The sequence below is a fragment of the Dendrobates tinctorius genome, unplaced genomic scaffold, assembly GCF_039654945.1.
Source record: "Dendrobates tinctorius isolate UK_male_01 unplaced genomic scaffold, ASM3965494v1 ptg000120l, whole genome shotgun sequence".
Taxonomy (NCBI): Eukaryota; Metazoa; Chordata; class Amphibia; order Anura; family Dendrobatidae; genus Dendrobates; species Dendrobates tinctorius.
The window spans coordinates 26019669-26091757 of NW_027361788.1; the positions used below are offsets into that span (position 1 = coordinate 26019669).

General features: G+C 43.8%; 2 protein-coding genes across 6 annotated transcripts; one reads left to right on the plus strand and one right to left on the minus strand.

Moving 5' to 3' along the window:
• Positions 1-18548: 18548 nt before the first annotated feature.
• Positions 18549-22399, minus strand: NAIF1 (nuclear apoptosis inducing factor 1). Its single transcript, XM_073590986.1, has 2 exons — positions 21866-22399; positions 18549-19295 (listed from the first exon to the last, which is right to left on the minus strand). The coding sequence occupies exons 1-2, from the start codon at positions 22305-22307 to the stop codon at positions 18829-18831; spliced, it is 909 nt and encodes a 302-aa protein (XP_073447087.1). The 5' UTR covers positions 22308-22399; the 3' UTR covers positions 18549-18828.
• Positions 22400-22835: 436 nt separating this feature from the next.
• SLC25A25 (solute carrier family 25 member 25) lies at positions 22836-45355 on the plus strand. Of its 5 annotated transcripts, none has more exons than XM_073590980.1 (11): positions 22836-23299; positions 38878-39004; positions 39851-39938; positions 40233-40268; positions 40386-40497; positions 40813-40971; positions 41811-41963; positions 42064-42171; positions 42252-42419; positions 42524-42674; positions 43063-45355. In XM_073590980.1, the coding sequence occupies exons 1-11, from the start codon at positions 22952-22954 to the stop codon at positions 43245-43247; spliced, it is 1635 nt and encodes a 544-aa protein (XP_073447081.1). In that variant the 5' UTR covers positions 22836-22951; the 3' UTR covers positions 43248-45355. The 5 variants fall into 5 exon arrangements, with proteins under 5 accessions (XP_073447081.1, XP_073447083.1, XP_073447084.1 ...); XM_073590983.1 differs by lacking the exon at positions 22836-23299 and adding an exon at positions 35596-35842; XM_073590984.1 differs by lacking the exon at positions 22836-23299 and adding an exon at positions 37881-38073.
• Positions 45356-72089: the final 26734 nt, after the last annotated feature.

The window sequence follows — 72089 nt, forward strand, 5'->3', positions numbered from 1 at the left end:
AAGGTCGGCTTTTCAACTTATCAGTACCCGAACATGATGCTATGCGATCCTATATTAAGGAGTCGTTGGAGAAGGGTCATATTAGACCATCCTCATCACCTTTAGGTGCTGGGTTTTTTTTGTGGCCAAGAAAGATGGTTCATTAAGACCGTGTATTGATTATCGTTCCCTTAACAAGATGACGGTTAAATATCAGTACCCGATACCTCTGATGTCTGATTTATTCTCCAGAGTTAAGAGTGCCTGCTGGTTTACTAAGCTTGACCTCAGGGGGGCGTATCTTATTCGCATCAAGCACGGGGATGAATGGAAGACGGCGTTTAATACTCTGGAGGGACATTTTGAGTACCTGGTGATGCCTTTTGTGCTCACTAATGCCCCTTCTGTCTTCCAGTCCTTTATGAATGATATTTTCCGAGACTTTGTGGATAAGTTTTTGATCATCTATCTGGATATTTTGATCTTTTCTAGTGATTGGGATTCTCATGTGGAACATGTCCGGACTGTGTTCCAGATTTTGAGGGAGAATTCCTTGTTTGTTAAGGGATCGAAATGCCTCTTTGGTGTGCAGAGGATTTCATTTTTGGGATTTATCTTGTCTCTGTCGACTATTGAAATGGACCCGGCCAAGGTACAGGCCATTTATGATTGGGTTCAGCCTACTTCTTTGAAGGCTCTCCAGAAGTTTTTGGGTTTTGCTAATTTCTATTGTAAATTTATAGGTAATTTTTCTGGTATTGTCAAACCACTGACTGATCTGACCAAGAAGGGCGCTGATGTGCTGAATTGGTCTCCTGAGGCTGTCTCAGCATTTCAGGAGCTTAAACGGAGATTTACTTCAGCTCCAGTTTTACGGCAACCTGATGTCTCACTTCCATTTCAGGTGGAGGTAGTTGCTTCTGAGATTGGTGCAGGAGCTGTTTTGTCCCAAAAAGACCCTGTGACTTCTAAGATGAATCCCTGTGCCTTCTTTTCTCGAAAGTTCTCCCTATCTGAACGCAACTATGATGTGGGGAATCGGGAATTGTTGGCCATGAAATGGGCATTTGAGGAGTGGAGACATTGGTTGGAGGGAGCTAGACATCAAGTTGTGGTCCTCACCGAGCATAAGAATTTGATTTATCTGGAGTCGGCCAAATGCTTGAATCCTAGACAGGCTAGATGGGCCTTGTTTTTCACGCGTTTTAATTTTGTGGTCTCTTTTCTTCCGGGCACTAAGAATGTTAAGGCAGACGCCCTTTCTAGGAGTTTCTTTGCTGATTCTCTTAATGTGACCGAGCCTACTACCATCCTAGGTGAGGGGGTAGTTTTTTCTGCCATTTTGCCCGATTTGAGATGCGCCCTGGAGGAATTTCAGGAGGATAAACCTGAGCGTTGCCCTATGGGAAAATTGTATGTTCCTGACCAGTGGAGAAAGAGAGTGATATCTGAAGTTCATTGCTCCGCATTGGCTGGTCATCCAGGTATTTTTGGTACCAGAGATTTGGTGAGTCCGTCTTTTTGGTGGCCTGCCTTATCTCGTGTTGTCAGGAATTTTGTACAGTCCCGTGGGAATTGTTCTCGGTCTAAACCCTGTTCTCGTTCTAGTGGGTTGCTGATACCCCTGCCGATGCTCAAGAGGCCATGGACCCATATCTCAATGGATTTTATTTCTGATCTTCCTGTCTCTCAGAGAATGACTGTTTTCTGGGTGATTTGTGATAGATTTTCGAAGATGGTCCATCTTGTACCACTCCCAAAGTTGCCATCTTCCGCTGAGTTGGTGCCCTTGTTTTTACAACAGGTGGTTCGGTTACATGGGATTCCTGAGAACATTGTGTCGGACAGAGGAGTCCAGTTTGTTTCCAGATTCTGGAAAGCCTTTTGGTCCAATCTGGGAATTCAGTTATCCTTCTCTTCCGCGTTTCATCCCCAGACCAATGGGCAGACTGAGAGAACAAACCAGACCTTGGAGTCTTATTTAAGATGTTTTATATCTGCTGATCAGGATGATTGGGTCTCATTTTTGCCTTTGGCCGAATTCACGCTGAACAATAGAGCTAGTTCTGCCACTTTGATGTCACCCTTTATCTGTAATTTTGGGTTTCACCCTCGATTCTCTTCAGGGCAAGGGGAATCTTCGTCCTGCCCAGGTGTGGACACTGTGGTTGAGAGAATGCAGCAGATATGGGACCAATTGGTGGATAAGTTGTCACTCTCTCAGAAAAAGGCCCAGCGATTTTCCAACTGGCATAGGACCATTGGTCCCCGGTTTAAAGTGGGTGATATTGTTTGGTTGTCGTCTAAGAATATTCCTATGAAGGTTGCATCTCCAAAATTTAAGCCAAGATTTATTGGACCTTATAAGATTTTGGAGATTCTGTTTCTTTTCGATTGGCTCTTCCAGTTACGTTCAAGATCCATAACGTATTTCACAAATCACTGTTGAAGAGGTTTGTGGAGCCAGTAGTTCCTATGGCAGCACCCCCTGACCCTGTATTGGTTAAAGGCAATGCGGAATATGAGGTAGAGAAAATATTGGATTCTCGTTTGGTTAGACGGAGACTCCAGTATTTGGTCAAATGGAAGGGTTATGGCCAGGAGGATAATTCTTGGGTCTCTGCCTCTGATATTCATGCCAATAGATTGGTTCATGCTTTTCACCAGGCCCATCCTGATAGGACTGGTGGCGTGGATGAGGGTTTGGTGACCCCTCCTCAAGGGGGGGTACTGTTGTGAACTCATTTTCTGGTCTACCAGTTGTGAGTTCTCCTTCCGGGCTCCCTCTGGTGGTAACAGGAGGTAGTGAGGTTGATTTAATTAGTAGAGATCTGCCACCTGATGATGAGGATAACGATTGGATATCTGGAATCTCAGACTGGATTTAAGACAGCCGACGCCCTATTCTGGTGCTGGTGATTCCTTCTGGCTTTTCAGGTCTTGGTTTTCAGCTCTGCTCCAGTCATCTCAAGCTAAGTGTTTCTGCTAATGTTCACACTTGATTTTGTTGGTCTATTCTGTTTTTTGTGTGGTCAGCCACTGTGCTGAATTTCCACTCTTATTTATCTGTATTTGCCAATTTGCTTTTTGCCCCTTATTAGATTGGCCCCTTTTTTGCTCTGTCTCAGAATATTTCAGAGTGCTGATATAGTGGCAGAAGTCAAGTGACTTCAGGGTTAATTTTGTTATCAGAAGTGTTGGACATTATTTTTGTAGGGTTTTTGGGGCAGATTGCAGACAGTGTCTTTCCTTTCCTGTCCTTTCTAGTTAGTTTGGGCCCCATCATTTGCTCAGCCTATTTTCCTGCCTGTGTTTGTGTTTTCATCTTGTTTCACCGTCAATACATGTGTGGGGACTGTCTATTCCTTTGGGGTCTGCTCTGGGGCAGTTAGTTTTCCCTTTTTCTTGCTTTAGGCTTATTTAGTCCTCCGGCTGTGAAGAGGCGTCTAGATTCATCGTAGGAACGCTCCACAGCTGCTGCTAGTTGTGTGGTTAGGATCAGGGGTCTGCAATCTGCATAGCTACCAACCTCTCTGGTTTTCTGTGACTTAGCTTGTTCAGTTTTCCTCCTCGGTGGCCCATTCATAACAGAGCACATTTGGTCTGTTGGCACTACTACAATCTATGGCCCTGTCAGTGCATACACTAGAATCCCATTTTGTCGGGAGGAATTTTCAGGCCAAAAGAGGGATTGAGGAAGATGTTGTATCAGTGGAGGAGAAACAAAAGGTACTTTAGGCAATGCTTCTATACAGGCTGAGAGGTCACACACTGCCTTGATGACCTACAGTTGACTCACAGCAAGTTGCACAACCAGTTCAGATAATTAATCCTCAGTATCCAACAGCACTGGTGCTGCTGCAAATACAACTTTGGAATCGATGGCTTGAGTATTCTGATATGGCTCACCCAGGAAGATGGATTCACTAACCCATAGGTCAGGATGAGCTGCACTGATCAGAAGTATTGATGCAGCGGAGTTGGCTAGGCCAAATGGGATGTGGAGCATCATAGCTGTATATGCTGGATGGCAGGTGGACAAGCACTTTGATGTAGCAGAATCATATGTGCAGACACCACCTTGAAAATAGAATTAGTCTTACCGGTAATTCGGTACCTTCCACGACAGCAACATCAGAGGATGTCTACCCACCCTAATGGGGGACAGGAACACAAAGAGGTTAAATACCCCTCCCCTTCCTATAACCACCAGTGTTTTTTCAGGACACACTAGCATGTATCGTTACCAAGAAAGAGTAGGAATCATCCATAAAATATCAGGTAGGGAGGGAAATTAGTGCTGTCGTGGAAAGTTCCTAGAAACCAAATTACGGTTAAGACTAATTCTATTTTCTCCAGTCACCTTCCACGACAGCAACATCGGAGTAATACCAACAACTAATTTCTTTAGGGAGGGACCACAGCCTGCTGAACTCGTCTGCCAAATGTTAAATTCCTATTGAAATTTAGTCTGAAGTATCTGGTGGACGTGTGGACAGACGACCAGGTGACGACTCTGCATATCTGCTCAGAAGATGTGTTCCCTCTCTCTGCCCATGATGTAGAAACTGCATGATTAGAATGAGCCTTCAATGAAGCAGGAGGAGAAAGATTCTGCGATGAATATGCTAGACAGATAGCTTGCTTGATCCAGTTAGTAATCATATTGTTGCCACCTTCTTGCCTTTATTCCGTCCCGCGAACTGAATGAATAGATTTTGGTCAATCCGCCAATCTTCAGTCTGTTGGAGGTAAAAGAGGACCACCCTGCGGACGTCAAGGGTGTGAAAGACTTCTTCCTTCGTGTTGGAAGGATTTGGGCAGAATGAAGGCAGCACAATATCCTGACATCTGTGAAAGTCTGAGACTACCTTAGGCATAAAGGAGGGATCTAACCTAAGGATAATACTGTCTGAAGTGATAATTAGATAAGGTTCCTGTACTGGCAGGGCCTGCAACTCTCCTATATGCCTGGCTGTAGTAATTGCAACTAAAAAGATTGTTTTGAGGGTCAGATTCTTTAGGCACATGGATGTTAGAGGTTCAAATGGATCTCGGGTTAGACTGCTAAGGACTATATTCAATTCCCAAGGGGCGACCTGACTACGAAACCTAGGACGAATTCTAGCTGCAGAGATTATAAATCGTTTAATGCAACTGTGACCAGCTAAGTCTTCTATTTCTCTGCTGTAATATATCCAAATGGTAATCAACTGAGCCACCCTGCATGTATTTACTCCATTCACTGCCAGCAAGCAGCCTGAATGATACAACTTCCCACCTCTGCTGCCTCTATTTCTCTGCTGTAATATATCCAAATGGTAATCAACTGAGCCACCCTGCATGTATTTACTCCATTCACTGCCAGCAAGCAGCCTGAATGATACAACTTCCCACCTCTGCTGCCTCTATTTCTCTGCTGTAATATATCCAAATGGTACAACTCCATACTTCTGCTGCTTGACCATTTTGCTGCATATTTAAATGTGCTTGCTAAAGCTTTGGTATAATTCATTTGTTGCACTGTATGTAATACTTACTGCTTTAGATCTGTGACTGGGGCCTTTCTAGATCTTATCAGGTGGAAGGTGCTATAGCATTTTGCCACATCTTGGTCTAGTGCCTTTGATCATCTAACCATCCCCTGGTGTGCTGGCCCCAGCTGCCAAATTATACCCAACCATCTCCCACAATCCCTCTCTCCTGACCCTGTAGTGTGGCCTATATATGTAGTAGTTGCTAAGGGGAAGCACGCAGTGTGGGGTACAGCACGCAAGCATCCCATAAGCAAAGCATCACAGAAGATAAGCATCCAGCAAAACGGCAGTTATACATGGCAGTTAGTCAGGGCAGGAGTCAGGTAACCCACACCTTGCCTTCCCCTTTAACCATGTGCTTTATTTTTATCCTCCTGTGTTCCCTTGCCATCCACATTCATCACCCTATCCCCCCTCCATCACGACTCATACACATCAGCCCCTCTATACTTTCCTCTCCCATGTACAGCTCCCACACACTCACCACCTTCCTGAGAAACCTCAGCCCATCTTGCCCAAACACATCGCAGAAAAAAACTACTTACAATTCCAACAACTATTGGCTCTTTATCTTCCTTCTCCTACTGATTTCAGGGGACATCTCCCCCAACCCTGGTCCACCATCCCCCAACCTCGACCCCTACCCTACCTCATATCGAAACCACAATAATCTGATTAACATTACTTGCACTCCCTCATCTCAATCTTTTAATTGTGCCCTCTGGAATCCACGGTCTGCTTGTAACAAGCTTCCTTTCCTACACAACTACTTTCTGAACAACTCTCTTAATCTGTTGGCCCTCACTGAAACCTGGATTCAGGATTCTGACACTGTCTCTCCTGCTGCCATTTCCTACGGTGGCTTACACTTCTCTCACTCCCCGAGACCCACAAACTGTCATGGAATGCCTAGGTTACTTTAGGCAAAAATCCCGGGACCCCTGTGATGTCCCTCAGACTAGGGGAACCCTGTCTGTCCCTCTACCCAGGGTTTACACTGAAGGTGTGCCTGCCTGAGCCTCCACCCTGTCCCTGTCTCCTGTCCAGCCCTAAGCTGAACCCACCTCCCTCCACCCAGTGAGGGGACCAGACACCAGACCCCACAAATACGTATGGACAGGGGTAAAAGAAAACACCACACAGTAAATACACAAGGGAATACAATAATGTGCAAGGGCAACCAAATATATATATAACAGATTGGAAAAAGAACCACTGAGGGATATACTGCACCAGATATCAGACGCTCCAACACCACCACTGCTGACCGGTATTGCTAGCACTAGGCTAAAGCTATAATCGGCGACGCCCATAGTCAGGACGAACTATTTAAAGACCTAGGGCGTGGCCCAGCCCTCAGCCAGCATGACAACCTGATTAACCCTATCCCGACTGGAACAGAATACCCAACAGGGTATTACCGCTGTCTGCCGGACACCCTGGTGTGAACAGTGTCCAACATGACACAAACAGACCTGGTGGTGGAGTTGGCATACTCCTGTCCCCACAATGCACTTTCCAGGTCATCCCCCCAGTCCCATCACTCTTATTCCCTTCTTTTGAGGTCCACACCATCAGGCTCTTCCATCCCCTCTCCCACAGGGTAGCGGTCATATACCGGCCCCCAGGCTCACCCACCCTCTTCCTTGACCACTTTTCAGCCTGGCTGCCACACTTCATGTCCTCAGAACTACCAACCCTCATCCTGGGAGACTTCAACATCCCCATTAACAGCCCTAATTCCACATCTGCATCCCAGCTTCTATCACTAACCACCTCTCTAGGCCTCTCACAGCTTTCAACCTCTGAGACACATAAGGACGGTAACACCCTTGATCTGGTCTTCTGCCGGCTCTGTTCAATCTCCCACCTAAACAACTCACCGCTTCCACTCTCTGACCACAACATTCTCTCCTTCACGCTCACAAATCCTCGCCCACCCAGCTCATTCCTACCTACCACACAGTCAGAAATCTACAAGCTATTAACCCTCAGACACTTTCAGATTCCCTACACTCATCTCTGTCCCCAATCTCCTCTCTTTCTTGTCCTAATCTGGCTGTTCATCACTACAATGACACTCTTAGAAGCACCCTTGACCAAGTAGCTCCCCTCACCCTCAGAACCTCCAAACACAGAGTAAAAGAGCCCTGGCTCACATCGCAAACTCAACTTCTCCAGCGATGCTCCAGGAGTGCTGAACGCCTATGGAGAAAAACCCGCACACCAGAAGACTTCATCCACTTCAAATTTATGTTAAGAACCTATAACGCTGCCCTTCACCTTGCCAAACAAACCTACTTCACCACCCTGATCTCCTCATTAGTCAACAACCCCAAGAAACTTTTTGACACTTTTCACTCCCTCCTCAGGCCAAAAGCACAAGCCCCTATCACAGACATTTGTGCTGATGACCTGGCCTCCCACTTTACAGAAAAAATAGATAATATCCGTCAAGAAATCTGCTCCCAACCACCAAGTGCTGTGACTCCCATCCCTTCCTACATCTCCCCTGGCTCACTCTCCACATTTGATCCCATAACAGAAGAAGAAGTCTCCAGACTCCTCTCTTCTTCTCGTCCGACTACATGCACTACCGACCCCATTCCCTCACATCTCCTCCAGTCTCTCTCTCCAGTCGTCACAACCCACCTAACTACAATCTTTAATCTCTCCCTCTCCTCGGGCATTTTCCCATCCTCCTTCAAACACGCCATCGTTACTCCACTACTAAAGAAACCTGCTCTCGACCCATCCTGCACAAACAACTACAGATCAGTCTCCAATCTCCCCTTCATCTCTAAACTTTTGGAACGCCTAGTTTACTCCCGCCTTACCCGTTACCTCTCCATTCACTCCCTTCTAGACCCTTCACAGTCCGGCTTCCGCCCCCTACATTCGACTGAAACTGCACTCATCAAAGTGACCAATGACCTTCTGACAGCAAAACGTAACGGTGACCACTCTCTGCTCATTCTTCTTGACCTATCTGCAGCTTTCGATACTGTTGACCACCATCTCCTACTCTCTAGGCTCCAGTCACTAGGCATTAAGGACACTGCACTCTCCTGGTTCTCTTCCTATCTCTCTGACCGCTCCTTCAGTGTTTTGTTCTCTGGCTCCACGTCATCTCCTCTTCCTCTTGCTGTCGGGGTACCTCAGGGCTCAGTCCTTGGCCCCCTTCTTTTCTCTCTCTACACGGCCCCAATTGGACAGACCATCAGCAGATTTGGCTTTCAGTACCATCTTTATGCTGATGACACACAACTATACACGTCTTCCCCCGACCTTACCCCCGCTGTACTACAGAACGCCAGTGACTGTCTGTCCGCAGTCTCCAATATCATGTCCGCTCTCTATCTGAAACTCAACCTCTCCAAAACTGAACTTCTTCTGCTCCCGCCGTCTACTAACCTCCCTAAATCTGACATTTCCTTCTCCGTGGGTGGTACCACAATAACACCCCGGCAGCAGGTGCGCTGTCTGGGTGTTATGTTTGACACCAATCTCTCCTTTACATCCCATATACAATCCCTTGCCCGCTCTTGCCGCTTACACCTAAAGAACATCTCTAGAATCCGCCCTTTTCTCACTATGGAAACAACAAAAACCCTCACTGTTGCATTGATCCACTCTCGCCTGGATTACTGCAACGCTCTATTAATTGGCCTCCCCGTCACTCGACTATCCCCTCTCCAGTCCATACTCAATGCAGCAGCCAGGATCGTCCATCTGGGTAATCGGTACTCGGACGCGTCCGCTCTTCGCCAGTCCTTACATTGGCTACCCATTCATTATAGGATCCAATTCAAAGTACTTGTTCTCACCCACAAAGCTCTCCACAGTGCGGCACCCCCTTACATCTCTTCTCTCATTTCTGTCTATCGGCCTAGCCGATCGCTGCGCTCTGCAAACGACTTTCGACTAACCTCTGCACTAATCCGTACCTCCCACTCCCGACTCCAAGACTTCTCCCGTGCTGCTCCTATCCTCTGGAATGCTCTACCCCAAGAAATCAGGACTATCCACAATTTGCATAGTTTTAGGCGCTCCCTCAAAACACACCTGTTCAGAGCGGCCTATGACATTCACTAATCAAAGTCATTCTCTGTGTAAGTGTGCGTGCGTAGCCCATTCACTATCTCCATCCATCCTTCACTCCTGCAAGATAGCTGGACCTTCATTGTAAATACACCATTGTAAATACACACCTGTACTCTGTATCTCCCTCACCTCATTGTAGATTGTACGCTCTCACGAGCAGGGTCGTCTTCTTTCGTCTTATTTTGCTTTAATTATTGTATTGTTAGCGTTGTTACTTATGACTTGTGTTTTGAAACTGTTAAACTGTAAAGCGCTGCGGAATATGTTGGCGCTATATAAATAAAGATTATTATTATTATTATTATTATTAAGTCTTGATCAAAGAAAGCACTAAGGGCTGATACCTGCACCTTCAGTGTACTGGGTGTAAGCCCTAGCTCCAACCCCATTTGCAGAAAGTCTAAAATTTGCGCTATATTGGGATTGAAAGGATCAGGAGTGTTTGGGGAACACCAAGATGAGAATTTCTTCCATACTTTGGCATAGATGGCATTAGTTACTGGCTTTCTACTTTTGGATTACTTTATCTGAGAGCCCTTTAGCTTTTAAGATTTTGGCTTCAGTAGCCAGGCAACAAGGCTCAATCTGCGTAGGTCTGGATATAGTAGGGGACCATGGTGAAGGAGGTCGATTTTCTGAGGTAGAAGCAAGGGACCTTCCTGAGCCATGTCCAGTAAGGCACTGTTCCAGCTTGTCCCTGGCCACATGGGAGCGATTAAAATCGTGGTGACTTGATCTGTTCAAATCCTCTGTAGTGTTCTCGCCAGCATTGATATAGGTGGGAATGCATATGGCAGGCTGATGTTCCAAGGATGGGAGAAGGCATATATTCCTCGCGTACCACTTGCCGGACATAGGGAAAAGAACGTCTTCACTTTTGCATTCTGGCCATTGGCATACAGGTCTACATCGGTACTCCCCCATCTCAAGTCAGAGACAAGAAGACTGCTTGGTCCAGGCACCACTCCCCTGGATGTCTTTCCTGCTAAGGAAGTCTGCCTGGATATTGTCTGATCCTTTTAGATGTACTGCCGAGATGGAAAATAGATGTTTTTCTGCCCAAGAAAAAATCCTTGCCGGGATCACTTTTAGACTGGAGTATTTTGTGCCCCCCTGGTGTCGGAGGTAGGCCACTGTGGTCATGTTGTCTGAATAGACACGCATGTGGTGATCTCGGATCAGGGCTGATGCGGCTTTTAATAATTCCTCCACTGCTTTCAGCTCTCTCAAATTTGAGGAGCTGGTGCTGATGTTTGGAGGCCACAACCCCTGGAAGTAAGATCCTTCTACTACTGCAACCCAGCCTCTCCAACTGGCATCTGAAAGGAGTATCTTCAGGGGAACCTGATCCCAGCTGATCCCCCGTTGAAGGTTTCGGTAGTCCAGCCACCACAACAGGGCCGATTTCACATGAGCGGGAGTGGAATTCTCTTGGTCAGTGGACTTTGATGTCTTCTTGAGTATAGAAGCACGAGATTGTAGGACTCGTGTATGGGCTTGAGCCCAGGAGACTGCCTGGATACACGCAGTCATGGATCCCAGGACAGACATTGACTCTCTTAACCCCTTTCCTACATTGGACGTACTATTCCGTCCATGTGACCTGGGACCTCCCCCCGTGAGCGCCGCTGATCACGGTCGGGTGTCAGCTGATTATCACAGCTGACACCTGGCACTATGTGTCAGGGGTGGTCACGGACCGCCCCGGCACATTAGCCCCTGGCACACTGCGATCAAACATGATCTCGGTGTATCGGGAGCATAGGAGAGAAGTGCGCAGGGAGGGGGCTCCCTCCGTGCTTCCCTGCGACCCCCGGAGCAGCACGATGTGCTGCGCCGCTCCGAGGGTTCTCCTCCCTGCAGGCCCCCGGATCAAATATGGCCATGGGGGCTTTCGGGGGCCTGCAGAGGCACGAGGAAGCCTGCAGCAGCGCCTGTCAGATCGCTAATCTGACACAGTGCTGTGGAAAGTGTCAGATCAGCGATCTGACACTAGATAGTGATGTCCCCCCCTGGGACAATGTAATAAAGTAAAAAAAAAAAACACTTGTAAAAAAAAATCCCCAAATAAATTAAAAAAAAAATTCCCCAATAAATTATTTTTTTGTAAATAAAAAAATAAAATAAAAATGCACATACTTAGTATCGCCGCGTCCGTAACGACCCGGCCTATAAAACTGTCCCACTAGTTAACCCCTTTAGTTAACCCCCTTCAAAAAAAAAAATGAAGCAAAAAACAATGCTTTATCATCATACCGCTGAAAAAAAAGTGCAATAATGCGCTATCAAAAAGACGAATATAAATAACCATGGTACCACTGAAAACGTCATGTTGTCCCGCAAAAAACGAGCCGCCATACAGCGTCATCACCAAAAAAATAAAAGTTATAGTTTGCAGAATAAAGCGATGCAAAAATAATTAATTTTTATATAAAATTGCTTTCAGTGCATAAAAGCGCCAAAACATAAAAAAAGTCATAAATGAGGTATCACTGTAATCGTACTGACCCGAAGAATAAAACCGCTTTATCAATTTTACCACACGCGTAATGGTGTAAACGCATCCCCCAAAATAAATTAATGAAATGCTGGTTTCTGCGCCCCAAAAATCGGAATAAAAAGTGATAAAAAAAGTCACGTGCCCAAAAATGGTACCAATAAAAACGTCAACTCGTCCCGCAAAAAATAAGACCTCACATGACTCTGTGGGTCAAAATATGGACAACAAATTTTGGGGTCCAATTTCTCCTGTTACCCTTGGGAAAATAAAAAATTGGGGGCAAAAATATCATTTTTTATTTTTATGACTCTACGTTATAAACTTCTGTGAAGCACTTGGGGGTTCAATGTGCTCACTACACATCTAGATAAGTTTCTTGGGTGGTCTAGTTTCCAAAATGGGGTCACTTGTGGGGGTTTCCACAGTTTAGGCACATCAGGGGCTCTCCAAAGGCAACATGACACCCGCTGACCATTCCATCAAAGTCTGCATTCCAAAACGTCACTACTTCCCTTCCGAGCCCCGACGTGTGCCCATACAGTAGTTTTCTCCCACATATGGCATATCAGTGTATTCAGGACAAATTGGACAACAACTTTCGATGTCCAATTTCTCCTGTTACCCTTGGTAAAATAAAAAAATTGGGGACTAAAAGTTCATGTTTGTGGAAAAAATATGATTTTTTTATTTTCACGCCAGGGCGTTATACTGTAAACGTCTGTGAAGCACTTTAGGATTCAAAGTGCTCACCACACATCTAGATAAGTTCCTTGGGGGGTCTAGTTTCCAAAATGGAGTCATTTGTGGGGGGTTTCCACTGTTTTGGCACATCAGGAGCTCTCCAAAGGCAACATGACACCCGCAGACCATTCCATCAAAGTCTGCATTCCAAAACGTCACTACTTCCCGTCCGAGCCCCGATGTGTGCCCATACAGTAGTTTTCTCCCACATATGGGGTATCAGCGTACTCAGGACAAATTGGACAACAACTTTTTGGGTCCAATTTCTCCTTTTACCATTGGTAAAAAAAAAAAATTGGGGACTAAAAGATCATGTTTGTGGAAAAAATATGATTTTTTTATTTTCATTCCCAGGCGTTATAAACTTCTGTGAAGCACTTGGGGTTCAAAGTGCTCACCACACATCTAGATAAGTTCCTTGGGGGGGTCTAGTTTCCAAAATGTGGTCATTTGTGGGGTGTTTCCACTGTTTTGGCACATCAGGGGCTTTCCAAACGCGACATGGCTTCCGATCTCAATTCCAGCCAAAAAAGTCAATTGGCGCTGCTTCCCATCTGAGCTTTACCATGTGCCCAAATAGTCGCTTACCCCCACATATGGGGTATCAGCGTATTCAGGACAAATTGCACAATAACTTTTAGGGTCCTGTTACCCTTGGAAAATAAAAATTGGGGGTGAAAAGATCATTTTTTGGAAAAAATATGATTTTTTTAATTGTACGACTGTACGTTATAAACTTCTGTGAAGCCCTTGGGGGTTCAAAGTTCTCACCACATATCTAGATAAGTTCCTTGGGGGGTCTAGTTTCCAAAATGGGGTAACTTGTGGGGAGATTCCACTGTGTAGGCACATCAGCGGCTCTCCAAACGTGACATGGTGCCCGATCTCAATTTCAGCCAATTTTGCATTGAAAAAGTCAAACGGCGCTTGTTCCATTCCGAGCTCTGCCATGTGCCGAAACAGTGGTTCCCCCCCCCCACATATCAGGTATCAGCGTACTCAGGACAAATTGCACAATAACTTTTGCAGTCCAATTTCTCCTGTTACCATTGGTAAAATAAAAAAATTGGACCTGAATTTATTTTTTTTGTGAAAAAAAGTTAAATGTTCATTTTTTTTAAACATTCAAAAAATTCCTGTGAAGCACCTGAAGGGTTAATAAACTTCTTAAATGTGGTTTTGAGCACCTTGAGCGGTGCAGTTTTTAGAATGGTGTCACTTTTGGGTATTTTCTATCATATAGACCCCTCAAAGTGACTTCAAATGTGATGTGGTCCCTAAAAATAAAATGGTGCGGTAAAAATGAGAAATCGGTGGTCAACTTTTAACCCTTATAACTTCCTAACAAAAAAAAATTTTGATTCCCAAATTGTGCTGATGTAAAGTAAACATGTGGGAAATGTTATTTATTAAGTTTTTTGTGTGCCATATCTCTGTGATTTAAGGGCATAAAAATTCAAATTTGGAATATTGAAAAATTTTCGCCAAATTTCCGTTTTTTTCACAAATAAACTCAAGATATATGATTGAAATTTTACCACTAACATGAAGTACAATATGTCACGAGAAACATTGTCAGAATCACCGGGATCCATGGAACCGTTCCAGAGTTATTACCTCATAAAGGGACAGTGGTCAGAATTGTAAAAATTGGCCCGGGCATTAACATGCAAACCTCCCTTGGGAGTAAAGGGGTTAAGGTTGGTGACCTCTGGCCCCTGAATCTGGAGATTCTCTGGACGAGGTCGAGTTGACAATCCCTGGGTAGGAAGGATGTCCTCTTTTCTGAATCCAAAAGAATTCCCAGAAACTTCTTCCTTGTGGAAGGATGAAGATCCGATTTTTCAAAATTCGGGATCCAGCCCAGGGATTTCAGCATTTCCAGAGTCTTTGCCACGTCTAGGCTCAGACAAGGGATAGACGGTGCGAAGATAAGAAAGTCGTCTAGATATGGGATAATGCACACTCCCTGGCATAGGATGATTACTGCCACAGCCATGATTTTGGTAAACACCAGCGGTGTTGATGAGATGCTGAAGGGTAGGACATTGAATTGAAAATGACTGACCCGATGACAGTCTGAAACTGCAAATCTGAGGAACCTTCTGTGGTCCGGATGAATTGGCACATGATAATATGTATCCTTCAGATCTACTGTAGCCATTACTTAATTCCGTCCGATGAGCGGGATTGCTGACTTGATTCCATATTGAATCATCTGTATCGGAACACCTGGTTCAGGGGTTTCAGATTTATGATGACCCTGTGCTTCCCCGAGTGCTTTATCAAAAACAGACGAGGATAATGGCCTCTCCCAATCTCCTGTTGTGGCACTTGAGAGATCACCTCTGTGTGAAATTGATCCTGCAGATCTTTTAGCAGGGATTTTTGGAGATGGGGAGACTGCAAGGAGGTGACTCTCAGGTACTGAGGAGGAGGACTCTCGAATCCTAACCTCAGTCCATCCTGTATGGCATGGAGAACCCACTGGTTTGTGGAGATGAATTGCCACTGGGTGAGGAAGCGCGAGAGTTGACCCCCGATCGGAGTGCAGTCACTGTTTGGGGTTTGTTGGTGGTGGGGGACAAGAATATTCTTGCCCCCGCCACCTTTGGGGTAACTCCATCGCCCAGTTTTTCCCTTTCCCCTGAACTCCCTCTAGGAGGGCTGGTCACGGGGGAGGAGGGCTGGTCACGGGGGAGGGGGGCGGGGGACGAAAAAAACGTTTCCTAGGATTCTTCTGATTGGGAAGAGATTTCTTTTTATCCATAGCCTTATCTAGGATATTGTCCAGGACTGGGCTGAACACATAGTGGCCCTGAAAGGGAATAGCGCATAGTTTGGATTTGGAAGTAAAGTCGCCCCCCCCCCATGATTTCAGCCATAGTGCTCTCCTAGATGAATTGGAGAGGACAGCAGATCTTGCCGCTACCCGGGCGGACTCAGCAGAAGCGTCGGCCAGGAACCCCGTTGCCTTCTGCAGGAGGGGAAGGCAATCAAGTATTTCCTTTCTGGAAGTACCTTGAGTAAGGTGATCTTCCAACGTGCACAGCCAGAGGAATAGAGATCTGGTGACGCACGTTGAGGCCACATTTGTTCTAAGCCGATTGGTGGAGGTGTCCCAGGATTTCCTTAGCAAGCTCTTGATTTTCTAATCCATAGGATCTTTGAGCTGGGATGAATCCTCAAAGAGAAGAGCTGTTTTTTTGGCTACCCTAGACACCTGTAAATCCACTTTAGGGATTTCCCATAAGGAACTATCACCGTCCAGGGGAAACCGATTTTTTAGCTCCAAAGGGACGCTAAGACCTTTTTCAGGGAGGTGTCACTCATAAAGGATAAGGTTCTGCACATTTTTCTGTTTGGGAAACCCTTTCTGATCTTTGGGTTTCAGCCCCCCAAACATTTTGTCCTGTACAGAGTATCTTACTTCCTCTTCCTCAACCCCCATGGTGCTTCTCACCATACTAATCAGTTGTTCTATGTCTTCGGAAGAAAACTAATATTTATTTTTCTCTGATTTGGGGGCGGAAGTGGAACCCTCATTCTCCCAAATGTCCTCCGAACCTGAGGTACGGATCTCGCCTGAGTCTGAGTCAGATTCCACAGGTGCCATCTTCCTTTTTCTAGGTGGAGAGGGTTGTGGCACTGGGGCCTGGGAAAAGGTAACCATAGAGGATCTCCTGTTTTACGAGGGTCTTGATGCTATTCAGGAGAGAGGGCTGTTCAGAACGTAACACCTCATCCGTGCAAGGCTGACAAAGCTTTTTCTTATATGCGGAGGAAAGCCTGGAAGCGCATATCCTACACTTGCGGCTGGGCGTCTTATCCTTCTTAAGGGCAGGGACCTTTACTCCCCAACAAGAGAAGGTATACTAAGTAACCTATAGGCTACAAGAACCTGGACAGCAAGGGACCATCACCTAATACTTACAGTAGGAGGGGTAACGCTGAGCTCTGCAGACGCAGAAAGGGAGGGTTTGTCACCGTCCATGTCATTGTGTCCACAGTCACAGGAGCATACAGACAATGTCTTACCTGGCGCGGCTCCCTCGACCAAGATTTGAAGAAAACCGAGGTCCCAGCGTTATTCTGTGCTCTTCCCCCCCCCCGGTGGAGTGAAACGTCAAAGGTATGACCTAAGAATGGTTTTCGATCCCAGGAATGCGGCATCTGCCGGAGCGCGCGTGTGTTCAACACACAGGAGGTGAACCGGAAGTTCGGCCTACGTCACTTTCGGTGCGCACGAACTCCTGGAATCAGCAGCACGGGGGAGGATGCCGGGGAGCTATAGAAGGACCCCGGCCGCACATCACCAACCCGCTTTAACCCCCGAGGGATCGCAGGAGGGGTGGAAAGGTCCCGAATCACATGGAGCATGTGGAGACGAGAGCAGCCACCAGAGGAGGAGAGCGGAGCCCCCAACCTCGGCTGCCCGTCATTGCAAAGGTAACGTGGGGTGCTCCAGATCGCCGGACACGGCAGCACCATCAATGACCTCTTCATGCCCCATAGGGGACAGGAAAAGCACTGGTGGTTATAGGAAGGGGAGGGGTATTTAACCTCTTTGTGTTCCTGTCCCTCATTAGGGTGGGGAGACATCCTCCAATGTTGCTATTGTGGAAGGTAACTGGAGAAACAGCAAATATTTCTCAGGAGGCAGAAAAGCTCAGCAGAGTTAGGTTAGTCAGCTGGCGCAGTTCAAGAATTGCATTTGCAACTAAAATACTCAGGTGGCGTGCAGAAGCCTGAATGGGCCTTAAAAGGCCTGGATAGATAATTTCAATAGTGCATGCTGAGCTAACCCAACACATTGGTGAGCAAAGAGGGCCAGCAGCAGAAGAGGGAAGATGGTCCGAACAGCGTGAAACCCAAGACAGGTAACAATTGGAGCGACTTTTCTTGTGTTTTTGGATCAGTAGAAGTGACGTTTTTTAGTTCGGGCATAGAGACTTTCAGCACTTAGTATGCACTTTACCGTGCAAACTGTGGCCTCAGCGCTCACTGCCAACAAATCTTGCTGCAGGTCTTTTATAAGCTCTTGAGGGCTTTTGACCACCTGCTTCCTGAGGAATCTGGTGGCAGCCAGTGAAAACTCTTTCTGCCACGTCCAAGTTGTGTAGCCAAGTGTTCCTATAACTTGTGATCTCTTCTTCCCGTTGTAGCTCTACGAACATTCAATGCCTCTGTATCTGTTTGTATCCTTTTCCTTGTATATGTAGAGCAATGATCCCTTGTCCTAATTTATTTGGACCTTCCTCCTGACAATTCAAAACTATTGGTGACCTGGAAGCCATTACCCATGAGGAATTGACTAAGATCCCTCAGGAAAGTACCATAACTTGATATCTGGCTATGAATCACGTTCACAGCAGGTAATAACAGCCGGAGGGGCCTAACTAAGCACTAAATAATTCTGAAAGTGCACAATTCCTAAAAAGTCATATTTTATGTTGAAGTTACATTACTTATGTTCAGCTATTTACATTGTTCTTCTTTCACTGGTTCATTGCAAACAGCAGAACATTTGTGAATTTTGCTAATAAACCAAGTTTATAATGGTAGCTGGAAAATTTGGATTGCAACTATTTACAAGCAATATAATGGTGTCCAAAACAGTCAGCGAGAGCGCCCCCTGTGCCGTGGTAAGGTATTTCTAAATAAATTAAGATACAAATGCTACAATAATAGATCAAAGATTTTACTATAAAAACTGCACAGTGATAAAACAGCAATAGTTGACCTGAAGTCTCAAAAAGTGACTTCTAATATACTCATTTCATGAAGGGCTTATGATCATAAAAGCAGAGTTCCTACAATTTTACTACTAATCAATTCTATTCTTAAAACACTAACATTTTGATAAAATGTCCTTTTTTTCCCAATCAAACATCCGAGTAGTCTATACCCGAGTTCCCATTTTTTTGCCACAAAGGTGCCATATTGGTGATCCACTGTCATTTCCAATCACTGGCTGATAGTGTTCGACTGTCCATTCGGAGTTCCTGACTCACCAGCTTCATTGGTGGCTGATGGGTCTATGATTCGGCTTTGTAGGAACTTCCGAACATCTTTGATCATCGGTCGTAGTACTTGAATGAGGGCACCCAGCGCTGCTTGAGTCCCTTCCATAGCCTGCGCTTGCCTTTCCTGGGCACTGGCCTGGACTTCCTGCGACCTGCGGATCATCTGCAGGATGTCGTTCTGCTGCTCCAGGTGTTGAGCGATCTCCTTCACGTGTAGGTTCGTCACTCTCTGTTCTTGCAAGAGCCGCGCGGAGTTTAGAGCAATTCGATTCTTCAGTTCTTGAGGTTTTCCCGTGACTTCTGCAGAAGGTGAGATTATTTCTACCGGGGTCTCACTACACGGGGCTTCAGTGGTGCAGTACTCCACAACATTTTCCTCTAAGGTGTGATAGGTGGTTTCTGTAGGAACTGAAAGCAAAGGGAAAAGATCATGTGAAGCACATAAAAGTGAGAACTATTGTACTTAAAAAGCTAGAAAAAGCAAACAGCCCCACTCTGGTCCATAGGCTGTGGCTGGTAATGCATCTTAACTTACTTGAGCTGAACTTCAATACCAGACAAAGCCCAGTGGCGCTGTTTCTAGACAATGAAAACGATTCTATCTAGTCTTAGATATTTGGCATGCATACGATTGGAAAACCGCTGGATTGCCAATTTTACAGCATCTTCATTGCCTTTACAATCATTTAGCCAAGATATGAATGGCGCAATATATTTGTCTTTTCACATCTGATTTGTTAGTGACAATGAGAACCTGTTTGCTCTCCTGACAGGTCTGTTGCACTACAGTAAATACTTGTATTTTTCATGAAAGAACAATTCTGGAGAACATTTTCTTACAGTTCTTATAATTTCTTATAATTCTGTGTTTCACCGTTCCTTGGTTATTTCTCCAAGAAAATGATTAGTTGCCAACTGGGTGTTACCATGTAATCCATGTCAGATAAGCATCTCCTTACACCGTGAGAACTGATTGGACATTGTCAGACTGTACTGGGACACACCTCCAAATAGTAACACCCGGTTGTTAGTTTCTTAAAAAAAATTATAGGAAGAACAACAGAGGAACGGCACAATGCATGAAGAATACCAGCATTTCTCAAGATCATTTTCTACTGTCAGAAAAAAGGACAGGTGCTTCTAGAATTAAACTACTACTCTCAGCATTCCCTGGCAAACGGCATTGGAAGAGGTCATCTTCAATAACATCTTCAATAACAGTGGTCTTCAACCTATGGCTTTCCAGCTGACTACAAGTCTCAACAGGTTGAGAGCCAATTTTGGAAATGTATCCAAGCCAATACACTATAAAACAGTCTTTTCCAATTTTACAAAACTCCAACTCTAAGGCCATGTTCACACAGAATTTTGTTTATATGAGGTGACAAATCTGATGAGTTTTTCAATGGGAAACCTCTTCAAGGTAAATCACCTCCTTTTTTAAGAATTTAACATTTTTTTTGGAGCGTTTTTTGCAGCCCTCTGTAAAGAACAACGATTGGAAGCGTCTACGAAAATTTCTACACTGCAGCTACCAATGCAGATGGTTGGGGCATGCTGAGAGTGTAGTTTTAGAGCAGAAGGAGACCTGCAGGTTAAAGTCTGCTATTCTATAAGATAATGAATATGGATTACATTTCCAAAAATTGGCAAAATTATTGAACAAAGGGTGCAGACGCAAAGCTCCTAGACAGACAGTATTTAGGCCCCCACCTACCATTTATCATACTGGCAGATGAGCCCCTCAGGACCCAAATGCCACTGCTACCTGTGCATCCACTAAACTACGCCCCTGAGTGGTAAAATCACCAATGGAAAGATGGGTAAGCACAAAAGGTTAAAACAAGTGGATCCCGGCCACTCCTTGATGACCTGTGATGTGACAGGTCGGATCAAGGTATATAAAGCAAGATCAGATGCTGAGAATGCATGGTAAACGGTGGGGTGGGTGCCAGCTCTGTTATACTGCCAGCATCTGCTTCTATATGGTCCACTGAAGCTAATAGCACCAATCTCAGACATCGCAATTTAAATGGTTGCCACCGAGTGCCATTGTGTGAAGTATGGCAGCTGGGAAAGTCTTGAAGACCCCTGTTGTACCCATCTTGGTACACCTATGAAGCTCAGCCACAGGAGAGATCCTTATTTTGACTATATACCTCTATAATCAAGTATTGCAGTATATAACACAAGCAATCAGACAGGTTCAAGACCCTCCAAGGGAGGCTAACAAATATAAGCAAATTGCAACAAAAATATTTTTTCTCAATATTAATAAAAAAACAGGAAAATAAAAAAAAGATAAACATATTCACCATCACCATGTATATAAAATTCTGAACTATGAAAGTATAAAATTAATTAACCTATAAGATGGACAGTGTAACGAAAAAGGGGTTCAAAACACCAAAATTGAGGTTTTTCACTTACCGCACGTCCCAAAAATGGAGTAAAAAGTGATGAAAACATATCACAAAAAATACATTTCACCTCACAGAAAACAAGTCGTTAAAAAGTGGGGACAAAAGCCAATTTTCTTTTACAAAGTTCTGATTTTTTTAACCACTAGTAAATAAATAAAAGTAAAAGTTTGGTATCGCTGTAATAGGGCTAACCAGAAAAACCAGGTTACTAAGCAATTTTCTCAATGCGGAATTGCATTTTGTTTTGTTTTTTTCAACCCAGTTGGAATTATTTTGTAGTATATTAAGCGGTATCCTATGAGATCCTATGAGATGCAGTATTTGTCTCTGCCTCCTGCTTGTAACAGCTGACAAGGAAAAACCTATCACAAGCAGGAGGCAGGGGATACTGCCTGAAGCCACATATGAATGGCGTCATTCAAAGCTACACAAAAACAAGCCCTTGAAAATGTAAAAAGAAAAAAGTTACGCCTCTTTGAAAATGAGAGAAAAAAACAAGAACGGAAAAAAAATACAGAACTTGGCGGCATCCTAAAAGGAAGATGGCACACTCACTTTGTGAAAGTGTTACGGTGCCCGGGGAACTGGTGGACACTTGGGTGGGTATTTCAGCTGGGCATTCTGGGGCAGGTAAGCTGAGGATGGCGCTTTCGCCTAATAAGTTGCATATCCTCTGTTGTAGAGGGGTGAGCATCACTGGCGGGGTGCCCACATCACCTTCGCCTTCCACCGTGGCACGTGCCTGTGACATTTTTCTTCGAACCTCAGTCTTGAGGTCCGACCACTTCTTCTTCACCTCCGCCAGCTCGCGGTGGCATGTGCTGATGGCGTTCACCCGCTTCAAGATGTCATACCAGGCGTTGGTTTTGGTGAGCAGTGGCACTCCAGCATTGTAATGGTTAATCAAGATGTGTTTCTGCTTCTCCATTTCTTCCAGGATGATTTCCACCTCCTGCTCTGAGAAATTCGTCTTCCTTTTCTTGGCTGGCGTAGCCATTACCTCCCCTTACTAACGATGTGGAATAGGCCGCAATACGTAAATTGCGTAAGTGGGGGCGGCAAGAAACCTACGCAGCGTAACGGCTTCGAGAATCTGCCTCTTTATCGCGTCAATTGCGGAGACAAATTGACGCCTACTTTAGCGTTCTGTGCAATCATTGGTGAAGAATGCTGTCAATCTAAACAGCGGGCCAATAGCAAAGAGATAACTCATTCTCGATCATGATTGGTTTATATTTGTGTCAATCACGATATCTACTTACCCATTGGTACAGGCGTTTATGAAAAAAATGAACGAACTGATTGATTTATGGGAAGCGGAAAAACGTCATTTACGTAAAAAAACAATGAATGTATAAAAGTACACGAGAAATAGAAGTTATTGACTAGCGGACGTTTAAAATGCGCCGTCTACTATTTCCCTCCTAATCTGCGAACTCCGATTGGCTGAATGGCCTGTCAAACACTTAATAACATCCAATAGCAGCATAGTCTTGCGCTTACATTAGAATGAGGATTCTTATTGGTGGTGAGAGTGGGAGGCGGTTTCTGATTGGTTGTGGGCGGGAAAAATGTGTGTAGACTACGTCAGGGAGGTGTGAGGTGATGCGCTTCCTGCCTGCCGCCATATACCGGCACTGAATGAGTGGTTCGAGCTTCGTCGCTGACGCCTCCCGCACCGGCAGCGGTTCCGTCTCTCCGTCTATGGCCCGTCCTCGCTCGCTGGTGTCGCCGCTGCTGAGCGGAGTGTTCTGTCAGTGCGATACGTTGGGAGGGGCCCCGCACACACACGAGGTCCCGGCTTCTCTGGCGGCGGCTCTGTCCGCGGACCCGTGCGGTGGAGCCTTGTGCGGAGGGCCCGAGCATGAGCGGCGCCTGCAGATCCTCTTCCAGGAGCTGGACGTCAATAAGGACGGCGCCATCTGCATCAATGACCTGGCTGTGGGGCTGCGGCGGCTCGGGGTGCACCGGACCGAGATGGAGCTGCGGGTGAGTGAGCGGCCGGGCTGGGGCTTGTAGTTCGGCCTCCGCCATTACTGCGCCTAGGCCACTGCTTGCTGTCGGTGAATGGTGACGTGGATCTCTCGGTTGTCTTTATTCTAAGTAGACGGACACGTTATAACTCCTGCCGTTGTACCGGACCCTCTGCTGTGACACATAAGGGGGCCATTCTCCATTCACAGGACAGATTTGTGTTATCATTGGGACCCCCAACCATCGTATGATTGGTGCCCAGAGATGTTGCTGTGATCGGTGAGACCCCCACAAGCTGTAAGAATATACATATGTATCCAGGGACACCCAATGCAACCAGATGCTCGTCTACCCTCCCAATTATCAGGGACATCCCCTGCATCCAGATGTTTATCTACCTCCTCCCCCCCCCATTATCAGGGACAACCCCCTGCAACCAGGTGTTTATCTACCCTCACACATTATCAGGGACATTCCCTTACAACCAGATGTCCCCCCCCATTATCAGGGACATTCCCTTACAACCAGATGTTTGTTCCCCCCCCAAATTAGGGACACCCCTTCCTTCAATCAGATATCTACCCCCCCTATAATCATGGACATCCCCTGCAATCAGATATCTGCCCTATCATGGGCATCCCTTTAATCTGAAATACCCCCTCCCTATTTATTAGGGACACCTCCTACAATCAGATGCTTATCTTCCCCCTATTACCAGTTACACCCCCTGGTTATCTACCCATTATCAGGGGCACCCACTGAAATAATATGCTTATGCCTCTTTCACACTTCAGTTTTTTACAATCAGTCACAATCCGCCAGGATTTGAAAAAAACTGATCCTCAATTTTCTTTTGAGGATCCGTTTTTTTCCCTATTGACTTTCATTAATGGCGGATTGTGACGGATTGCTGTCCGTTGCATCCGTTTTTTTTGAGGATCCGCCAAAAGTTGCTGTCCGTCACCATCCTCAAAGATTTCAAAACGGAGCTTGCAACGTTTTTTTCTATGGCGAATCCTCCAGACACTAATTTAACCCGAAATTCTTTCTGGGTGCCGGACAAAAAAAAAAAATTCTCCCTCTCCTTCCCGGCCAGCGATTCCTTTAAATTTCCTCATTTTCAGGATCCGTTGACTTTTTGGCGGATTTGAACTGATGCAAAAAAAACTGAAGTGTGAAAGAGGCCTTATCTAAACCCCCACATCCCCTATTACTGTATTTTGGTGAGCCCACCACAATCAGACACTTATCTACTCCCAGTTTCCTACTCCACACTGATGAGGGGCAATACCACGAAACAGCTGTCTGTGGATGGATACCATGTTTTGGCATAGGTGGTTTCCTTGATTGGAGACTGCCCTTCCCGTGGTTGTTCCTTCCCGGGGAAAGACCTGGCTAGTCATTGCTTGTGTTGAGAAACATGTGATGGTGTTTTGCATAAATCTCCCTGACTGTCACAAAGCTATTATTATATATCACCATTAATTCCATGGTGCTGTACATGAGAAGGGAGGTTACATACGAAGTTATAAATATCGTTAACAGTAAACAAATTTACAATGACAGACTGGTACAGAGGGGAGAAGACCCTGTCCTTGCGGACTTACATTCTATGGGATAGCGGGGAAGAGACAGAAGGTCGGGGGTGCAGCAGCTCTGGTGGTGATGAGGAGGCAGAATGGTTATTGCAGGCTGTAAGCTTTCCTGAAGAGATGGGTTTTCAGGTTCCCTCTGAAGCTACAACTCCCTTTGTCAGCCAGGGGGCTGTAATTTTGCAACATGTTGAGATCTGGTCCCTATCTTCATCAATTGGTTACTTAGGTTGGTTCCTCGTACAGTTTCTGATCTTGTAGGATAATGTGGAGATGATTGAGCTATCTCTCTTTAGGTCACGGCTATAGGATGTGACTCCAGTGATTGCATTGACTGGGGTAGTGTATAGCTCATCAGCACTGGCATGTCACATTCTCATTACAGTTCATAAACTGGCCCAGTTTGGGGAAAATTTGTATCTAGAAAAAAAAGAATTTGGTTAATAAGGAAAATAAGTATGGCTATTGTAACCTCTAATTTGCCAATATGTTACTTGTTATATGCCGGCTGTTTAAAATCATGTTTTGTTAACTTCATTCAGAGACCAGTTAGTCCGCAGACATCCTTGGAATGTGATGTACATAAGATGTACTTGCAGAAGCCGATGTCTTTTGAGGCCAACTGTCCTTGAAAATTAATGGTTTATATTTTGCTTATACTTTGTTTAATTACTGACATGCAACATTCTTTGGTGTGTTCATAAGCTCCATTGCTGTAAGCCAGAATATCAACTTAATATTGCATCCTTTTGCAGCAGGTCAGATCCCCCTCATATTTCTTAACATTTTTTATGCCTTTTAACCAGGGCTGTGGAGTCGGAGTTGTGGAGTCGGAGTCGGTGCTCATTTTGGTGGAGTTGGAGTCGGTATAAAATGGACCGACTCCGACTCCTAAAATATATAATAAATTGGGTACAGTAATTCAATGCAGGATGTGCTGAATATTTTTTTATAGGAGTTTGGGAAAGTTATGAAATGTCCTATAAATGACTGTTCTATTCCTGATCTAAGGCTACATTCACGCACAGCGTTTTTCCTGTGTTTTTTGAGGATACGTTTTTCAGCTGCAAAAGCTGATCATCTTTTTAAAAAACTGCATCACCTGAAAGGTTTTTGAGCTCATAGATAATGTTTTCAATAGCAAAAGCAGATTAGAAATCTGCTCTATCTATATATCCATTTATCCATATCTGTCTATCCATATCGTATCTGTACCAAAAAGAATGAAAACCGGGTAGTACACCAATATATATTCTGTTTTATCTAAATATCTTGATTATTGGATCATAAAAATGATTAAATGTCTGAGGTTCACATTGTACTACAATAAATTTTTCACTTAAATATAAGCAATATGTGTCGGAGTCGGTGTAAGGGAAATTGAGGAGTCGGAGTCGCAGGTTTGGCTTACCGACTCCACAGCCCTGCTTTTAACTGCAACTTTTAGTTTTCGCCTGTTAACACCGTTTGTTTTGTTTTTTTTTTATCATGACAAATTACTAGGTCATAATGAACAAACAAAAATCAGATTCCGCATAAATCAACTTTTTTGGGGTACATCAGTTTGTCACAAATTCGGCAAAATGGTGACTAGCCATGCTGCCATTTTTCAGGATTTTTATTTTTTATAGCTCTAGGAAGGGGATGAGAAATGTTTTTTGCTCCATCTTCTGACTATGGCAGTGATCTGTGAAGGCAGAACAGGTGAGGGTCAGGATTATGCAGAGCTGTAGTCGATAATCCAAGTCTCTTGACTACCGTACTTAATTTTCCTGACTCCACCACTCTGACCCCACAGCACTGGTCACTACTCAGCATGTACATAAAGTGCAGAACAGCTCAGCTAAAAGCTGAGATCCTTATATCGGGAACAGACCTTTAAAGGATATTTCATAACTTTCCCAAATACCTATGAAAACATTTACAGCACATCCTGCTTTGTACTACTGTAACCAATTATGTATTTTAGGAGACAGTCTGTTCATTTCATACCAATTCCACCAAAATGGACATAGGCTCTGACTCCACCGCCCTGGGTTTATGACAGTATACTTTATACACACCCACCACACTTTCCCATTTGTTATGCTTCAGGTTTTGGAGCAGATTCAATTTAAACTGAATTTTTTTTTTTTCTTTAATGCATTAGAGATTTTCGTCTGTAATCGTATCCAGTCTCTTGCATGATAACCACTTCCAAATGTATGTCATCAAGGTACAACTGATGGGTTGTACTTTCTGTTCCTATTTTCTCGCATGTTAAAAATTCACAAATGACCCACCATGCCCTCACACATAAAATGAACGGCAAAGGAGTGTATATTTCAACAATAATTTTATTCATGTATTTATATAACAAAAAATATGCCTCAGGTCTAAAGACTTTAAAACACACCACTGCTCAATTATAATATACAGGGAATATACATCACAAATGCACAATGTAATACCTTAAATGAACCCGTTCTTATATGGACCACATAAAATATGTGAAAAAGTCTCTATAAGTATTCCAGATAAAATCCTCAAACTATGGTTCATTGATACATTACGTTGCTTATCAGTTAGCAAAAGAAACAACTTAACTCTGAAATCAATAAGGTGCCACTGTGCATGTAAATGATTAATAAGTAACCAATAATACCCATTTATACTATGTCATGCTCCCTGTAAGAATCACTAAGACCAATCCTCAAGATTCCAATGAAAAAAGTTTTGCACGGTATATATATTTTTGCATAAGTGCTTCAGTGCATCACTAACAATCAAATGATTATGGCTAGCGGTAAAGGTTATAAGGAGCGCATGAAGACAATCTTTACCTTAATGGTGAGTATGGGAATGCCGCATCTTTCATCCCAACGCGCGTTTCGCAATCTCTTCTTCCGGGGGCGTACGCCCCCGGAAGAAGAGATTGCGAAACGCACATTGGGGTGATAGACTCGGCATTCCCCTACTCACCATTAAGGTAAAGATTGTCTTCAAAACTTTTTTCATTGATATCTTGTGGCTTTGTTTCTTAGTGATTCTCATAGGGAGCATGACATAGTATAAATGGGGACGCGCGCCCTTAGTTACCCGCAGTTTACATTGGAAACCAGTGTGCTGATCGCTGGTCTCCCGCCTGCCACACGCAGCGATGCGTGCTGGCCAGCGGGAGACCAACAATCAAAAAAAAAAAAAAGTCCAGGGCTTTTGAGTACGATCAGCGATACCCGGCAGGGGGGGCAGTTGCTGATACCTGTCACACACTTGTGTCAAAACTTGTGACTCAGCAGTGATCTCGATCGCTGTGTGTGACAGGGGGGCTTAGCACATTCAGCAATCAGTTGTTCTTTATATAGAGATAACAGGGCATTTGAGCAAGCACACATTTGAGGACAGTGAGTGCTGGTGCCAGTAATGTGATTCTACAGCTAACTACTGTTTAGAAATCAATGGGCTGGAGAGAGCTGACTACTGGTATGTTAGGAGTTAACATCTTTCCTGCAATGTAACTACTATTCTGGTGTCAGAGCTTGGAAACCAGCAGTACACTGTGCAAGATAAAAGCGATCATTGCAGGAGGCTGATGGCAGATAGGAAAATAATACGTTTTATTTCTATAGCGCCAATATATTCCGCAGCACTTTACTTTTCAGAGGGGGCTTGTACAGACGATAGACATTACAGCATAACAATAATCACATAGATCATAAGATACCAAGAGGAATGAGGGCCCTGCTCGCAAGCTTACAATTTATGAGAAAAAAAGCAAGTCCATTGCAAACTTGCTTATTTTCATACTGTCTAATATAAGTAATTTTAATAACTTGAGAATAGTCCTTTGTTTTATGATTGTCCTGTTAGTCTTGCAACCAATACTTCTCATCACATCCATCCAGTCTGTTGATTGGTGTCTGCAGGTAGGTTTCCAAGGCTTTCAATGTGACTGAACAATATTACCTAATGTCTCAAGGAAACTAGCATAAGTGTTTGCTAAGCAAACCTTACATTGTCAATCTACATATAGATACATGTGATCAGTCCTGTGTTTGCACATCACCTCCTGGGCTCTTACGCAGGCACTGACTTGAGTCTCCTACATAGATTGAGCTATCTAGCAAAAGGCTGAGACCAGCTGAGAGGAGGAAGCTCCTTTTCCACAGATGCCTGAAATAACTTGGGGATGACTCTTCATTAACATGGAGAAGATTCCCATCCCCCAATGTAACACAGCAGTGTGCAGGAACAGATCCTCATTCAGGCTTTCTAAGAACACTGCCCAGATGTCTAGAATAATGTTTGTATGGTGCCAGCTCAAAGGAAGCACTCATGCTGCCATGTTTCTGGTCTATATAGTACATGCAAGTGATAGGAAATTGTCACGACAGCGAAGTTAGAACAGCTTTCCGTCATCCTACTGACTAGTCAAGCAACTATTCCACTTAACGCCCCCCCCCCCCCCTTTGTCTTGTCGGTGATGCCTGTAATGCTTATAGAGCAGGTTCTTTTTATTTATCTTTTTGTATATACAAAGGGTGCCGATGCACTTTTCACCTCCCCTCTGAGATGACGAAGACAGACTCAATTCTATAGGCAAGCCATTCAAATGAGAATGAAATGAAGTGTGCACCCTTCCTGTTACAGCTCTAAAGTCTGATGATCTGCCCCCTTCTCATCTTTCAGAATAATTCTGCCTGCATTGCACTTCGGTAATGAGTCTATGGTTGCAGATGTTGGGGACTTGAAGCCTTTGTAGATTTACTGCTGACCTCTGCTCTTCTGTCAGGTCTTTCTGTACTGATGTGCGGTGACTGTTCTCTGGTATGGATTAGTAATTTATTACTTAGTCCAACCGTGGTGCTTATTGTGACACATGTGCATTTATGTATGATGTAATGTCCATTCTGTTACAACAGAGCCACCAGGTGGCCTATCACTCACCGGCCTTTTCCTAGTCTAAAGGGCCTGTCACACTTAGCAATATCGCTGTAACGTCACTGGTTTTTGTGTCACGTAGCAGCGATATTGCTAGCGATATCGCTATGTCTGATACTTTCCTCCGACCGGCTCCCCGCTGGTTATTACTGATCGCGCGAGAACGCCTTGGACCGTTTCTTGTCGTCAGCTTCCTGCTGGGCTTCCTGTGGCGCCGACGAGCGACACGTGGACGCGGGCGGGAAGACGGCAGGATCGCCTCGTCTGACAGGTAAGTAGCGACCCCCGACCCCTGCTATGTCGCTGGTGAGGTCTGCCTGTGTGGCAGCTCACTAGCGACCACTTAGCGATGCACCAGCGATCCTGACCACGTCATATCGCTGGTCGGGATCGCTGGTGCATCGCTAAGTGTGACAGCACCTTAATACACTGGAAGCTACAGGAAAAATCTAGTTTGGCATAGCATTACCTATACCGACAATGCTACAATCTGTAGCTGTGTTGTAGTCCTGTCTGTTTTGGGTTTCTTGTATAAGGACTACAGAAAGCTGGTGCTTTGTTCTTGGTGTAGGAAGGAGATGCCATTCATGTAACGGACTGTGACATGTCCCATGCAGATGTCAACTCTCCGGAAAACTACATCTTAAGTTTCTTTTTATGCTGGCCTTACACAGCGAAACCTTCACCTTCTGGGAGCGTTGAATCAGTAATATGTATAGACCACTATTGTGCTCTGAAAATTGCACTGGTATTCTACCTGATGCTAAGATTTGCATCACTCTCATTGAATGGGAAATTGAAGGATTGGTGCAACCTCTAATCTAGCCGGTTTTGGTAGGACTGGCTGACCAGTGACCTCTACTTTCTCCTCTGACAGAGGACTATGGGAAAGAGAAGAATTAAGTAGTTTTGAATGGAGGCCTCCGGACTCTCTTCCCATAGGTGGTGATGGGAGTGAAGAATTAGGCATCTTTAATGATATTATCCTTCTTTCTCCAATGCTCAAACTAATTGGGTGAGATCTGTTTATGAATCTGTTGTATAACCTCTTCACGCCTGTCTACCAGAGTCATTCTTCACCTCCGTTTTATCTCTTTATGTAGCTCTGCTTTATTTAAGCAGAAGATCACTGTGTCTTGTTGACTGAAGATAAGCCCTGCTTAATGTGCTTTGTATGTCCATCACAAATTTTAATCCATTTAAGATATTAACACACAATGATCTATTTCCTGACCAAGTAAAAGCCCTTGTCTCCTTGCACAACTTTCCATTGACTGACTATCCATTGAGCAATCTCCTTGTTTAGGATGCTCTTATGGTGGCCTAAACTGATGGCAAAGTGCAGATAGAAATCTCAGAAGAGGAAGTCAGGGAGAGGTAGATGTTGTCCAACTGCAATTGAAAGGCTCTTGTGCTCATTAGTTAAAAGCAGGCCAATCTTGCCTTTTCAATGGGATTGGCCAACCATCGTGTGAGTTCAGTCGCTCAACCTTTTTGTCCTGTAGTTGGTGGCATCTGGCATCAGTTTACTCCTCTCCTCAGAGAACACATGAGCACTCAGCTGAGCAGAGCGTTCATGTGTATAGAGGAGGCATATCTGTCTACCATCCATTATCTAAGGTGTAGTAACGGGAATCTGGCCAGAAATATATTTACATAGCCAGTCCTTTACAGGAAAATTAGTTTGAGTTGTTATAAAATGAGACTGAAGTGCTACAGTAGATCTGAATTCTCATATTCCAACTCTGTTCTCAGTGCTACCTCCACCTGCTTGACTGGAAGCTCTTTGCCTGAAGTCACACAGGAGGTGGGTGTGATGGTTTCAGATCTACCATAGCTCTTCAGCCTCTTCAGCCTCATTTGCATGTCAAGTAAAACACTAATTTCGTCCCAGAGAAAATGGTGCTCTAAGAAGGCCCTGTCTATTCTAGATTAGGTGTCAGAATTGGTTTCTAGCCAGAATGTAGAGCCTCTCAACACATAATAAATATAATATCGGCAGTTTCTTTAGAATCTGGCAGAGTTGGAATATGTTTAGAGAATCTGACAATTTCTCAATGATCCTATTGAACTGAAACATTTAGTGAGTGATTTTTGAGATTTTCTGTCCTGCATTCATACCTCTGGCTTCACCTCTCCTTTCTCTTTTTCTATACTTTCCTCTCATTGAAATTTTATAAACATTAGTTTGTATTTGTCTGCTTCTGTACAATATTATGTTAATCTAAGATCTAAGCTCATCAAGAGAATGCCAAGAATGTGCAAAGCAGAAATCAAAGCAAAAGGTGGCTACTTTGAAGAACCTCGAATATACAGTAAGACATACAGTATTTTCAGTTATTTCACACTTTTTTGTTAATTACCGTATATAATTCCACATGTGTTAATTCATAGTTTTGATGCCTTCAGAGTGAATCTACAATTTTCATAGTCATGAAAATAAGGAAAACGCTTTGAGGTGTGTCCAAATTTTTGGTCTGTACTGTGTGTATGTATGTGTGTGTGTGTGTGTATATATATATATATATATATATATATATATATATATATATATATAATTTTTTTTTTTTTTTTTTTTTTACTATACGTACACACACACTATGACTTATCTCGGCTAAGTTAAAGCCTAGATCCTCAGGCTATATTCACACTATGGGGGGGGGGCAGAACCTCATACTGTTCTGCAGAATCTCATACTGTACACCTCAGCTGCTGCAGAACCTCCTGGTGCACACCCCTACACTTGAAAATAAAGCCTGCACCTTAAGGCTGTGTGCCCACGTAGCGATTTTTAAGCGTTTTTGCCACGACTTTCGGCGCAAAAACGTTTAAAAATCGTGTACAGAACGCCCCCCATGCATTCCTATGGCATTCCGCACATGCTGTGCTAATGCTGCGCTTTTTTCCGCGGCGGAATCGCATTGCGGAAAAAATCGCAGCATGCTCATTCTTTTGTGCGGAATCGCAAAGAATTGCCGCGATTCTGCACCCATAGGAATGCATGAGAATCGCTGACTTCCCGCATGTGGCTATGCCCACCATGCGGGAAGTTAAGCGTCTCATGTGCGGTTGGTACCCACAGTGTGGAGGAGAGGAGACTATCCTCCAGGCCCTGGGCACCATACCCCTGTAAAAAAAAAGAATAAAAAAATAAAAAATCGGGGTATATTTACCTTCCGGTGTCCCGCGCTGCATTCCCGGCCTAAGCTTTCCCAGTAATGCCTTGCGGCAAGGCCCTGTAATGACGTAGTCTCGTGTGACTCTCGCTATAGCAACGCGAGACTACGTCATCACAGGTCTCGCAAGGCATTACTGGGAACGCTGAGGCCCGGGATGGCAGCGCGGGACGCCGGAAGGTAAATATACCCCGATTTTTTTTTTTATTATTTTTTTTGCATTTTAACATCCTATCTTTTACTATTGATGCCGCATAGGCGGCGTCAATAGTAAAAACCTGGTCACACTTGTCAAACACTATGTTTGACGAGTGTGACCAACCTGTCAATCACTTTCCAAGCGATGCTTGGAAAGTGCTTGAATATCGCACGCGAAAATCGCGATCATAATCGCGCGGAAAAAAACGCGCGATTTCTGGGAAGGAGTCCAGTTTTTAGTGCGCGTTTTAAAACGCTACGTGGGCACATAGCCTAAGAAGATGTGGCGGTGAATGCAGTCTATTTATTCCAACTATCAATTGATGTTGATGTGTTACTGAAGACGAGCAATGCCTTTCCTGGGCGTCCTTTTGGGCAGCTATGAGGTGTACCTGACTGATGCTAAAAAAAAAGTGTTAGTCTGTGTGCTATCCGGCTTTCATTCTTTTTGGTACAGATATGATATGGATAGACAGGTATGGATAAATGGATATCTATAGATAGAGCAGATTTCTAATCTGCTTTTGCTATTGAAAACTTTAGCTATGAGCTCAAAAACCTTTCAGGTGATGCAGTTTTTGAAAAAGCTCATCTGCTTTTGCAATTGAAAAACGTATACTCAAAAAAACGCAGGAAACGCTGTGTGTGAATGTAGCCTTACATCAGGAATAGAACAGTCATTTATAGGACATTTCATAACTTTCCCAAATTCCTATGAAAAAATATTCAGCACATTTTGCATTGAACTACTGTACCCAATTTATTATATATTTTAGGAGTCGGTCCATTTTATTCCGACTCCACCAAAATGAGCACCGACTCTGACTCCACAGCCCTGCTGTCACCAACAAAAAAAAGCTATTAATCTGCAGGCTAATAGCCTTACTAACTTGCCTCCCACCTGCACTTACCCAAACAATGCAGGGAGAAGTTTAACTTTTAATCTCCTCTGCAGCGTCCTGTCTCTGCATTAGGGCTGGTTGTCACTAAATCCCCCGTCACACATAACGATGTCCTAGCGATCCCACCAACGATCCGACATGGATGGGATCGCTGGGACATCGTTAGGCTGATCGCTGGTGAGCTGTCACATAGCCCCAGTGATCAGGACCAGCGACGCAGGTTTCTAATGTAAATGTCGGGTATCCAGGAGCTGCGGCTCTTGGATACCCGCTGTTTACCTTGGAAACCAACGTACATGCTGGTTTCCAAGGTAAACATCGGGCATCTAGGAGCCGCGTGACTCCTGGATACCCGCTGTTTACCTTGGAAACCAGCGTGTACATGTACGCCGGTTTCCAAGGTAAACAGCGGGTATCCAGGAGTCGCGTTACTCCTGGATACTCGACGTTTACATTAGAAACCAGCGTCGCTGGTCTCGCTGCCACACGCAGCGATGCGTGTTGGGCAGCGGGAGACCGGCGATCGAAAAATGGCCCAGGCAGCACGATCAGCGATAACCGGCAGCGGGGGCCGTTCGCTCATCCCCGTCACACACGGCGATCTCGCTGGCGTGTCACAAAATCAGCGATCTCGCTAGCAAGATCGCTGTGTGTGATGGAACCCTTAGGGCTGAGAGTGTGGTTACCTGGGTCACTCTGTACTCTCAGACCGGTGACTGAACCAGCGATGGCGCCACCCCCGTGCCTGAAACCGGCATGTTGCCGGGGAGAATAAAGTTCATTTTCTCCCTGAAGTGTTCGGCTAAATGCATGCATCGGACAAGCTAAGTAACACTATTAATCTGCAGGTTAAGCCCATATTTGCAGGTTAATAGCGTTTTTGCTGGTGGCAGGTTCCTTTTGTGGATGCCATATAGAGACCCTTTGATCGAAGCATCAGAAACTAATTTTTTTCCCCAGTTATGGAAAGTACCGATGACGCTGGTAAAAACTGACAAATCTTTTTTGTAGGGGGAAAAAAAAAAAAATCCCAGAACTCCACATATTACAGATGCTGATAGCAATCATGCGTGCTATGCTGACATGACTTTGCAATAAAGAAACTTTTTAAGTTATCTCTTAACACTTTTATATTATGTAATATTTGCATTATTCAGTTTTCTATCCCTAGTTGCCATTGTTGTAAATGGGTAGATGAGGGGCAGATGAGGCAGCCAGACTGCAGGGTGTATGACTGAGCAGACCTTCCTGTGATTGCTGTATGTGCTGACGGAGGCAGTGATGCAGGAATTTCCTCCTGGATTCCCTGATGCTCAGTACCTTGACTGGAGAATGTGTTAATGTCGGAGGCTGTGATTGGCTGGACCCTGCTGCAGTGTGAATGCAGAGTCAGAGCAGCCGGCTACTGCTCCACTGGCGTGTGTGGGTGAGACGCAGGCTCCAGGTGCTTCTGCAGAAGATGCCACCAGTGTAGCACCAGCCCTGCTCCAATTTCACGTGTTCTCATCGCCTCCCGGTTTCTCATAGAGACTTTGCAGCTGCGGAGGATCACCAAGGAGTTTAGGGTGTGTTCCAGGTGACACAGCATCTGTGCACAGGATGATCCAGTATATATGGAAGGCCTTAGGCAAATATTTTCCCTGGGCCACGTGTGAGGGCTCTGGTAGCTGCAATAAACATGAGCCTTCCAGAACAGAGGGGTCGGAGCAAAGCGAATCTGAGGGACAGGTCATTCTGATGGTGGTGGCACCCATGAAGCACCTGCAGCAGGTAATGATTGCGTTAACCCCCCCATGAGTCAGCAAAATACTATCGACCCTCAGTATTCTGTTATTTCTGCTGCTTTGGTTGTGTAAATGTGACTAAACAAGTGTGCACTACGGTCTTATGCATGTGTTCAGAGTCATTCTCTACTTAATGTCAGTATCTGGGAGTGCTGGTCAGTGGGGACTCGTCTGTGCCCACTTTTGAGGTCACGTACTGGCAGAGGCTCACGTGCAGTGTTACAGCCTACATGGTCTCTTGTCCGAGAGGTCTAACGACGCTGGTACCGCATGGCTCCCTGCCTGTTCCAATTTTTAGTCTTTGGTCTTATGACTGAGATCTTCATGATCCTTTTTGCTGAAATTTCAGCGTTTCACGTGTAACTTTTTTTTTGTTAAATCTTGTGGATGTATACAAGCAAAAGGTATAAATTAATATTGCTAGATATGGTTATATAGGGGTTTTTCCACCTTGGACATTCATAGCATATTCTCAAGATATGTTGTATTGTAAGGGTTCCAATGGATTGTAATGAATAAGAAAATGCTCACACAAGAATTAAATTTACTAAATTGATTTACTTTAATAAATGATAAGATTAAATAATAAACAATATAAAACTATAAATACAAATGCATTAATCAGAAACAAGCATTATTCATACGTTACATTATTCAGATAGTCTCATTTCCATGTCATCATGTCCTCTCTGGTCTGTCACATCTTTCTGTGTCTCTCCCCCTCTCTGCTAATCAGTACCCTCCTTTTATATGTAAAAACTTCTCTAAAGCCTTAAATGTCCCAAAGTAAATGTGAGACTTAAACAGTATCTATTCTTGGATGCCAGTGAGACGACCCCCTGAGGCCAAATAGATGAGATTTCACCAGTTGACAATCCATGTGCAAAGTTAACACACCCAATCTAATTATGGCAACAAAGGTCCTTTGTTGGTAGATAAGTGTAAGCCAGTTATTTGTTCTGCTTGGACAATTTGACCATCTGGTTGAAACAAGTTTCAATGACCTTCTAGGAAGGTTCAAAGAGCTGAATATAGTATAACTGATTGAAACTATATCAATCGTTGGTATTAATTGGAGTGTTGAAACCATTAAAAATAAATCATAGTATACATAGGTCATAGATGCAGGTAATGGCTTTCTTCAGAATGGAGCTCCGCTGACCCTATTCTGGTTGAGGAGACTGCAGAGTATAGAAGGCAACGGATAGGGCTTCCCTAGTAACTCTGTGCCTGGCTGCAGTGGACGGCTCACCACAACCCTCCTTTTAGAGATGGGTGCAGGCTCCAGAGTTGGAATCCTCCCCATTGGACATTTATGGCATTTCCGATCATAACGGTCTAAACTGGAAATTCCCCAATTAACTTCACTGATCCTGAACAATGACAATAGGTGAAAGCAATAGTCTGCAAGAAACTAAATGAAACCCCCACGGATCCTGAAAATGGGGCTGTGGAGTTGCCTATAAGTGGTAACCTTCTAAGTTGAATGATTTCACATTTGACCCTTTTTAATCTACTGTACTAATTTTATTGACCATTGACTGTATTATACCAAGCTGTATAGACCCAAGATATTGGGGTCAGGGCTGTATATGTAACCCCCCTAAGGCTGGGATTTCCTGCCCTTCTCTCTGGCATCCTACATATACTAATATTTTGGTATTGGGTATGTGCAGCTTGTTAGGTCCTGTAACTTGTGGTGTTCACCTATAAATAATGCCACCTGTGAGTCTGCGGTCACCCCCTAACTCCCCCGGTCCATGGCCGCTGTCATGTAGCTCCTTCCCTCAGGCTGTTGCATTAGTTACATGGCTGGAGAATCCCTAATGCAGGAGGGAACATGCCTCTGCTGCCATTGGCTGCCTTCAGAAGGCTGGTCATATCAGCTGGACAGACTACAATGGGAGGGGGCATGCATCAGTCATCCAATCACAGCTGGGCACAGACACCTAGGACTTGGGACCTACCAGCTTGTACAGTTTCACTAGTAGAAGCCGGCAACTGCACAGATAAGGCTCAGTTACCAGGTGTAAGGCAGGTGTAAGCAGCACCTTTGCCATGCTTTGTCTCAGCTTATACGTACCGGTGCTAGATCAGTCCCCGGCTGAGTTTCAGTACTTCGAATCAGACGGGCTCCCTTCAGAGCTGAAATCTATCTTTAGTCTAAGTGTGCTGATCCCGTCTCAGGAATTCTCTACCTACCGTACATGGAGGCAGGTGAGTCCTTTGCTGACTTTCTGGGCTTGTTGGACTTTTTTTTTTTTTTTTTTTTCTTACCTTTGCTTTGTAGTACTTTTAGCTTTTCTGTCTTTTATATAGTATGCATTTCTCTGCTGTAATAATCCAATCTAATGTCAGTTATTGCGAAATAAAATTAACTAACAACTATACACCTGGTTTGTATTGTGTGGCTGCTGACCGTAATCAGCTGCTACCTCTCCAGAGGTTCTTTGTTCTTAGTTTGCAGTCGTCTGGTTGTTAGAACTTGTCAACTTGATGGGCTCCTCTGTGCCTCCTGGTGTAGTGTTCCTATGTCACACACCCAACTATCTTTAGCTGTCAGCACTCTGTGTCCCCTGGAGAGGGTCCTGTGACTGCAGCTCAGACAGTTTACAAAGGTCACTGTAAATCTCCCTGCTGATCCCACTCATCTCATCCCTTGCTTGACACCCTGATAGGGGGCCATATTAACCCTTTGGTTGACACTGTACAGCAGGATAGTTTACTGTAACTGAAGGGCTGAATATACTGACTGTTTGCATATTAACCATTTTGTGATGGCTAAGAACTTTTTTTTTTTTAAGCTTTTCCTCATTACTTAAGATATTTTCTGTCCCGGCTTCTGTCAGGTGTTACATAAGCGATGGGTTTGTTAGCTGTATCCAGTTATGTCATGAGCAGAGCAGGTGTAACCTGCCGCAGCACAGGCTGGTGTGTAATCCTGATTTAACGACCTAATGCAGCAAGATGTCAGCTTTTGTTACACCGTTTAACTCTTACTTTTCTCATCTGTTCCAACAGAAAATAGTAAAAGCCGGTGACAAGGACCAGGACGGACAGCTGGACTTTGAGGAGTTTGTGCACTATCTCCGAGATCACGAGAAGAAGCTGAGATTAGTCTTCCGTAGCCTGGACAAGAAGAATGATGGTTAGTATATCTATCCACGCTCCAGAGCAGTGCACCTGAACCAGGGCTCTGTGTTTGTTTGTTTTTTTTTTGGGGGGGGGGGGTTTTGTCATTTATATGCTTAGGAATAATTTATGGCAGGAGTCAAATACTGATACAAAAGTTCAGCTTTGTATGGTCCATAGCCATCTGACAAATCTGTATTTAGCTGATCAGGGATTATATTGGCTGAACAAGGGCACCTTTTAATGAAGAGGTGTGTAATAAATTAGAGGGTCTTCCTATTTTTTTATATATCTTGCTAGGCAATGAGTGTATCCTTTTGGGTCTTCTGCACTGAATTGCAGCACAAACCTATTCATTAGAGTGGGGCTCTGCACAGAGAGTGAGCAGAGTGCTCCTGTGTCTGGTCAACGGCATACAGCGCTAAAAAAAAGTGCTGCAGTACCATCATTTTTAGAGTGTACTTCCAGATAAAGGAGTTACTTAAAGGGGTTGTTCAGCGCTGCTGCATGATGGAGTGTCTGCACAGACCAAAGCAGGTATGTGCAGGGATTCATGACCACCAAGTGTCTTGAACTTGTCCTAGCCTAATGAATAGGATCATGCTCACATCATGTCAGGCACAACACTGTAACTGAGCGGTGCCAGAAAACCTCTTTAAAGTGAACTTAACAGCTGATCCATTCTGCTCAGTCCATGGGCTGTATGATCTCAGCCAGGTATGTGTGACTTAAATTCTGCAGCGTTTCATAGAAAAATATACTTTAAAGGCTGCCGGGGACCGAGCCCCACCCGCTGCCCCAGATTGCAAGATGACCATTACAATCTTTGGTGTTTAGGGAAACTTCCATTTTTATCCCACAGGAAGAATTGATGCCCAAGAAATAATGCAATCTCTCAGAGACCTGGGAGTGAACATATCTGAGCAGCAGGCAGAGAAAATACTGAAGAGGTAAGCATTCACTAAATGTCAGTCAGCTGTCTGTGTCTCGTGGTCTGTGTGCTGACTCCATCTTTAGTCATCTCGGGTTTCTCTCCTGGTGTACTCAAGTCATCTAATTAAACTTGACACAGTTCCTATACACCTCCTATCTAATAGTAGGCATGAGAAGTCTTGGCCGCCTTAGGGCCCTGTGGAAATACTTTGGGCTCTCGGTGGGTTAGGAAATCTGTTCCAGAATTGGCAGGGAGTAACTATTTGATTTGTGCTATCTTTTCCCTTTGCTTCTGTCTGTGTGGCTATCAGAATTAGGACGGGCCACCGCTGGGGTCCTGTCACCCAGTAAGTATGTTGTCTTGTCTTCCTCCTGCTGTGTCTTGTGAGTTGAGCATGTTTGCTGGTTTGTGATTTTTGCGACTTTTACATCTGTATGTAACTTCTCTTTCTTTTTTATTACAGCATGGACAAAAACGGGACAATGACTATAGACTGGAATGAGTGGCGAGATTATCATCTCCTTCACCCAGCTGAGAACATACCAGAAATCATCTTATATTGGAAGCACTCTACGGTAAATCCTGATTTATTTTTTTCTTAAGGAAAGGACAATTTTCTGAAGACATTTAGATCTGGACCAAGTTGCGCTTGGACAATAGCTGATCCCAGTAAGCCTATGCTGGTTTATACCGCCTGCAGCAGCTTCCAGCGTCAGCTGTAATATTCTAGGAACCGGAAGTTCTCGCCTTTTACATATGTACTGGAATGAGAAATTTGCATTAGCAGTGTGGCAATAGTTCTTGGTGACTGCATATGAGCTGCTGCCATGGCTTATACCTATTGGCTGGATACCACCGATCCTTATCCCGTGTCTCTTCTTCCTCTGCAGATCTTCGATGTAGGAGAAAATCTGATTGTGCCTGATGAATTTACAGTCGAAGAGAAGCAAACCGGGATGTGGTGGAGGCATCTAGTCGCTGGCGGTGGTGCAGGTGCTGTGTCTCGGACATGCACAGCTCCCCTTGACCGCTTAAAAGTCCTCATGCAGGTGTGTGCTTGGATAGTAGATTGGTGCTTCCATGACTGAACTACAACTTTGGCCTCACCAGGGTTAAAATCTACCATTAAGCAATTTTTTTTTTCAATTTTACAACTACCTTGTGAAATCTAGGCTTGTGCAATTTTTTTTTTTTTTATGACTGGTAAATGGTAGGAATGTTGTACTTTGTGTCAGATCAACGTGTGCCCTAGAACAAATTGCTTTCTGGCAAGTGGCCATTTTACTGGAGAACATCGCATAATGCTCCCGGCTGGCTTGTCGGTGAATTCTGAAACTAGCAACGTAAAAAAAAAAGCTTTCTCGGCAGTTTCACAGTTTGGCACTATAGCTTTTACTAGTCTTCATAGTAAAAAGCCAACACCCACTTGATTTATGATTTGTTTTTAGCCTGGCAGAAATAATTTTTGTGGAAAGTCAACCAAATACAGCACAAATCGGTAGTTTCTGATCAACAGTCCTTTTGCTGCTATCCCTCTGATCTGCTTTGTAATTTGTGCTTTCTAAGCTCCTGAATATTATTTTGGCTTCCTCTAATAGTCTTGGCTGATGTAATAAATGACCCTTATCTCTGGTTGTACTTATTTTGGAGCACTCAGATGGTCCAGACTCAGGTCTTGTTATTTTATTTATTTATTTTTGGAACAAGTATTCTAGCGATGACGCACTGGCAGCTCAGTGACATCGGTCTTTAGCCAAAGTACACAGGGTGGTCGGTTTAAAGCTGGCATTGAACATTCCTACTAGGATTAGATTAGCCTTCCACAAATGCAGCAGCCTTTGTATACGGATTAGCATCGGTTTCTAATACCTCATGTTCACTTTTCCAGGTTCACGCTTCCCGTAACAACAACATGTCCATCCTGGGGGGATTCACTCAGATGATCCGTGAGGGAGGCTTTCGCTCACTCTGGCGAGGGAATGGCATCAACGTCATCAAAATTGCCCCAGAATCTGCTATTAAGTTCATGGCTTATGAACAGGTAAGACCACTTGAGATGTGTATTGTAATTATTTTTTTGTGTTGTACCAATTCATGTTGCATGTGAGTCAGTAGTCCTATAACATTGTTGGTTTCTGCAGATTAAACGCCTCATCGGTAGTGACCAAGAGATTTTGGGAATCCGGGAACGACTTGTTGCTGGATCTCTGGCTGGTGTCATTGCTCAAAGCAGTATATATCCCATGGAGGTGAGTACAGTTTCTGAATCTTTTTCCTTGGCCTTGACTCCCTCAGCTTGTTAGACTGACACTTTTGATACCTCTTACAGGTTCTTAAAACACGGATGGCTCTGCGCAAGACTGGACAGTACAATGGGATGGTAGACTGTGGGAAAAAAATCTTGATCAAGGAAGGAATGTCTGCTTTTTACAAAGGATATGTCCCCAATATGCTGGGGATTATCCCATATGCTGGCATAGACTTGGCTGTGTATGAGGTGACTACAAAACTCTTATCTGAATATTAATCATAAGTAATACTAACTTTGTATAATCTGATGTCCTAATTGTTTATTTTTTTTCTCTCCCTTCTCTTATAAAGACCTTGAAGAATGCCTGGCTGAACAGATATGCCACAAGTAGCGCTGATCCTGGAGTATTTGTACTTCTGGCTTGTGGGACCATATCCAGTACATGTGGGCAGCTCGCCAGCTACCCCTTAGCATTGGTTAGGACACGCATGCAAGCGCAAGGTAAGACTTGGAGCAAACTTATAATGACTAAGCCATTTGGTACGTTCTATGCCAGGGACAGAAGCCAGCATCACGCAAGCTGTTGTGAAACTACAACTCCTAATATGCCCTGTATAGGAATAATGTAGTCTCGCTATGCCTTTCTAATTCCTGAGATATTATATTCTTAAAACTATACAGGATGGGCATGTTGTCTTAGATGCGTTCACATATCCGTGTAAGTGGTCCCTTGTTGCTATACAGATTAGCCACGCACCTCCTGAACTCCATAGCATCATGAATGTCAATGAGGGTTTTGAGTTTCAGGAAGACTCATGGTCTTGTATTGGATGTGAAACCAGCCTTAAAATCTAAGCTTTTTTTTTTTTTTTTTCTTCGCCTTTTCCAGCTTCTGTTGAAGGAGCGCCACAGATGAGCATGAGCAAGCTTTTCAAGCAGATTATACAGACAGAAGGAGCATTTGGACTGTATCGGGGTTTGGCCCCCAATTTCATGAAGGTGATCCCTGCCGTCAGCATCAGTTATGTTGTGTATGAGAACCTAAAACTCACACTTGGGGTGACCTCTCGATGATGGGTCATTAGATGCTACACAGTTATTGGACTGCAGTCTTGGGGCGTAACTCTCTGGATGTGACAGGGTCCCGTCTTCATTCTGTGAATGTGTTGAACACTAAAAGGCAACAGTAAAGCTGTGATAACCCCAGGAACAGAAGGATGTGGAACTTTTGGCCTCCAAGGAAGAGTCCATGACCAGATTTCCCGGTTGCTCCCATTCCAACTCCCCTTTTTCCCTTTGGGGCAACTAACATCTTCCAAAGCCAGAGCTGTGTTTACATTGTATTTCTTCATCATTTTTTTTATTTTATTTTTTTATTTTGAGTTCTACATCTTTTCCCATTTAATGTCCTTACATAGGATAGCATGTTTGACTTGAATGTATATAACAGTCTGACACCATGACCTGCAGAAAACATACTGACAAGGTGCAATGGCTAGTTGCAGCTTCATATCTGGCTCTAGATGGCACATAATCCCAGAAGTCAATCATTCCAGTCACCTGGGTCATGTGACATATAGAATCCTCTATATCCACAAATACCTGACACTTTTTTTTTTTTTTTTTTTTTCCTGTCATATCTACCCACTGGGCTCCAATGGCATTTGGCATCTAGGAATGGATCTAGCCCTCTCTTGGCATAACTTCTGACAAATGCCTTTAAGGGATGCCGCTCCTTAGTGAACAGAATACCTCCACGGAGTCTAGGTGGCGTGTACACTAACCATGCTGCCCACCCTAACCGCAGCATGGGGGCAGTCAGGTCTGCTATGTAAATTACCTAGCAAAAAGCAGATGTCTTAATATATGGAAAAGCTGTTGTCCAAACACCGTATCCCACCCTGTGACCAATATGGGATGGCGTTTTGTCTCACATTCCTCTTTGATTTCAGCCCCTTTTTACTGCCTAGCTGTATATTTATTGTCTATTTATTTAAAAGTAACACCGTTATTTTTGTTTGTATAATTATATTTAGAGTATTATGGCCTTTTTTATTTCACTAACTTATGGTTTCTTTTCTTCCTGCTGAGTGTCAGAGCAGATTGTAGGCAGTAGGTACTTTGGTCAGTCGCATATTGTAACCTCTGCCCTAATTTAATGTATTTTTTTCTTTTTACTTAAAAAGAGGCCCTCCCTGCTGGAAGGTGGATTCTAATCTGTGGATTGTATTTCACGTCAGCGGCTGTTAAACGAGTTCTTAGGTCATTGGGAGCAAAGAATGTTTCTGGGATACGCATACAGATAGTTTATCTGTTCAGACCTCATTAAGAAAACTTTGCACTTTAGGATGTTTGGAGATTTTAGTGTGAATGGTTTGCTGCTTCTTTTTTTTTTTTTTTTTTTTTTTTTTTTTCCTATCCAGTTTTGTAGTTTAAGATTAGAGCAGTTGTACTGCCTGCTCCATTTAGACATTTAGAACTAGAACTCCCAGCATGGTGTGGGAGATATAGCAGAAGAGGTGCTGGTCGCTAAATTCCTTTACTAGGACATTCGTAGACTGGATATTAAAATATGGAGAACTGGCTAATATACACTGCAGACTTTCTCCAGCGCATGATATAACTTGCCGCACATTAACCTACTGATCCTAGGGTGAAAAAAAGGAACCTAGGGTGAAAAAAGGAACCTTATTTTACATGTTGGGAAATACAAACGTAGTAAGAAGCTCATTTGATCAGTGTCTTACATTGCACCACTTGCCACCTAATTTTAACGTGGACCATGTACAGCTTCCCTTTAAATGACCACATGGCTCTTATCTCTCCAGTGTGAATGTTCTAGTATTGTAAGGATTTGGCAACCTGCAGCTCACCAATGGTTCTAGAACAGCCCATCCCAGTATGATTCACAGGAGGCTGAAGCTTGCTGGGACATGCAGTTCTTCACCAGATGGTGCTCCTGATGTTTTACGCTTACAGGACTAACTTCAGCCTCCACAGATTCCCTTTTGACATTCAAAAGAAACTATTGAACGAGTCCACAAAATGCTAAGCAAGAATCAATGCAAAAAAATGAGAAGTATGTTCATGTTGATCCTGCCTGTTGTAAGTGGAAAGCAGTTCATGCCAAGAAAGAAAGCGTGTACTAGAATCCGTTTAATAAAGGTCTTTATATTGTGATACTTGTGCTTTATGGTGTTTTTCTTTTTCTTTTTTTTTCTCTGCATTGACACTAATCACTTTCGTATTGGTGGATTCCAAGGAGTGCTTACACAGGTTAAGAACAAAACAAGCCTCAAGACTTTTTTTTTTTTTTTTTTTTTTTCCCCCCCAGTCTGCTCTACTTAAAACTGGATAGACCAAAACGAGAGTCTTCGAGTCACTGATGGCTGGAAGGAGCCGTCTGTTAATCTGTAACTTGCAGGGAGCGGCGATTTCATAACTTTGTCTAAAGTGGCAAAGTATAATCACTTGCACATATTAGGACCTTGTACATTTCAACAGCTGATAAATATCTATTCTAACTCACATTTACTACCCATATAAACTGTTCTAGCCTTCAAGTGCATACATGCTAACTAAAATAGAGTGATATGCCGGGGTAATTTTTTTTTTTTTTTTTTTTGGCTGTATAGAATAGTATAGTAGACTGCTAGTCTATAAAAAAAAAAAAAAAAAATCCAACATAATTTTAAAAAGTAGTCAGAAAATGACTTTAAATTGAGGTCTGAGTACCCATACTTTTCAGAACGTGGTATCTTGTGAGTTCTTTTAAGAATAATACTTTGGTCACCAACTTTTCCCCCCTGTGGGCTATTAAGTTTGTGCTGGACTCTGAGCTGCTGACAGAAGGCTATGTCTCCTACAGATAGAAGTCCTGCTAATCATTCCTTGGTTAAAAGATTGAAGTAGTATGGAAGAAATTATACAGCAGTACTAATCCAGCACTGGGGTTACATTAAAAAAAAAAAAAGTTTTAAAGGTGGTTTTCAGGCTTGAGGTTCAAGTTTGCAGTCACTGTGATTTGAATACCTCCATTCACATTATGACTAGATGTGTCCAGCATCACTCAATTACCTAAGCGAGGCCACACAAGTCTAGTCAGTACGTTGACCATATGTATACAAATTGCACACTTGCGGTCTCGCACCTGTCCTCTCGGCACAGGAGAATCCTGACTGCACACTGTGAGGATTCTAAAGTCTATAGCTGATGACTGCAGACTTGAACCCCAAACCAGGACAACACCTTTTTATAAGCTTCAGCTTGTCATGTATTATAAAGATTTGCGGCCTGTAGTTTTAAAAAGCATACAGCCAACGTATTTGATAGGGCTATTCAGATATATATATATATTTTTTTTTTTTTTTTTCTGACAACTGAATGTCAATGTGAAGATTAAAAACAAATTGCAGCATACTCTATTCTGTATAGCAGATTAGACTTGCCCATTCATATCTATAGGGACGCCAAATTAATCTGATCCCATGCAATACGGAGGTTTCGTATCTAATTTTTTCCAGCTATGTTGCTGTTATTGACCTAAAAAACTGATATTGTACATTTTAAACTAGATTTATAAATGCTAATGGCACGAAGGATGTAAAATTACGGACACACTGCTGAAATTCGGACATTTTTTAAAACTCTAGTTTGACCTTTTTAAGCTAAGTGGGTTTCTTTTTATTGCATTTTAAGGAAAGGTCCAAGGTAACCTACAATCCTATAGACAGTGTACAACAGAAGCTGAAACAGTCGTTGTAAAACAAAAATGGTTTGACACCCAATAGCAGAAGCGAGTTTTATGGGGTCATCATGGGGTAAGTGGGCCGATGGTGTGAGTGAAGTTATATGTTGACCTTTTTATAAGGCATGTCCATGTCCTCCTGAGGTTGGGATGTATAGCTCGGCCCCTTCTGGGCAGAAGCGATTTGTTGCTTTTGTATTGTTCTGCTTTCCTTGTCTTGGTTACAATCTGTGTGGTGTTTTTAGGTTACTGTGTTTACAATGATCATTCTTTTTACATTTCTCTTTTTACTGGGAGGAAATGGTAAAATCCAGGAAATGTGCCTAGTTATGTACGGAGATATGACTCACTTTCTGGGAATTGCAGATGTCTCTGTGATCTCATGTATTAGTTGTATATTATTAAATAATATACAACGAATACTCAACCACCAGTCCCTATTTGTTTACTTCTAAACAACGTAGCTAAACGGCAATCTGAAATCTTAATGTCTGATTAAAGGTCTCTGTCCCTTGTGCCATGCTTTACATTGCAGCTATGATCTCTCAGGTTGACTGCCATTTTTAAGCATCTCTCATGCATGTACAACTTATTACAGTAAGGACGAAGAAAATTATAAACCAAGTAACTAATTGCCAGTGAGATTATCCTGGTGATTGTGACATGTGCTGAGGCGTGTAATCCCTTGCTGTCATGGTGGAAAAAGGTTTAAAGGTTCATGCACACATAAGCATTATTCCTCTGCCACCTCAACTTATGTTCCATTGTAGCCCCACCATAAAGGTGCCTACTTGTGCTAAGCCTTTTGCTTTTCCCAATTATGATGCAGCCAAACACTCTCAATGGTAGATTATATAAGAACAAAGTTAATCTGGCTGATTCTGCTTTGCCCCCAACATCATCTGTCAGATGACAGGCGTCAAAAACAACACAACTTTTCTTAAGTGTCTTGTGGTTTTAAAGGGGTTATCTGGCATGATCCAGGGCCAGTTTTGCATCATAAGTTTGCATTGCTGATCCACTAGTGATGAGTGAATGTGTTCATGTGCTAAGAGTGTGTTCGAGTCCCTGTGGCAACATGTGACTGCTTAATAATAATCTTTATTTTAATTTTTATATAGCGCTAACATTCTGCAGCGCTTTACAGTTTGCACACACTTTCATCACTGTCCCCGATGGGGCTCACAATCTAAAATTCCCTATCAGTATGTCTTTGGAATGTGGGAGGAAACCCACACAAACACGGGGAGAACATACAAACGCCTTGCAGATGTTGTCCTTGGGGGGGATTTGAACCCAGGAGCCACCGTACTGCTTCAACACTACTCACTTCTGAGGCCCTATAAAAAAGAAATAAGTGTGCACACAGCTCTATAAAAGGGGTTCTTTCCATCATTAGAAGTTATCGCTGACCCCCAATAATAAAACAATGTTTCTCTTATGTATTAAAACAGGTAAATTAATCAAGAAAACACAATGTGGATAACCTTGGTAAAATACTTGATTTAGACCTTTATTTGACTTGCTTGTTGGAATCCCGTTACCATGTGCGTTGCAATGCGCCCTTATTCACTTGCACTATGTCACATTGCAGCAGTGTCTCAGCAATTTTTTACTGCATGACTTTTTTTTTTATTTGCAGTTAAAATTGCCATGTAACCTCCTCCCTAAATTTCTCTGATTTGCACATAAAATCTGCAAGATGTGGACCAAGCCTTAAGGGTAAAGACATGTAAAATCTGCACATACTGCAAATCCAACAGATCTTGTCAATTCTCTCATGTTATGAATTTGACCCTCTAATACTGCAAGGGTTCGAATATGTAATGAAAACATTTGCACGCTGCAGACTTCAAAATCTGCACCGCTGGCCTTTCCACATGAAGAAAATTTCTTCAAGATGAGAGCTAAGATTTCTACCAACGTGGATTAAACCCTTTGAGAGGCTGGATGGGTTTTTAATTAACACTACGCTTTTCAACATCAAACCAGTGTCTTTCAAGTGAAAATCTAACATACCTTTAATTTTTTAAGATCTCGTCATTTACTTTAACTGGTATTGTATTACACTGTGGATTTTCCACATTCAAATTAGGATGGAAAATCTACACCAGGTGCCAACGTAATGGAGACCACGGTACAATATCGCCTAATGTACTAGTCTGAACTGCGGCCACCTGACCCCAGGCGGGCTATCCCCATGATAAATGAAAGTCTTGTGAGCTGTCAGGCATGCATGTGGCCAGAACCTTAAGGTATTAACTCCCCTTCAATTACGTCAGCAGCTCTGCAATCTGGTTCTAGAAATAATCCGGGCATCAGTGTGTGAACCTAGTGGAGGTAGACTGCTCCGAAACAGCCCTCTCCTCTGCTGTGTGCAGCTCTCCCTGCTGTGAAAGAAAATAATAATGCTTATATGTACATACTAGTATGGCAAAGGGGCTTTATGGCGGGTGGAATATAGTGTAGTGCCCATATTAGATTGGCAATTATTTTAGAACGGGGTCAAACATAGCTGGCACAGAGAGAGAATATACCTGCTGAAGGAATGCAGACAACCACTTTTTGTCCCTATCTGAAAAAAGTGTATACAGCTGAAAATTGGGTCAGACTGAGCACAAAGTGTCTCCATCTGCTTCATTAAAGTCAATGCGCCTTGCAGCAGATTCACTTGTATCCCGTTTTTTTTTTTATGGGAGTCTGGATATAACACTGACATGTTTCAAAAGAGTTATGTGAACATAGCTGTAGGCTCTACAAATCTGAAGTTTTTGGGGGGCTCCACATTCTCTCTTAGAAGCAATGATTTTAGGGGATGATAGTGCCATGATATGGCATGCATGACACGCAGGGGACATGCTATGGACCTTTTGCATGCCAAGGGATTATTGATCTGTGCAACGCACTAAATGGCATATACCCTAAGCCACGGGTCCCCAACCTGTAGCAAGGGAGCCACATGTGGCTCGCGGTCCCATGAATTGTGGCTCGCGACTGTCTGCCAGTTTGGTGCATTAGGTCCAGGTCTAGCAAACAGATATGAAGAGCACATCTCAAAATGGTGAATTTTGTGAGTAGCCCTGCACAGAAGAGCATATCTGGATGCACATACACTGGTCCTAGGCTATGTGCACACGCTGCGGTTTTTGCTGCGGATCTGCAGCAGTTCTGCAGACCGTGTACAGTAGCATGTAAGTCTATGTGATTTACAATCTGCTGTGCACATGCTGCGGATTTTTAACTGCGGGAAAAGCTGCGGTTTTGAATCCGCAGAAAGAAATGACATCACTTCTTTTCTGCGGATTCTGCTGCGGTTTACCATCTCCTCCATTGTAGAGGTGATAAACCGCGGGGGAAAACCGCAGGTAAACAGCAGATAAAAAATCCGCAGACCAATCCGCAGCGTGTGCACTAGGGTGACCGGATCTCATATGGGGGGGGAAAAAATGTCAGAATCTTGTTCGTCTGGACGCCACAAAAGAATTCCCCTTTCCAGATATTGAGATAGCCAAAATTTGAGCTCGATCAAACGACGTTAACCCGTGCCGCTCGTCGCTCAAAGTTTGAAAAAATCCAAATTGAGGTATTTTAGGTATTTTGCATAGTCTGTTAGACTATAAAGAATGTGACAACAACATTGCAGAAATAGCCCTGACCAAATTTTCGAACCATTTGTGGTATTTGAATGCAGAGTTGGTGGGATTATCGTTTTTTGATCCCACCATTACAGACAATGAAAAGTTGTTAATGGCTAATAAATTGCTCAGTAGCACAGATGAACCATCAGAGCACGCTAACCTACATGAGTTGATAATTTTACATAGTTATCTAATCTATTCTAGAGCTTTTGTTAAAGTAGTTTTTGAAACGTCAGAATATAATGCTCGGCATTTGCTTACAACTTGCAGGACATATTGCTTTTGTTCTTCATCTTTTGTCAGAAGGTCGTTAAGTCGGTTACTTCCTACCTCTTTTAATTTTTCTTTCCTAACTTTTGGATTTACAACCCTAGCGTGCTCTGATGGTTCATCTGTGCTACTGAGCAATTTATTAGCCATTAACAACTTTTCATTGTCTGTAATGGTGGGATCAAAAAACGATAATCCCACCAACTCTGCATTCAAATACCACAAATGGTTGGAAAATTTGGTCAGGGCTATTTCTGCAATGTTGTTGTCACACTCTTTATAGTCTAACAGGCTATGCAAAATACCTAAATCTTAAAATACCTCAATTTGGATTTTTTCAAACTTTGAGCGACGAGCGGCACGGGTTAACGTCGTTTGATCGAGCTCAAATTTTGGCTCTCTCAATATCTGGAAAGGGGAATCGTTTTGTGGGGTCCAGACGGACAAAATTCCGACATCGATTTTTTGTGGTCACCCTAGTGTGCACATAGCCTTAGGGGTTTAGAGATGGTTTAGGTATGGTACGCTGGAGGATGGTACTACCTGTTAGAGGAGGTGCTCAAAGCTGGATGAGACAGTGTGTTGGGAGTCCTTGATGGGAGAAAACTGAATTGGGGGCATTGTGGGAACCCCTGGATCTCAGTGTACTGCTTTGGAGAGATTTCTGTGGAAAAGCTTTGGTTATCATATACCTGTAATGGGGGATTTAGTTGACACTATTGTGAATGGGACAGGAGCTGGATGTGCATCTTGCTTACAACATAAATGCCCCAAGTGGCGCTAACCGAACTGTCCTTTGGATAATGGTCCTGGGTATGGCATCCGTGTATCTGTATTTTCATTGCGGCTATTGATCGTTTTTATGGCAGTTTTTAATACTATGTGTTTTGGCACCACTGATATGTGGAGGGTTTAACTTTTTCCCCCCTTTCTTGCTATCTGGGCTTATTAAGGTCCAGGTATGAAAATTATATAGCATGGATTTTTGTGTGTGGTTGCTCCAATTCATCTATGGGCTGGGCTTTGTCTAGGGTTATATAGTCCTCATGAGCCTAGGAATAGGGAGGGATACTGCTATAGGGCCACAGTGTTGCTGGATCATATACTCACACTTATATGTGCTTATATGTATGATATTTATGTGTTGATATGTATTATGGGTACTATGGATGCCATAGTTTTGTGATTTTATCATGTTTTTATTGTGTATAACTCTTTTGTATCAATAAAAATTACTAAATGCAGTCTTAATTATAATTGGTGCAGTGTGCACTTTATTGCAGTGGTGCTTTCTCCTTTTTTTTTTTTTCCTACCGAACTGTCCTTGGCACGGTTGAGACTGTGTCTCAAATCTCTGCTTTTAATATTTTGACTGCGATCCTGCTTTAGGTAAAAAAAAACAAAAACAAAAATGAGCCTTTATCGACCTGACGCTCGCCTGCACACGCTCTTTGTACATTATTATATTGTATAAGTTACTGGTACAGAGGTTTCATAAGTGTTCTGCCCAACTAGCATAAATACATTGATAAATCTGCCCCAATGAGGAAGGCTATGTTCACATGTTGCATTTTTGCTGCGTTTTTTTTTCCCGCAGGCAGTAAAGAAGCTGCTTACAAAAAGCAGGTTTTGCTACTTTTTATTGCTGTGTTTTTGTAGTCTCTTGTGCATCTTGATAAAGTTCAGTAGCACAAAAAAGCATGATTTCACTTCCTTAGGTTTTGCGCTAAAAACGGACACCTGCGTTTTTGCACTTACCCATTGGGTGAAGAAACGCTGAGAGAAGTGACACGCTGCAGCAATTTGCAAAAACACAGCCGTTTTCCAAATCAGTGAGGGAAAAAAAACTGTGTGGATGAGATTTCTGAAATTTTCAGGACTTTGCTGGTGCTGTAAAGCGCAGCTGAAAATTTGCATTAAAAAACCCTCTGCAAAAATGCAACATGTGAACATATCTTTAATGTAGGGTCTGAATGTCTGACCTGTAATGTTCTTACCCACTTGTCTCTTTGGAGCAGAAGGAACCTGACATTACCTGGATTAATTAAAAACACCTACGCCAAGAGAGAAGGGCCAGACCACAATAAGTCACCACTTCACAACACACCGCACCATACAAGTGTTTGTTCTGCCCCTCCATAGAGGAATGGCATGGTGTTTAGGCTATGCGCACACGCTGCGGATTGGTCTGCGGATTTTGTAAAATCCGCAGGTCAAAAGACCTACGGTTTAGCCCTGCGGTTTCACACCTCTACAATGGAGCAGGTGTGAAACCGCTGTGGATTCCACACAAAGAATTGACATGCTGTGGATTTGAACCCGTAGCAAATCCGCGCGGAAAAATCCGCAGCATGTGCACAGCGGTTTTTGTTTTTCATAGATTATAATGGTACTGTACAATGCAGCAGAAACTGCTGCGGAGGCGCAGGGCCAAATCCACAGCAGAATCCGCAACGTGTGCACATAGCCTTCACATAAATCTGCAACAGATTCCAGGGATTGAATGAGGATAGGTAGGAAGATTTTTTTTATTATTATATACAGTATGTAAAGTAAGTCCTACAATGTTATTACACCTGCTGCTCGGATCCTTATTCCCTTTGCATGCCCTACAATATATTACTGCATTGATCAGATCTTACAATGTACTGAATGTTTTATAATCTCAGAAGCCATTAACATCGCACGGGGTTGGATTGACACACTGGCATTAAAGGGGTTGTTTGGTAAAAAGTTATCACTTGTCTGTGGGATAGGTGATAACTTACTGATCAGTGGGGTGTCTGACCCCGATCAGCTCAAAGGGGAATTTTCCTTTATCCTCGTATAAAACGTCGCTGCAAACTGAATTCCCGACCGCTGCTCCATTCATTTTCTATGGGCTTCAGTGCAGTGCTCCACAACCTCATAAGGAATGAACAAATGAAGCAAAGGTCAAGTATGAGCATTGCCGCTCCTTTCTAATGGTGATAAAAGTTACCCGGTGAGAGTCTCGGTAGTCAAAGCCTTACAGATCAATACGTTATCACCTATTTTGTGGGTACATGACTTGACAACCCCTCTAAGGTGGCGCGCCATGGTTCTTTGGTCACAAGGAGCACTATAGGGCTAAGTCTGCAAAAATTCCATTTTTTGTTTGGGGCGATAGTGGTCATTAAAGGGATATTATCAATATCAATGACAGCTCGGTGGCTTAAAATCCTAATAAACTTGTCAAATGCAATAAGTTTCCAAAAGTGTCCCTGAAAAAAAAGAATGTCAGAGGCTTTTGCAACCTGGTTACCCTGGATACATCCTGTAGTTTTCATGAAAAGGTTGCACATGCTCAGTAGATACTTGCTATTTTTTACTGTGCAGATGTAGTTGCACCGTCATCACTGCACAGGTTGGTTATGGACACTGTGCGCCTTCTGTTGTCACAGGAGGAACCGCTAGCCTCCTCTCTGACTGCGCTGCTCAACTATTTGATAGATGCAGCCAAACCGGCTCAGAAGTACCATCCACACAAAGCAATCAATGGGGTTTTTCCTATTAAAGGGAATCTGTCACCCCATTTTTGGCCTATAAGCTGCGGCCACCGCCATCAGGGGCTTATCTACAGCATTCTGTAATCCTGTAGATAAGCCTCCGATGTAACCTGAAAGATAAGAAAAGCGAGTTATATTATACTCACCCAGGGGCGGTCCGATGGGTGTCGTGGTCCGGTCCAGCGCCTCCCATCTTCATGCGATGACGTCCCCCTTCTTAATTCTGCCATGTCTCCTGCGCAGGCATACTTTATCTGCCCTGTTGAGGGCAGAGTAAAGTACTGCAGTGCGCAGGCGCCGGACCTCTCTGACCTTTCCCGGCGCCTGCGCACTGCATCACTTTACTCTGCCCTCACAGAGCAGATAAAGTATGCCTGCGCAGGAGCTGCGGCAGAAGTAAGAAGGAGGACGTCATCGTATGAAGATGGGAGGCACCGGACCGTGACACCCACCGCTCCCGCCCCTCGGTGAGTATAATCTAAGTTGTTTTTCTTATCTTTCAGGTTACATCGGGGGGGGGGGCTTATCTGCAGCATTACAGAATGGTGTAGATAAGCCCTTGATGGTGATGCCAGCAGCTGATACTCGAAAAATGGGGTGACAGATTCCCTTTAAATGCATGAACATTTCTTTCTATCTTTATTATACTGGTCGCCTCAAACCTAATAGATACAACCGGGTCTTTATCTACGGTCTAAAAGAAAGACACCTGTCCATAGCAACCAATCAGAGCACAGCTTCCATTTTGTAAATGGCTCTGGGGAAATGATAGCTGCTCTGTGATTGGTTGCTGTGGGCAACCAAGAGCAAGCATGGAAAATCTGCAGTGTTATTCATCCTGTGAGAACTTACACTTTGATCCTACTGAGCCCACATAATCCAGACACCTAAAGCCACATGTACATGATGGAGAAATTCTTGTGTGTACAACGCTGTAGATATATATTTTTTTCTGCGCTTTCGTCAGTTTGTTCTGCGTCATCCGTCATTGCGAGCTTTTGTGTAATTTATTCATGGCATCAGAATAAAGTGTAGTGTGGATTTTAATAACATTAAGTTCCTTATGAATGCGTGTTTGCTCCTCTTGTGATCCGTCCGTCCATGTCACTCTCTGACGTCAGCAGCAGGTTATTGTTGTTTCTTGTTTGTATCGCTGCCGGACATCAGTAGATCATTGTCCAATGTACAAGTTCCCACTCTCCAGAACGAAAGTTTTCTCACATGTAAATAATTATCTGTTAATTTTTAACTATTTTCTGCTATGCCTTTAGGATTTCCTGGTTTGTTTGTTGTTGTTTTTTTTTAATCTTTTTTTTTTTTTTTTTTTTTAAATCTTGCCACTTAACATGGAAATACAGAGTCAATAAGTTATCCCACGCAACCCAATGTCAACTGACCCAAGGTTTCACCAAAAAGACTCGTTCATTGGGTGATTGGATCATTCATGCCAACATAGAAATCATGGTTATCAGCAGCACATCCACTTTTGTAACCAGGCGATGTGCTGCTGACAACATGCTGTTGTATGAGGACAAAACGATCGTGTTAATGATCGTTCTGTTCCCATCAGTTCTTGAGGATCCTTGTAACCTAGCCATTATCGGCCGAAATCAGCCTGTCTAATTGGACCTTTTAATGGTGTTGTCCAGTTACAACAAGTTATCACTAGAGATGAGCGAACTCGAACTTAAAAGTTGGAGGTTTGTACCGTACACTTACTGTCTGTTGCTAAACTCTGAACACAGACTTCTCCTGGAAGTCGTTTTTAAGATTTCGCGTTCCAGGGGAAGTCTGGGCATGAGAGAGAGATTTTTTTTTTCCCCCAGATCCAAATTTCGGGTCTCCGTTGTTTTCAATAGGGTTCAAGTTTGTGTACAGTTATGGTACTTGAACCAAACTTTGGCCTAAAGACGAAAGTATTGGACAAGTGACAGCGACCTTACACCTAGTAAACTAGCTAACCCCTTCCATCTCCAGTACATTGGGGAGAGGGTACCCGTGTATGGCGTGGACTCAGGACCTGAGTACAATTCACATAAGGCACAAGCAGAGCTGACTGTAATTTAGTCGGCACGCAATGCCAGCAATCGCAGCTAGCTCCGATGGGATAGGAAGGTTGCTGGGGACCGGCCTTGGATTTGTCATGCAAGACTCATAGTATCTGCCTAGCTAATCTAAGTACGTGTACTCTGAAAGGATTTCATAACTTAAAATATACGGCTATAATAATGCAGCCAATGTCTGACTAATGCTTCCCATGGTTCGGGCAGCATGAATCTGATGTCAAATTCCCTGTAAATGCCACTGTCAGTCTCTGACAGTGGTACTTAAGTGATAAGTTCATGGTGGGCTTTCTGTTTTGGACTCCTATGTACCCATCCCCTAATGTGATTGTAGGATTCCAATGGTATGCCATGGCAACCAGGTGCATGCTGAAGGCTCCCCTTCGCCACTATTTTGTTGCTCCTTATGCAGCCCACCCAGATGTTAGACTTTATAGGACACTGAGTTTTTATTGAAGTATTAGTGCAAGGGCGCAAACAATTGCAGGTTCAAGTGTGTTATAGGGACTAAAAAAATACCATAAGTGAAATGCAATAACATTAAAAGTATTTACAAAAATAAAAAACACAAAAAAACATAAGTTTCAGTCCCATCTCCTTTCCAGATAAAAAATAAAAGAAAGAAAATGAATAGAAAAAAAATCATATTCAGAATCATTGGGTATGTACAACCCCTGGCAAAAATTATGGAATCACCGGCCTTGGAGGATGTTCATTCAGTTTAATTTTGTAGAAAAAAAGCCGATCACAGACATGACACAAAACTAAAGTCAATTCAAATGGCAACTTTCTGGCTTTAAGAAACACTAAAAGAAATCACGAACAAAAAATGTGGTAGTCAGTAATGATTAATTTTTTAAACCAAGCATAGGGGAAAATTATGGAATCACTCAATTCTGAGGGAAAAAATGATGGAATCGCCCTGTAAATTTTCATTCCCAAAACTAACACCTGCATCAAATGAGATCTGCTTGTTAGTCTGCATCTAAAAAGGAGTGATCACACCTTGGAGAGCTGTTGCACCAAGTGGACTGACATGAATCATGGCTCCAACACGAGAGATGTCAATTGAAACAAAGGAGAGGATTATCAAACTCTTAAAAGAGGGTAAATCATCACACAGTGTTGCAAAAGATGTTGGTTGTTCACAGTCAGCTGTGTCTAAAATCTGGACCAAATGCAAACAACATGGGAAGGCTGTTAAAGGCAAACATACTGGTAGACCAAGGAAGACATTAAAGCGTCAAGACTGGAAACTTAAAGCAATATGTCTCCAAAACAGGAAATGCACAACAAAACAAATGAGGAAGGAATGGGAGGAAACTGGAGTCAACGTCTGTGACCGAACTGTAAGAAACCGCCTAAAGGAAATGGGATTTACATACAGAAGAGCTAAACGAAAGCCATCATTAACACCTAAACAGAAAAAAACAAGGTTACAATGAGCTAAGGAAAAGCAATTGTGGACTGTGGATGACTGGATGAAAGTCATATTCAGTGATGAATCGTGAATCTGCATTGGGCAAGGTGATGATGCTGGAACTTTTGTTTTGTGCCATTCCACTGAGTTTTATAAAGATGACTGCCCAAAGAGAACAATGCAAATTTCCACAGTCATTGATGATATGGGGCTGCATGTCAGGTAAAGGCACTGGGGAGATGGCTGTTATTGCTTCTTCAATAAATTCACAAGATTATGTTGATATTTTGGACACTTTTCTTATCCCATCAATTGAAAGGATGTTTGGGGATGATTAAATCATTTTTCAAGATGATAATGCATCCTGCCATAGAGCAAAAACTGTGAAAACATTCCTTGAAAAAAGACACATAAGGTCAATATCATGGCCTGCAAATAGTCTGGATCTCAATCCAATTGAAAATCTTTGGTGGAACTTGAAGAAAATGGTCCATGACAAGGCTCCAACCTGCAAAGCTGATCTGGCAACAGCAATCAGGGAAAGTTGGAGCCAGACTGATGAAGAGTACTGTTTGACACTCATTAAGTCCATGCCTCAGAGACTGCAAGCTATTATAAAAGCCAGAGGTGGTGCAACAAAATACTAGTGATGTGTTGGAGTGTTTTTTGTTGGTTTGTTTTTCATGTTTCCATAATTTTTTCCCTCAGAATTGAGTGACCCCATAATGTTTCCCCTATGCTTGGTTTAAAAAAGTAACCATTACTGACCACCACATTTTTTGTTCTTGATTTCTTTTAGTGTTTCTTAAATCCAGAAAGTTGCCATTTCAAAATTACTTTAGTTTTGTGCCATGTCTGTGATCTGCTTTTTTTCTACAAAATTAAATAACTGAATGAACATCCTCCAAGGCCGGTGATTCCATAATTTTTGCCAGGGGTTGTATAAGTCTGACCTTACAAAAGGACTCATGCGTAAAATACGGTAAATGTCATAAAGAAGGAAAATAATCAAAACATCAAAATAACCTTGTTTCCGTCCTTACATTGCCTCTCAAAACACTTTTAATGTTTTGGGTTTTTTTGTTGGTTAGTTTTTTTTTGTTTTTTTTTCCAAAGGCCACTAACATAATAAAAAAATGCTTTTACAAATTTGGGATCATAACACTAGTACTTGCCGTGCGTAAAGATTCACGTTGCTGGGTCATTCTTACCGCACAATAAATGGCAATAAAGCAGAACTGGTTTACAATATATTATACGGTAAAATGAAAGATATAATTAAAAACTAGCAACTCGTCCCGCAATAAATAAGTCCTCACGTGGCTATGTTAATAGGAGAATAAAACATCTATGGCTTTTGGAAGAAGAGGAGGGAAAAAAAGAAAATTTGGTTTAAGGGTTACCATTTTCACAGTGATGTCCACTGTGGATTTTGTTGTGTGAGGTCTGCAGTGGAAATGGTAAAATCTGACTATGCCGCACTGTGTAAGCGGACAGATCTGCTCTCTTACGGCTCATACTCACATGTGAGAAACTTGGACTAGTCTCGCACGTCAAAACCCGGCACTCCTCAGACTGGAGCGTTCAGTTGCATAGAAATACATGCAGCAGCACGCTCTGCTCCAGAGTGCCGGGTTTTGATGTGTGAGACTTATACGAGTTTCCCACATGTGACTATGAGCCCTTATAAGCATAAAATATTGGCTAATAGGAGTGACCAAGAATACAGCGCTCTCCAAGAAGTGGATCCTCTGTATTCTCACCTCCACTTCTCGCTCTCAGGAGTGAGCAATGGTGTCTGCTGTGAATGTAGATTGGCATAAATCGAGGTTTATATCAAATTGTGAAATTACAATGTTTCTCTATCTGTGTGACAAAGGCCCTCATGATTACTAAACTGTATTGGGAAATCCTACATCTTTTCATCCACTGCCACCATCACATGTAGCAATGTCCTCACTAACAATCACATGAGAAGACAGGTCACTGAACCTGGAAAAAAAGCCAGCACAGTCCTCCATCTCCTGCAGCCGAGATTAAAATGACCATGCATATATAGATTTTTGATAATTATTTTCCTAAAGCCTCCCTGTCAGAGCACTTTACCTAGTAGCAGTGATTACTGTAATGACACTTGGTGCCTCTTGGGGCAGCATTGGTAACTGTGTACATGTTCTTATCCCATCAATCACTAAAATCTCATAATTATTAATTCCCAGTAATGGTTATAAATATTTAATAAAGATGAATACTGCATGAGCTGAGAACATTGTAATCTCCATTAATGGACTCCACTCCTGGATTTGGCTTACAAATACTGATGTAAAATACTGATAGTGTGGCCTAATAGTTATCCTCTCTTCACATGAATTAAAAAAAAAAAAGACAATAATTTACAACAGGAAACCGATTCACAAAATCCTCCTTGTTTGGAGTTTGAAGAGCTTTGGAAGGATTTATATCTTTCTGCAGCCTTTCAATTGGACAGTGCCTAGTTTGTATCTGATTCCGTCAGCAGACGTGACTTGGAACTTTTTGTTCCCCATCGGTCGTTTTCCCGAATCTAAAGCGTGAACAAAAAAAAATAATTACACAGCAAAGTGAATTTTGCATGTGAATGAACAGCCAGAGTTTTCTAAGCATTTTTGTAGTTGATCCACTCCAAAATGCTCCGTGTGAGCATAGCCTGTCCTTGTTGCCCATAGCAACCAGTCTAGTCTCAATATTCTGGTAACATGAAACCCATGCTTGGATTGGTTGCTATAGACAATAATGTGGTTCCCATTAATTTTGCACTCCAGTCTTAATGAGGGAGCGTGAAGGAATAAGATGCATCAAATTACTTAAGAAGTGCAACCACTTAATGAATTCGATTCATCTTCTACGTGTGCCTTGCCAGAAATGTTACTCCATTCATAAGAAACGCCGCCACCATTGATAAATCTGACATGTGGGCGTATCCAAGCCTCAGATTGTATCCAGCTCTGCCCATTTTGGCGGAGCAGCCGAAACTGGTGGAAACAACAAAAGTTGCAAAAAAAAAAATTTTGCAGCTACCATCGCTCCAAATTTTTTTGCAACTGTCCGTACATTTTGTCAGTATTCTGGGGGAAACAAAACACTGATGAATCGGGGCTCGTTTTCCTGTATGGTCTTTGCTGCCCGGGGCAACCAATCACAGCGCAGCTTTCATGTGTTAAGGTGCTTGTGAAAAATGTAAGCTGCTCTGTGATTGGATGTTATAGACCATTTTATAAAGCTGCCCCATTAATGATATATTAAAAGTTTTGTTGCTTATTACCGGGTTTAGTTCATCATGATCTCCAGCGGGCGTGGACTTTTCGCTATATAAGCAGCAGTCGTCTGTGTCCAGTCACCTGAGGAGAAAGAATCAGAATCAGTGGTGAGGAGGATTATACTCCTCCACCTCGCTGACTGGAATGACAGACAGTTTACCTCACAGAAATGGCAAATTCCTGTCAGTAACAGGTAATATATATTCTGTAGAAAAGAAGCCCTGAATGACAACCATTACACGTACAATTCACCTGAGATGCTGGCAGTAAGAAATACAGGAGTGGAAATATGACTCCATATTGTAAAATCTGTCACTGGAATCGCCTCTATGGGCGGGGTCAGACTGCCATATTTCCCGTGCGTGGGAGAATCGCATCGTAAACCTCGGTCCTGGCTGTCGACTCTCCTGACCTGAGCTTGTCAGCTGCACAGTAAGGCTAGTTTCACACTAGCGTTTATTCGACGCAGCGCACGGCGCCGCTAAGCCCCGCCCCATCCGGTCAGCGCCGCCTACTATCGCACATGGACGTTTGCGATCTGTGCACCCTATCTTTAGCATATGGTGCGCTGGCCGTGCGCTAGTAGGATTTAGGCGTGCGCTGCGCACTTTTGAAGGTGCGCCCGTGTGCGCCGAACGCAGCATGTTGCATTTCGGCGCGCTCAGCGTACCTTCAAAAGTGCACAGCGCACGCCAAAATCCTACTAGCGCACGATCTGCGCACCCTATGCTAAAGATAGGGTGCGCAGATCGCAAGCGTCCATGTGCGATAGTATGCGGCGATGACCGGATGGGGCGGGGCTTAGCGGCGCCGTGCGCTGCGTCGAATAAACGCTAGTGTGAAACTAGCCTAATCCATCACACTGTCTTGCTCAGGTCAGGAGAGATGCCGGCCAGTCCGTGCAGTGCGATGCGATTCCCGCACAAGTTATACAGCCGTCTGACTCTACCCTATGACAGAACATCGCTTCACAAAATGGCCGCCAACCTGAGGAAAAGGGAGAACGTGAAGGAAAACTCCCTTCAGTCTACGTTTTTTACCAATATAGAGGCCGTAAGGGGCTTTATATCTCTTCATTTCTTTATTTAATGAAGGCCAGATGATGTATGACGTGACTATTGCTTTTTCTGCACTTATTTTTTTTGTGTGTGGTACCATTTTTTTTTTTTTTTTTTTTGCGTGTGTAGAAAATGGTACACCATGGCTCTGTGTAGATGAGGAGCTAAATGTTATGGTATTGTATTTTTATTTCCTTGCACTGTCAACCAACTTTGATGTGGTCTGTGGTCATAAATGGGCTGAGTGGAGTAAAAAAAAAAAAAAGACTTATAAAAAGAGATACAAAATCTCCCAAGAGAACCAACTCACTGATGGGTTCTCTGTTAACTCCTTCTTCAGCCAGCTAGAGACCGAACACCACAGAGGCTATAAAAGACAAATTGTACAAAACTATTAACAAACCCCTTAGCAAAGCTAATTTGTAGCCCAAAATACATGCAAAAAAAGAAAGAAATTATCCCCAAAGATGGACATCCTCTTTAGCTGCCAAACCCCAAAGACAAAAAAAAAAAAAACAACAAGCCCACATCACCAATACATTAATCAGAGAAGATATTTTGGTGCTGACACCTAGAGACAATACAGGAAGGAAAAAAGGTACCATAGTGTTTTTGCATGTGGGAACATGGCCTCAGCGTGGCAACATTTGCCTCTGTAGAGCTGGTTACACATTAATTCGTTTTTCATGGTTTCCTTTAATTTTTCCTCATAATTTGCGAGTTTTATACTGGTGTGAGGCCTCTTAGTTTCTTTGATACACATTGCTTACACACATGGCACTATAGTTAGGTGTAATTATATATACACAGTGGGGCAAAAAAGTATTTAGTCAGTCAGCAATAGTGCAAGTTCCACCGCTTAAAAAGATGAGAGGCGTCTGTAATTTACATCATAGGTAGACCTCAACTATGGGAGACAAACTGAGAAAAAAAAATCCAGAAAATCACATTGTCTGTTTTTTTTTCCTTTTATTTGCATATTATGGTGGAAAATAAGTATTTGGTCAGAAACAAGCAATCAAGATTTCTGGCTCTCACAGACCTGTAACTTCTTCTTTAAGAGTCTCCTCTTTCCTCCACTCATTACCTGTAGTAATGGCACCTGTTTAAACTTGCTATCAGTATAAAAAGACACCTGTGCACACCCTCAAACAGTCTGACTCCAAACTCCACTATGGTGAAGACCAAAGAGCTGTCAAAGGACACCAGAAACAAAATTGTAGCCCTGCACCAGGCTGGGAAGACTGAATCTGCAATAGCCAACCAGCTTGGAGTGAAGAAATCAACTGTGGGAGCAATAATTAGAAAATGGAAGACATACAAGACCACTGATAATCTCCCTCGATCTGGTGCTCCACGCAAAATCCCACCCCGTGGGGTCAGAATGATCACAAGAACGGTGAGCAAAAATCCCAGAACCACGCGGGGGGACCTAGTGAATGAACTGCAGAGAGCTGGGACCAATGTAACAAGGCCTACCATAAGTAACACACTACGCCACCATGGACTCAGATCCTGCAGTGCCAGACGTGTCCCACTGCTTAAGCCTGTACATGTCCGGGCCCGTCTGAAGTTTGCTACAGAGCATTTGGATGATCCAGAGGAGTTTTGGGAGAATGTCCTATGGTCTGATGAAACCAAACTGGAACTGTTTGGTAGAAACACAACTTGTCGTGTTTGGAGGAAAAAGAATACTGAGTTGCATCCATCAAACACCATACCTACTGTAAAGCATGGTGGTGGAAACATCATGCTTTGGGGCTGTTTCTCTGCAAAGGGGCCAGGACGACTGATCCGGGTACATGAAAGAATGAATGGGACCATGTATCGTGAGATTTTGAGTGCAAACCTCCTTCCATCAGCAAGGGCATTGATGATGAAACGTGGCTGGGTCTTTCAACATGACAATGATCCAAAGCACACCGCCAGGGCAACGAAGGAGTGGCTTCGTAAGAAGCATTTCAAGGTCCTGGAGTGGCCTAGCCAGTCTCCAGATCTCAACCCTGTAGAAAACCTTTGGAGGGAGTTGAAAGTCCGTGTTGCCAAGCGAAAAGCCAAAAACATCACTGCTCTAGAGGAGATCTGCATGGAGGAATGGGCCAACATACCAACAACAGTGTGTGGCAACCTTGTGAAGACTTACAGAAACCGTTTGACCTCTGTCATTGCCAAGAAAGGATATATCACAAAGTATTGAGATGAAATTTTTTTTCTGACCAAATACTTATTTTCCACCATAATATGCAAATAAAAGGAAAAAAAAACAGACAATGTGATTTTCTGGATTTTTTTTTCTCAGTTTGTCTCCCATAGTTGAGGTCCACCTATGATGTAAATTACAGACGCCTCTCATCTTTTTAAGTGGTGGAACTTGCACTATTGCTGACTGACTAAATACTTTTTTGCCCCACTGTATATATATATATATATAGTGGCAGGCATGGCGACTGGTCATGTGATTGATGGGCGGTATGTATCGCAGAGGTGGGTGGTCCTGTGATGGAAGCCTGGATGTGTTTTGCTCAGCAGATCTACTGCTGAGGATTTTTGCTATACATTGGGAGGCTTCCAGGTGACTTGGAGAGATGGGTGGGTCCAGTCACCTACATACCCACCCAAGGGGTGTGTGTCTGAATACCCAAGATGAAGCCTGTATGTGGTTGTGTATGTGTCAGGAACACTGCACTGCACTTGCTCACTGAGCCAGTGCGCGTGTTCTGAGTACAAAAACAGTGCTTAAAGATACCTGTGGAGCGGGGCAGCAGCGGTGACGATGCGTGCTTCAGACTATCAGGACCTGAAGCACGTGACTGCTGGGGGTGTGACCTAAGCTCCACAGAGCTAGGAGCTGCAGGGAAACTCCTAGAAAGGTAACTACGGAACAAGTTACCAAGGGGCATAGACAGGGACGTTAATCAGATCAAACCGGGTCAAAGCACGAGATAGCAGGACAGTACCAAAGATTTAGACAGAGCGAATAGTCAGGACGTAGCAATAGATCAGAAAACCAGAACGGGCAATGGACGGTACAATAGGGACAAACTGTAACAGAGTAACGATAGCCAAGCCAGGAGGTCAGAACCGGAGAAGACAGTACCAAAATGAGAGACGGAGCACAGAGTGAGGGGACAGACCGGGTCATACACGGGAATCAAACAAGCAATGCAGTATACACGCACACCAGGGGGGGTCAGACACAGCCAGAATAACAGTATTAGCTGACAGGGAATCCTAGTCTGGAGTGAGTATAAATACCCCTCCCAGATCCAAAGAGAGGCCGGCAAAAGTTAACCCTGTGAGAACAGGACATTAACCATGTCCTAACCATGACAGTACCCCCCTCTTAATGGGGGGCCACTGGACCCCCAGGTTTCTCAGGGTATCTGGCATGAAAAGCCCGCATCAGTCGATCAGCGTGCACCGAACTGGCCGGAACCCATGACCGATCCTCAACGGAATATCCCTTCCTATGAATGAGGTACTGAAGTCTCCGGCGCACCCACTGTGAATCAATGATGTGCCCTACCTCGTACTCCAGTTGACCCTCTACCAACACTGGTGGAGCCACAGATGAGGGATCTTCTCTAACTGTCCCCACAGGTTTTAATAGGGACCTGTGGAAGACGTTAGATATTTTGAAGGGGGTGGGCAACTGTAATCTGTATGCCACCGGGTTGATCACCTCTACAATCTTGTATGGGCCAATAAATTTTGGGCCCAACTTCATAGATGGTATTTTAAGTTTGATGTTACGGGTGGACAACCAGACTTTTTCCCCCACTGTTAACGCAGGACCCAACCCCCTCCTCCTGTCCGCAAAATGTTTGTACTTCTGGGCTTTGGAGATGTTCCCCTGCACCTCCCTACAGAGGGTTTTTAACTGTTCTACCGTCCCCTCGGCACCAGGGCAATCCGAATCCATATGGGAAAATTCCCCAAACTGCAGAACAAACCCATAATTGATCTGAAAGGGAGACTTTCCGGTAGACTGATTAATACGACAGTTGAATGCAAATTCTGCCATGGGCAATACCTCACACCAGTCTTCCTGTCTGGAGGAGGCCAGGCATCTCAGAATCTGCTCCAACGACTGGTTGGTGCATTCAGTCTGTCCGTTGGATTCCGGGTGATAGGCAGAGGAGAATGACAACGTGACCCCCAACTTCATACAAAACGCTCTCCAAAACCTGGCCACAAATTGTACACCCCTGTCCGACACCACGTACACGGGCACTCCATGCAATCGAACAATGTGCTGTATAAACAAGCGGGCCAAGGTTTCAGCAGATGGTAGCACAGGTAATGGCACAAAATGGACTTGCTTAGAAAATCTATCAACCACTACCCATACCACTGAGTTGCCCTTGGAAGATGGAAGATTAGTGATAAAGTCCATGGACAGGTGTGTCCATGGTTTATCCGGAATTGGCAAAGGCACCAATTCCCCGGCCGCCGGACCTGAGAGCTTTGAGAGCGCGCGCACACACCACAAGTATTTACAAACCTTTTTATATCAGTACCCATAGAGGGCCACCAAAAACCCCTAGCTACTGCCCCCCGGGTAGCTGCAATACCAGGGTGTGCACTTAACATAGAGTCATGAAATTCTTGAAGGAGTGTGAGACGGAATTGTTCGGGTACAAACAATTTACCTGGGGGTTTATTCCCGGGAGCTTGTGCTTCCAGAATCTCTCTCTGTAGCTCAGAGATTTCGGCTACAACCACTCCCGGTTGAAGAATGGAGGAAGGAGGTTCTGGAGGGGACAAAGAATCAAAACTTCGAGATAAGGCTTCCGCCTTTACATTTTTAGACCCTGGTCGAAACGTGAGAAAAAAAATGTGCCCACCGAGCCTGTCTGGGGGTCAATCTCTTAGCAGACTTGATATAGGCCAGGTTTTTATGATTAATGATGACCGTAATGGGATGAGCGGCCCGCTCCAAAAAATGCCTCCATTCTTCGAAGGCCAATTTAACCGCTAGCAATTCCTTGTTACTGACATAGTTTCTCTCGGCCGAAGAGAACTTCTTAGAGAAAAAGGCACAGGGTTTGAGGTTAGTCAGGGTAGAGGGGCCCTGTGACAATACTGCCCCCACCCCCACCTCCGAAGCGTCGACCTCGATAAAAGGTCTTGACGAATCGAGTTGTACCAACACAGGGACTGTGGTAAAACACTTCTTTAATGTAAGGAAGGAATTTTTTGTGGCCACGGACCAATTTTTTACATCTGCCCCTTTAAGAGTAAGGTCCGTCAAGGGTTTCACCACCTGCGAGAACCCTTTAATGAACTTCCTATAATAATTAGCGAAGCCCAGAAATCGCTGCAACCCCTTCAGGTCATGAGGCTGCACCCAATCGGTAATGGCCTGAACCTTCCTTGGATCCATGCGGAATCCCTCCCTGGATACAATTACACCCAGAAAAGACAGTTCTTGCATAAAAAATGAGCACTTCTCCAGCTTAGCATACAAATGGTTCTCCCGGAGTCTCATAAGAACCGTATGTAAATGGTCTAAGTGTGACTGACTGTCCTCAGAGTATATCAAGATGTCATCCAAGTAGATGATTAGGTAACGCCCAATCAAGTCAGAAAAAACAACATTAATGAAGTTCTGAAAAACAGCAGGAGCGTTAGTGAGGCCGAAGAGCATAACCAGGTTTTCAAACAGCCCCTCAGTTGTCAGGAACGCCATTTTCCATTCTTCCCCCTCCTGGATCCTTATAAGGTTATAAGCCCATCGTAAATCGAGCTTAGAAAACCATTTGGCCCCCGTGAGTTGGTTACATAGATCAGGAATCAATGGGAGAGGGTACGTGTTCTTAACAATAATTTTGTTCAGTTCCCGAAAGTCGAGGCACGGTCGCAACCCACCATCTTTTTTCTTTACAAAGAAAAACCCCACTGCCACGGGTGAGACCGAGGGCCGAATATGCCCCTTGCGAAGGCTCTCTTTGATATACTCTTTCATAGCTTGGCACTCAGGCCCGGACAAATTAAACAAACAAGCCTTGGGTAATTTGGCTCCAGGTACTAATAGAACAATCAAATGGTCTATGTGGTGGGAGCGCCTCAGCCTCGCTTTCGGAAAACACGTCTTCAAAGTCTCTCAGGTACTCCGGAATACCCTCCAGACCGACAGACGACACAGATACAGATCTTATCGGATTGACAAAAGGAATCACAGACCATTATCATTACATCCCCATCGGATGATCTCCCCCTTCACACAATCAATGAGAGGATTGTGGCGTTGCAACCAGGGCATTCCCAATACCAGTCCTGCAGGCAGATTATTCATAATGAAACAACTTAATTTTTCCACATGAGTAGAACCCATTTTCATAGAAAAAACTTCAGACATAAAGCAAATTCCATCCCGGGTAAGAGGGGATGAATCCACAGACACAATTTTAACAGGATCTTTTAACCTGACTGTCCCTATCTTATTAAGAGTCACAACTTGGGCATCAATCAGATTAATGGAGGAACCACAGTCAACAAAGACGGTGGTCATAACAGGACCGCCAGCAAGTTCCAATTCAACCTGGAGCACCATCTTTGTACGTAAAAAAAATGTACCTGGGAGTCTGGACAACCTCCTCGATTGTTGCCCAGACTCAGTCGTTTCTCTGATGGTTTCTCTGAAGAAGGGCAGGAGGGGCAATTCCTTTTCCAATGTCCAGAGGCTCCGCATTAAAAGCATAGTAGGTTGTCTCTACGGTGCCTTCTCTCTTTCTCCTTAACCGAGAATGACCCAACCTCCATGGGCTCAGATACAGGTGCAATGTCACACAATTTGGGGTAAAAGGGAGACTCTTGTTGCATAATTCCTCTAGCATGGAGTCTCCGGTCCATACGGATTGCCTGCATCATGGCATCCTCCAGGGTATCAGGGGGAGGATGTAATGCCAGAGTGTCCTGCAGACGGTCAGACAGGCCCCTGCAGATCAACCCCCTCAGGGCGGCATCTTTCCAGGATACTTCGGTGGTCCAACGTCTAAACTCTGAGCAGAACCATTCAGCAGAGTGCCTCCCCTGTGTCACACTCATCACCATATCCTCTGCCAGACGCACTCTATCAGGCTCATCATAAATGTGCCCCAGAGCCTCAAAGAACAAATTCACAGACATATGTTCAGGAGCAGAGGAAGAGAGAGAGAGAGAAAGCCCATGCCTGTGGAGTCCCCCGAAGTAGGGAAATGACAACCCCCACCCTCTGGAACTCATCCCCGGAGGAGCGGGGCCTCAGAGAAAAAAAATAAGCTTGCATCCTTCTCTGAATGACCTGAACTCCCTTTTATCCCCTGAGAAAGGGTCTGGCAATTTGACCGGAGATTCGGGGGATGCCAATGACATCTCTATCCCCAGCACAAGGAGCCCTTGCAGCGACAGCCCCCTGCACAGTAACCACCAACTGTTGCTGGGTGTGGGTCATCGTTCGCTGTTCCACATTAAGTTTGTGGAACATTTGGGTCAGGTGCTTGACTCGATCAGCCAAAGCTTGTATGGGATCCATGAGGATAACACACTTTTTTTTTCCTTCAGAGGAAAAAAAAAGTGAAATGGTCAGCTATAATGTCAGGAACACCGCACTTGCACTTGCTCACTGAGCCAGTGCGCGTGTCCTGAGTACAAAAACAGTGCTCAAAGATATGGGGCAGCAGCAGAGATGATGCGAGCTTCAGACTATCAGGACCTGAAGAACGTGACTGCTGGGGGTGTGACCTAAGCTCCACAGAGCTAGGAGCTGCACGGAAACTCCTAGAAAGGTAACTACGGGACAAGTTACCAAGGGGCATAGACAGGGACGTTAATCAGATCAAGCCAGGTCAAAGCACGAGATAGCAGGACAGTACCAAAGGTTTAGACAGAGCGAATAGTCAGGACGTAGCAATAGATCAGAAAACCAGAACGGGCAATGGACGGTACAATAGGGACAAACTGTAACGGAGTAATGATAGCCAAGCCAGGAGGTCAGAACCGGAGAAGACAGTAGTACCAAAACGAGAGACGGAGCACAGAGTGAGGGGACAGACCGGGTCATATACGGGAATCAAACAACCAATGCAGTATACACACACACCAGGGGGGTCAGACACAGCCAGAATAACAGTATAGCTGACAAGGAATCCTAGTCTGGAGTGAGTATAAATACCCCTCCCAGATCCAAAGAGAGGCCGACAAAAGTTAACCCTGTGAGAACAGGACATTAACCATGTCCTAACCATGACAGTATGTTTAAGGACCTGCGGTGATGTCATAATCACCTGACCAGTGCATGTGATGTTACCTCACCTGTGGGTGTGGTTAGAGGCTACCTAATGGAGCCTGTGTGTTTGAGCCTGTGTGTTTGGCACATGTGAAGGTGCTGGCTAGTCTGAGCCAGAGGAAGGAGGACCATGAGATACCTCCGGAGTGGACGGTCTGACAACCGTGAGAGTTACTGACCGGGGTCAAGGAGAGACGTTGTGGGATACCTCTGAAGATAAGAGGCATCCAGGAACCTTTGTGGCTGACACCAACAGGTAACAGACAGAGATCCGTGGTATGCTGACCAGGGTCAGAAAGACTGTGTTTAGGCTATAGAGCCTGCGTGCTGGACATGGCACAGCCTGTGTGCCCACAGACCTGATGGAGTCAAGCTCTGTTTATGAAAAGTACTTCCACCTGAGGAAGACGGTTGTGACCGTGGAAACGCGTTGTGGGTATTGGAGGAAGATTAAAAGCTGAGTTTTAAACTTTTTTATTGGTCTTTGCCTCTCCTATAGACCGCTTTTTTTTGCAGTACTTTACTAAATTTCCTCTTTTTGAGGACTAGCGACAGGAGCAGCTTGGAGGGCAGTTGGGTGTGAGGGGACTTGTGGTTGCTGGGCGACACTTAAAAACTCCAGGATCTTTGGAACCGTACCTACGGCTGGGGCCGGCTACAGGATGACGGACCGAACAGGAGAATGGAGTTTGCTGACAGCCACGTACAGTGCCCTCCCTAGGTGAGAGAAGACGTTCCCCACCCACCACTAACGTTTACACCGAAGTTGTGCAAGGGTGGCACAACCTCCCAAGGTGAGCACCCTGTTTATTTAGTTAGGGAAGCCAATTTTAACACAGGTACACTCATTGCGCCTCTCTTTCCATTTTTTTTCCAAGCTCTGTTTATGGACATTGTTATTTTGTTTTGCCAGATCTAAAGGCTGTTTTACTTTGTGTTTGTGCTGCTGGGGATGTGGAGCAATAAACCCAGGTGAACTTTTAACCCCTTCACCTCCAAGGGTGGTTTGCACGTTCATGACCGGGCCAATTTTTACAATTCTGACCACTGTACCTTTATGAGGTCATAACTCTGGAACGCTTCCATGGATCCTGGTGATTCTGACATTGTTTTCTCGTGACATATTGTACTTCATGTTAGTGGTAAAATTTCATTCAAATAACTTGCGTTTATTTGTGAGAAAAACGGAAATTTGGCGACAATTTTAAAAATTTTGCAATTTTCCAACTTTGAATTTTTATGCCCTTAAATCACAGAGATACGGCACACAAAAAAACTTGATAACTAACATTTCCCACATGTTTACTTTACATCAGCACAATTTTGGAACCAAAATTTTTTTTTGTTAGGAAGTTATAAGGGTTAAAAGTTGACCAGCGATTTCTCATTTTTACAACACCATTTTATTTTTAGGACCACATCACATTTGAAGCCACTTTGAGGGGTCTATATGATAGAAAATACCCAAAAGTGACACCATTCTAAAAACTGCACCCCTTAAGGTGCTCAAAACCACATTCAAGAAGTTTATTAACCCTTTAGGTGCATCACAGGAATTTTTTTGAATATTTAAAAAAAAATGAACATCTAACTTTTTTTCATAAAAAAAATACTTCAGGTTCAATTTT

Excerpts from the sequence above, each read along its gene's own strand:
- SLC25A25 (XM_073590980.1), top strand. The coding sequence starts at position 22,952 with ATGAGTGGTTCGAGCTTCGTCGCTGACGCCTCCCGCACCGGCAGCGGT. Across the intron at positions 23,300-38,877 it reads GGACCGAGATGGAGCTGCGG|AAAATAGTAAAAGCCGGTGA; the intron begins GTGAGTGAGCGG and ends CTGTTCCAACAG. Across the intron at positions 39,005-39,850 it reads CCTGGACAAGAAGAATGATG|GAAGAATTGATGCCCAAGAA; the intron begins GTTAGTATATCT and ends TTTATCCCACAG.
- NAIF1 (XM_073590986.1), bottom strand. The coding sequence starts at position 22,307 with ATGGCTACGCCAGCCAAGAAAAGGAAGACGAATTTCTCAGAGCAGGAG. Across the intron at positions 19,296-21,865 it reads CACCGTAACACTTTCACAAA|TTCCTACAGAAACCACCTAT; the intron begins GTGAGTGTGCCA and ends CTTTGCTTTCAG.